The sequence below is a fragment of the Triticum aestivum genome, chromosome 5B (genome assembly GCF_018294505.1).
Source record: "Triticum aestivum cultivar Chinese Spring chromosome 5B, IWGSC CS RefSeq v2.1, whole genome shotgun sequence".
Taxonomy (NCBI): domain Eukaryota; kingdom Viridiplantae; phylum Streptophyta; class Magnoliopsida; order Poales; family Poaceae; genus Triticum; species Triticum aestivum.
In genome coordinates this window covers 547,405,357-547,475,748 of record NC_057807.1, presented here as the reverse complement: position 1 = coordinate 547,475,748, position 70,392 = coordinate 547,405,357, and the positions used below count along the sequence as shown (strand labels likewise).

The 70,392-nt window shown below is 46.3% G+C and overlaps 4 protein-coding genes and 1 non-coding gene across 9 annotated transcripts in view; 2 read left to right on the top strand and 3 right to left on the bottom strand.

Annotated features, from left to right (window-relative positions):
- Positions 1-2,898, bottom strand: part of LOC123113104 (transcription termination factor MTERF2, chloroplastic) — a 4,740-nt gene extending 1,842 nt beyond the window's left edge. Inside the window, exons 1-6 of one of the 2 annotated variants that reach the window (XM_044534241.1) lie at positions 2,304-2,884; positions 1,791-1,928; positions 1,435-1,680; positions 1,197-1,310; positions 892-1,074; positions 233-450 (exon numbers count right to left, since the gene is read on the bottom strand). In XM_044534241.1, coding sequence (XP_044390176.1) covers positions 233-450; positions 892-1,074; positions 1,197-1,310; positions 1,435-1,680; positions 1,791-1,928; positions 2,304-2,852 — 1,448 coding nt within the window. In that variant the 5' untranslated portion in view covers positions 2,853-2,884. Of the gene's footprint in view, positions 1-232; positions 451-891; positions 1,089-1,196; positions 1,311-1,434; positions 1,681-1,790; positions 1,929-2,303 lie in introns of those variants that run through there. The other variant, XM_044534242.1, reaches the window with a different exon arrangement.
- A 30,382-nt stretch (positions 2,899-33,280) lies between these two features.
- LOC123113102 (TORTIFOLIA1-like protein 2) lies at positions 33,281-38,911 on the top strand. The gene is made up of 8 exons (XM_044534236.1): positions 33,281-33,500; positions 34,118-34,877; positions 35,512-35,706; positions 35,785-35,887; positions 36,308-36,930; positions 37,417-38,112; positions 38,212-38,393; positions 38,503-38,911. Exons 2-8 carry the CDS (start codon positions 34,251-34,253, stop codon positions 38,561-38,563), a joined length of 2,487 nt encoding a protein of 828 aa, XP_044390171.1. The 5' UTR covers positions 33,281-33,500; positions 34,118-34,250; the 3' UTR covers positions 38,564-38,911.
- A 126-nt stretch (positions 38,912-39,037) lies between these two features.
- Positions 39,038-43,324, bottom strand: LOC123113103 (protein STRUBBELIG-RECEPTOR FAMILY 5). Of its 3 annotated transcripts, XM_044534238.1 has the most exons (16): positions 43,134-43,324; positions 42,909-43,047; positions 42,691-42,762; positions 42,518-42,583; positions 42,278-42,349; positions 42,105-42,176; positions 41,820-41,891; positions 41,656-41,724; positions 41,340-41,405; positions 41,039-41,259; positions 40,644-40,909; positions 40,096-40,361; positions 39,899-40,019; positions 39,677-39,813; positions 39,444-39,600; positions 39,041-39,339 (listed from the first exon to the last, which is right to left on the bottom strand). In XM_044534238.1, exons 1-16 carry the CDS (start codon positions 43,231-43,233, stop codon positions 39,205-39,207), a joined length of 2,031 nt encoding a protein of 676 aa, XP_044390173.1. In that variant the 5' UTR covers positions 43,234-43,324; the 3' UTR covers positions 39,041-39,204. The 3 variants fall into 3 exon arrangements, with proteins under 3 accessions (XP_044390172.1, XP_044390173.1, XP_044390174.1); XM_044534237.1 differs by having other exon boundaries at positions 39,038-39,339; positions 40,644-41,259; XM_044534239.1 differs by lacking the exon at positions 43,134-43,324 and having other exon boundaries at positions 39,042-39,339; positions 42,518-42,588; positions 42,909-42,972.
- A 175-nt stretch (positions 43,325-43,499) lies between these two features.
- Positions 43,500-43,572, top strand: TRNAE-CUC (transfer RNA glutamic acid (anticodon CUC)). The gene has a single exon. It is a non-coding gene; the product is annotated as a tRNA-Glu (tRNA).
- A 291-nt stretch (positions 43,573-43,863) lies between these two features.
- On the bottom strand, positions 43,864-47,282 carry LOC123113101 (organic cation/carnitine transporter 7). 2 transcript variants are annotated; one of them, XM_044534234.1, is made up of 6 exons: positions 47,136-47,282; positions 46,255-46,523; positions 45,503-45,740; positions 44,799-45,336; positions 44,488-44,706; positions 43,864-44,406 (listed from the first exon to the last, which is right to left on the bottom strand). In XM_044534234.1, the coding sequence occupies exons 2-6, from the start codon at positions 46,521-46,523 to the stop codon at positions 44,117-44,119; spliced, it is 1,554 nt and encodes a 517-aa protein (XP_044390169.1). In that variant the 5' UTR covers positions 47,136-47,282; the 3' UTR covers positions 43,864-44,116. The 2 variants fall into 2 exon arrangements, with proteins under 2 accessions (XP_044390169.1, XP_044390170.1); XM_044534235.1 differs by having other exon boundaries at positions 44,504-44,706.
- Positions 47,283-70,392: the final 23,110 nt, after the last annotated feature.

Here is a 70,392-nt window from a genome sequence, read left to right as displayed (position 1 = left end):
TATGTGTTTATGTGCAAGGCTAATATGAAGCTCGGCGGAAATTAGGTGAAAACCATCCATAAAGGCCCTAACTAAATAAATATTGGGTGTAGGGTACCTGCCTGCCTAGTCTAACTACTCATAGCCAGATGAGAAGTGAGTTAACGTCATTTACAAGTTTACAAGAACAATACACTTATCAACTGCATTGACTAAGACTTTGCAGTAAAACCAAATGTCATTTTTGTCATACCTGGGGAGCAGTGTGCGATTTATGTCCAACAATAAAAGCTCTGGGTACTTCTTAATGATACGGGGAAGGTGACGCTCGGAAATACCAAAGTCAATAAGAAAGTCGATTTTCTTTTTGAGGGTATTCTCCAAATCTGAAGCAAAAATTTCTGGAGAACGACAGACAATCTTTCCCACTGCTTTCTTATCGAAACCCATATCTTTGGAAAAGGAAACAATCTGGGACACAAGGCAGGACGATTAGTACCAAGATAGCCAGTTACTAGAACATAAAATACAACTCAAGATCATCCCCAAATATGGATCACAATGTAACTAAAAGACTTGCTCCGTGTAACAACTACATACTGACAGGAAAGTATGCTATGAACCTATATCAACCATTTTGGACAAGAGGTTGGCCACACATTCATGCCTCCTAAATTGTAATCCTAGGAATTTTTATTTGAAATAACTAGGCAACAATATAAAATTGCAAAACTCAAAACATAATGATGAACTATTATTGATGTCAATTTAATGTAGCATGTACGATACTGAATATCTACTAACAATAGATTATTGTTTGCCAAAAGAAGAAAAAGAGCTAAAGCTAAGTAAAGAAGCTTTTCCACTACCAATGGAGTTTTTATGAAAAGCAAAGCAAACAAATATACATACCTGCAAAAACTCATTAGGTTTTCTCAGCAGCAACTGTGGACTTGATGTAAGAACAGGCACTAACATTTTCTTACTGATGCCCAGATCATCAAACAGCACCAGAATTGAGTTCATTCTTGTTGTTGAACAACCCAGAATGTGAGGCCAACTTTTGACAGCGGTACCAAGAAATGCACTGGAAATCTGAAAGCAAGAACCTGATTTACGAACATTATCGTATCCAATTATGATAGACTACAAACAAACACAACATATAACAGATATCTTAAGCCATGTTGGCGTAGTACGATTTTTCCCCCAGTTACCTTTCTTCTGTTGAAGAACAAAAGCGTCTGCTTGTAGTTTTCTATCACACTTGCTGAAAGAATCCATGGATACTTCAACAACATCCGACCAATATATTCTTGTTCTATGCCAGCCTAGGAAAAAAGAAAGAATAATATGACTCTACTGCACTTGTTGTCTAGAGAGAGAAAAAATGCAGGTTCCAAAATCGTTCACAAACATAAGGGTTCAGTTGAGAATCATGTACTTTTAGCGTACCTTCTCCCATGCATGAATCCTTGGCTTGATATCCTTTTCGACATCAGAAAGAATAATAGGAGGAAATGCCAGCAGAACTGATGGAATCCTCGGCTTGGGAACTCCAACGTGTTCAAGGAAATCAATTAATGCCTTAAGATGTTTGTCCTCTGAGCAGAGAAGAAGCATTGGAAATGATTTGATGAGATAGGGAAATGACACATCCCCATGTGCCAACATGCTCAGACCACCATGTCTGGCCTCCATCTGCAGTTATATGATCCGAGACAGATTAAATTTGAGATATTTGACGCCATGAAACTTTTATGAGGAAACAGTGATATGCTTTTACCAATAATTGGGACTGTGAAACTTACCTTTTCGAAAAATGACAGCGTACTCTGGAGTGCCTCATCTGCGGGTATTGAAAAGTGCGCTATCATGCGCTTAGCATTCCATCCGATTAGAGTTTCATAGCCACTGCTTGAAAACAGCATTTCCTTGAAGAACTTAACCTATGCACGAATAAAAACCATAAGTAACGAATGCTGCAACCTACTACCGAACATAAGATAGTAACAAACAGTCATAATCCATACTGTCAGGATATCAGAGATGCGAGTCAACGAAAATTTGCTACACATTTTCTAATCTGACTAGCAGTAAATGGTTCCATAAAATGGCTTGGCATTTTACAGGACAGACTGAAGCAATGGTGATTGGTCCACCGGATTGTCGCAGGCCATGGCCACTTTCTGTTAGCCGCAGGCGGAAAATGCAGCGCAAACTGCAAGCTCTATTCTGTTGTACTAATACGGAGGCGATGTCCTAGATTGGGCAGCTTCCAAGATGGAACTTTGACTACATGAGCGTAGGCCATGGCCACTCACCCTGCGGATGAGCACCGGGAGACCCTCGGCGGCGACGTAGGGCGCGATGAGCTTGGCGGAGGAGAGGCGCACGCCGAGGCTCTCGACGAGCGGGACGACGGCGCCGTCGCGCCGGCTCCGCCCCATGAAGTACACCTTCCTGCCGAACCCGAGCGCGCCCATCTCGGCGCCGGCGCGCGCGCCCGCCCCGGCGCTCCAGGACGCCCAGAGCCCGAGCTCGTCGAGCTCCCTGACGCCGTCGGCCAGCATGGCGGCGTACCCCGGCGCGCGCGCCGCGATGGCGGCCGCGTCCTCCGGCGACGCGCCGTTGTCCCGCAGCAGTTCCGCCACCGCCGCCTCCGCCTCGCGCGGGTCGCCGCGGGCGGACGAGAGGGAGCTCGCGGCGTGGGCTGCGGCCGGAGTGGTGGTGGTGACGGGGCGGCGGCGCGGGAGCCGGAGGCCGAGACGGAGAGGCGGGCGGGGCGGGCGCCCGCGGGGTGGAGGGGCCGTGGTGTAGGGGGGCGGGGGGGAGAGGAGCGCGGGAGTGGCAGCGAAGGTGGCCATGGCCATGGCGGAGGCGGAGCTGTTTGGCTTCAGAATTATCTTCTCTGCCTCCTCCGAAGCCTGAACTTGAGGTTGAGGGAACACATTTCAGACGATTTTTTTCCCAGTAATTTCAGACGAATTTCAAGATTCAGACAAATTTGCAGAATTTCATGAAGATGGGGTCTAGAAAATTTTGCATTTCATGACATTCCTATTCTGAGTTTTTTTTAAAAAAAAATTGTACACACAGGCACTTCGCATTCTTAAAAATTCACAATAACAACAAAAATTCACAAAAAAGACTATGATTGTGCATTCTCAAGATTTGTCGAGCACCTGGAACAATTCAGACAATAATATGATTAAATCGTGTTCAGAGAAAAACAAATGTTGCAGTTACGCATGAATGTTTGTATCTTATTTTGTGCAGGATATACTTGATTGCAAGTTTTGCATGAATTTCTCGCAGGTTAGCCATGTTATATACATTAAATATTATCATGCACATATACGATGTTTTGATTAATTTATAAGATGCTGAAATAGGTAAGCCGTAGGCTGTAACACTCACGGTTGTGTGTACCAAATCGACTCCCTTTTGTTCTTCTTCCATTTGCGGGATCTTATGGCATCTTCAAGGGCGTGCATATGAAGTTATTAGCTATCTATATTTTGACATGTCGACCACCATTTGCCGGCCTCTTTCCCCCGAAATTTTCAAACAGACTCAATTGACACAAAACTTAAAGATAGCACATTCGTATGACAGAAATCAAACATAATTAAACATACGGCATAGTTGAAACATAAACTAAACCTTACCTAACGGCTATTGAACGGCCGCCCGAAGTTGTCGTGCAACTCAAAGGTGGTCGGGCGGCCACCGTCGGCATCATCTTCGTCCGAGGAGGACCTACCCAGTCGTCATTGTGGTCACGTCAACATCTCCAACTGGTTGTCATTGTGCGTCCACTGAGAAGGGCTTTGGCCTTCACGGCGCTCTCTTTCGCTTGTTGCCCGTGTCGCGCTTCGAGCCCCTGAAACCCTTCTTCGGTGTGGTTTCATTGAGTAACCGGTGGCGGTGGGCGACACTTTTCTTCGTGCTTGGGACAAGGTGAGGGGCCATTTGACCGCGATGTTCTTGTTTCGGAGGACCTCTAGCGCCAAAACTTGATCGCGCAAGGAGGACGTCGTGCAGCGAGACAAGGAGGGTGTGTCGCGACATCCATCGGGGACCGCCATCGCAAGGCGGGGCGGAGGCTCAGATGACAATCAGCGGTTTGCGTCTGTCACCGACCACTTCAGCGCCTCCTGGAGCACCCCGTCGAGTGGCCCAGAGCCTGGCTCGCTGGAAACGCTCGAATCGACCATTTCCTTGAGTCGGGCACAAAAGTGGGCCACGACGTACGCCGCTGTGCAGGGGGGATCGAGCGTAGACTAATGTCTACTACGCAACTTTATTCTTGTAGACTCGTGTTGGGCCTCCAAGCGCAGAGTTTTGTAGAACAGTGGCAATTTTCCTTCAAGTGGATGACCTAAGGTTTATCAATTCGTGGGAGGCGTAGAATGAAGATAGTCTCTCTCAAGCAACCCTGCAATCAAATACAAGAAATTTCTTGTGTCCCCAACACACCCAATACAATGGCAAATTGTATAGGTGCACTAGTTCGGCGAAGAGATAGTGATAAAAGTGTAGTATGGATAGTAGATATGAGTTTCTGTAGTGCGAACATTAAAAAACAGCAAGGTAGTAAATAATAAAACGGAGCACAAACGGTATTGCAATGATGGAAAATGAGGCCTAGCGTGCATACTTTCACTATTGCAATCTCTCAACAATGCTAACATAGTTGGATCATATGATTATCCCTCAAAGTGCAATAAAGAATCACTCCCGAGTTCCTATTAGCGGAGAACAAAAGGTAGAAATTGTTTGTAGGGTACGAAACCACCTCAAAACTATTCTTTCCGATCAATCTATCCTAGAGTTCATACTAAAATAACACAAAGCTATTCTTTCTGATCAATCTATCCTATAGTTCGTACTAAAATAACACAAAGCTATTCTTTCCGATCAATCTAACCAAGAGTTCGTACTAAAATAACACTATATGACACACATCAACCAACTCTAATGTCACCTAGATACTTCAATGTCACCACAAGTATCTGTGAGTTAATTCTACGATATGCATCAAGCAACTTCATGATCATAATATTCAATCCACACAAAGAACTACAAGGGGACCCAAAAGTTTCTATCGGAGAAAAGATATTAAAAACGTGCATCAACCCCTATGCATAGATACCCCAATGTCACCTCGGGAATCCGCAAGTTGAGTGCCATAACATACATCAAGTGAATCAATATGATACCCCATTGTCACCTCAAGTATTCATACCGCAAGACATAAATCGTGTGTTCTTAGATCTGAACATTCAATCTGACAAGACAAAACTTCAAAGGGTAAAGATTCAATTCATCACAACAAAAGTAGAGAGGGGAGAAACATCATATGATCCATCTATGTTAACAGAGCGCATGATATATCAAGATCGTGACATCTCAAGATCACGAGAGAGAGAGACAGATTAAACACATAGCTACTTGTACAAACCCTCAGCCCCGAGGATGGACTACTCCTTCCTCATCGTGGTGGCCGTCGGGATGATGAAGATGGCCACCGGTGATGATGTCCCCCTCCAACAGGGTGCCAGAATAGGCTCCCGATTGGTTTTCGGTGGCTACAGAGGTTTGCGATGTTGGAACTTCTGATCTAGGTTCTCCCCAAGGGTTTTGGGAATATTTGAGAATTTATAGGGCGAACAGGGGGTGCGGGAGGCCATCGAGGTAGGCACAACCCACCAGGGCCCGCTTGGGGGCCAGGCGCACCCTGGTGGGTTGCGCCCTCTCGGGGCACCCCCCAGGTGCTACTCTGGCCCATTGGTAGTCTTCTAGTCCATAAAAAATCCACAAAAAGTTTCGCGGTGTTTGGACTCCGTTTGATATTGATGTCCCGCGATGTAAAAAACAAGCAAAAAATAGCAATTGGCACTGGGCACTGGGTCAATAGGTTAGTCCCAAAAAATGATATAAAGTTGCCATAAAACGATTGTAAAACATACAAGAATGATAATATAACAGCATGAATACTTCATAAATTATAGATACGTTGGAGACGTATCACGTAGACGGATGCAGAAGGAAATTGATGGAGGCGGGATGGTGCGAAATCTAGGCTCACCCCCCATTTACTCGGTCACCTCTCGGAGTTGGCGGCGTTGGCGACTCATATCTACGCAAGAGACAGCGACATAACTCTTCAGCAGCATGAGCTGCTTCTCCGCTTCTTCTTAGACTCTGTATGGCCATCCTCGTCTAGCCATGGCCTCCCCACCATCCTATTCGTCGGTTTCGAAGCTGCTAAGCAACATACATCCCCTTCCTTTGTTAGGTCATTTATTAGGACGGTGTAGGATTAATTGCGCCATTGTTGACCGCACTATCGATGTCGCCTAGGTTATGGAAGAAAGGATGAAACTGGTAGTTCTGGCAGCAGCACTGATAGTGGTGATTCAGGCCTAGATCATGTTGGTTCACAAGAGAGTTGTTCGTCGGAGTGGCAAGCCTGTCATCCGCTATGGTCCAATGTTAATCCGAAATCAGGAGAGAATAGCGAATCTAAACTACATCTGCTGCAATGACACAGAGGCTCTATGGATGCTTTGAATGAAAAGAGCACCTTTCGCTACGCTTGTGCAGATGTTTAGGAGTAGGGGCTGCTAGAAGATAGCATTCACACCATTGTGGAAGAGCAAGTTCCTCCATGTTGTAGGTCATTGTCGGTGCCAAAACCGGCAGATCTCGGGTAGGGGGGCCCAAGTTGTGCATCTGAAGATCAATGGTAACAATGGATAAGGGACACAATGTTTACCCAGGTTTGGTCCCTCTTAATGGAGGTAAAACCCTACTCCTGCTAGATTATATTCATGGGTATAGGCGTTACAAGAGTTGATCTACCACGAGATCGATTCGGCTAACCCTAGTTGGCTAGCCTAACAATGTTATGATCCTGCCTCTGTTCTAACCCTCCGGTTTATATAGACACCGGAGGGGCTTAGGGTTTGTAAAAAGTCGGTTTTTACAGAAAGGAATAATATATCCGGACATATATACTTGCCATCCACGCATGTGAGAGTCCCCACCGGATATGGGAGAGGATCTTCGGTCTTGTATCCTGACGGCCCATCAGTCTGTCCCACATCAGTAGACAGGACGCCCGAGGACCCCCTAATCCAGGACTCCCATAGTAGCCCCTGAACCAGTCTTCAATGTTGATATGTTCGGTGCTTCAAATTGTCTTCAGCATTGCAAGGGGAGTTCCTCAAAGAATACACACCGGCTTCCCTCTGTAAAAAGAATTGTATCCGGCTTTTCACAACAAACACGACCTCAACCACGAAGGCAGGATATGTATAAAAAAGGAGAACGGTGTCTTTTACTGACAACTTTTCCAGCGAAGCGTTAGACTTGACCTTTCGGCATTTCGAACCGTTTTCACACCCCGTGTTCTGTGTTTTGAGGCCACACCTCATTGGCATGTCTTGTCAAAAACAGAAATCGTGCCTACTAAATACGGGATTGCATATCAATGATATTTGGGTAATCCAACCGCCTGTGGCGCATACCCACATTTGGAACAGACGAGGTTTTAAGGCTAGGGAGGCGAGCGCTTGGCATTCACGGCTTATATAAATGGGGTAAGATTCATCTTTCCATCCCACGCCTTCTTCCTTCCTTTGCCTCCCTATCTCCGAGCTCTAGCGCCTGACCCTCGCAACCTCCCACCACCATCAACCTCTCCAATCATATCTGGATCCTTCCCTGCCAGCACCAACCTCTCCACATGTGGGAGTTTAATCTGGAAGGGCCGCGGACCCTGCAGCGATTCTTTGGCACGACGCACGAAGATATCTGGTGGCTGATATTCAAGGCCCGGAAGCAGAAGTCATGGCCGGAGATGACTGGCGAAATTGGCCTCGACTGCCCCCACCCGGCTACTCCGGTAAGTTTTTAGTTTCCGTACATAGCTTAGTTCGGAAATCACAAGGGTGTATTGAGACTCTCATGTTTGAAACAGGGCTGGACAAAGGAGGCGGAGCGGATCAAGTGTCCGGCTCCGCTACCCGAGAGCCCCGCTGATCCTTTGCTGACGAGGATGCTGGTTTTGGCGCCGTACCAGGCGCCGTAAAAGAAGACCAAGAAGAAGGGCAAGGAGGCCAAAGATGGCCCCCGCTGAAAAGGCCCCTCGGACACTATGTCCGGGGAATCCGAAGCCCTCTCCTCCCATGAGGGAGATGAAGACGAAAAGGAGGAGCAAGAAGAGAACAACTCTCCCCCTAAGGGAAGGAGGAAGAAAATGGTGGCTTCCGCAGACCCAGAAGCGGAGGCGTCAAAAAGGGGGAGAGTATCTCTCACGGACGACTCAGATTCGGATGTCGAAGTCATCCCCGAACACCGCCCCAGGTCGAAGCACCCAACCGAATCATGAGTATCTTTAGATACCTTACATACATCAGCGCTTACATTTTTTAAACATATTGCATTGTGTGTTTCAGCCCGGCCCGCGATCTCCCTCAAATATCTTCTACGGGAAATTCGTTGGAGCCAGGGATGGTGGAGAGCGAGATGCCTCTGCGGGCTTCCCCACCTATCACTCTAGACGACACCGAAGTCGTGTCCCGAAGAGCCTCTCCAGGTCATGAAGAGGTGCATGAGGCCGCCAGGACGGCACCAGAGGGTAATACCTCAATTGTTGAAGACATGGGGGGGGCAACCCCCATGGAGACTGAGGATGGGGCCATGACCAATCCATCCCCCAGCCGCACGCTGTTCTGGAAACCCATACGGTTCCGGAATCCAACAAGCGCCCCCCTTTGAATGAGGGGGGAGCGTCGACTCCACCGGCGACCTCCATGAACCCGGAAGCGCCCGATAATTTGACGGAAGCGCTTCATCGTGGAGGAGCACCGCACCATTATGGGTGTGGTGGCTGAGAAGATTCAGTCCGCCAAAAGCGGGCTGAACGAAGCTCTTACTAGTCTGTTAATGGGTTTTGAGGTATGCAATGTAATTTTCTAACCGATTTCAATAAATAGATATACCTGTGTGTAGATAGTAGCCCATGAGACTCTGTCCGGTTTTGAACAAGCCGGGCAGAGGATCACATAGTTTTTGGGAGAGGTGACATTCTATTGTACAATAGGCTTCCCTGCTTGCGGTGAGCGCCCAGTTCGCCGAAGTTTCCGAACTCACTCGGAAGCTGCGGCTGGCTGATGAAGAGGTTTTCCGCATTAACAAGCGGTTTGAGGAGACGCAAGGTATGCGTACATTGAATATAAGTTCCCAAGCGTATATATTTTGATCATTTTGATGACGGACTAAGAAATGTTTTAACTGTGCTTGCAGTTGGCGCTGATGAGGTCGAGTCCCTCAAAAGCGCCCTTGCCGAGGCCAAGAAGGAGGCAGATGCGAGCAAGGCGGCCGTAGACAAGGCGGCTAAAAGCTTAGAGGAGGAGAAGACCACCCGCCAACAACATGAGGCATGGGTGGGTGAGGTTGAAAAAGAGCTCAAGGACGCCATTGCTAGATGCGAGTCCTTGGAGAAGACGAGCTCGGAACAGGCCTCCGAGCTCGCCAAAGCCTGTGAGAGCCTAGAGAAAGCCCGGGCCAATGCCCAGGATGCTCGCCAGGAGATCCAGGAGGCGAGGCGTATTGCGGCAGGTAAGGCCTTCATTATGCAGAGTAGGTATACCAGTAGAAGATATATTTTACTAACCCGAGTTCGGAGTTCTCCAGGCACCTTTGCCGACCTGCCAAGAAGCATTGCAGATGCCACCGCATTCTTCTGAGCCGAAGAGGGTAGCTCCACGGAAAAATTGTTCGGGTCGCAGTACCTAGCGCCGGAGCTTCCGGTGTCCCTGAGTGACCAGATGAAGCAGTTGTCCGAGCTGCATAAGGTGGCTGGCCTGGCCATGAAGGACGTGATAGTCCATCTGAGGCCGGCCGAAGCTGTACCCAGCAGCCACTTCAGGCTCATGAAGAATCTGGTGGAGGCGCTCCCTCGGATTGATGTCCTTAAGCGGCCATCCTGTATTTAGGGTGCTCGGATGGCCTTTGCCCGCGTGAAGGTTCAGTGGGCGAAGATGAAAGCCACCGAGGTTGGCACCGCAGGGCCACCTAAGGGCAAGGAGCATCGTCGGCCAGAGATGTACTTCGACGAGGTCCTCGAGGGAGCCCGTATTGTAGAGGGCCAGTGCTCTAAGGACATAATTTTGAGTAGTTGTGTCCATTTTGTAAGAGCTATGTGATGAACTCGTAATGCGTGATAAGTATAATTGCGCTTTATTATCAGTTTATTATCCTATTAGCTTTTTATATGTCCGAAAGTTTACCAGTCGTCGGCTTCTGCCCCCACGTAGATGCTACAGGGGTGTTCAGGACCGCATAATTGCACTTTATCCAATGTCTTGGTCCAATGTAGGAGGCGTTTTTGCGAGGTGAACCAAGCAATTAGACTATGCGGTTTTAGTACTTTAATTTTAGCCATAAGAGTCCATTGGTGGCGCTAAGTACTTAGCCTCTCGTTGCATGATCGGTAATCCGGAGTGCGGTGCCTTTGCAACGTGGTTGTTCAAAAACCCAACCCCTCGTATAACACGGCATAAATCGCGAGTGATTCGTAGTATAACACTAAGTCACCGGATAGCTGATCCGCTCTTGCTTATCATGACAGTCAGTTTTCGGCTTTCTCTGCTGAGGTACTTGACCGGACGAACCGGAAATACAATCACAGCAGTTCTCCCTTTACTACCTTAGCCAAACTTGCGAAACGTAAGGTGGCAAACATAGACCAAAGACATGATTCGAAGCAGATGCATATAATGCAATATCAGGTACGCCGAAGAGTTCCTTGTAGGAGTTCGGACTTCAGAATTAGGGCCGACGACAGCCCCTTGTATGAAGACCGTGTGAAGTCATTGATGCCCGTCGACCATAAGGGGGAGCGCATATAACAGGTAGAAAATCCAAAGAAACCAACCAAGACGGTGATAAGCATCTGTGCCCTTCATATCTTTATTGATATGTCGACTACAGGCAATGTCGTTCAATGTGAGGGTCATGTTACATGCCCGGAGAAAAAAAGGAAAAGATTTTACATAAGGGAAAGTCTATCACAGGGCCTAAACAACCACAGTTCGGTAAAGAAACTCCAATGATACCCTGCCGCACGTCTGCGCCTTTCCTCCTTAGTAGTTGGTCCTTTGAGAGGATCGTTGGATGGTTGGGATATGCTGGCCTTAAAGGGATCTCCTGCGACAACCACCTTGTAAGTAGGGCTCTTGATGAACCTGTGTTAAAAGAAAAAAGATATATGCGATCCAATTATGGTCAAGCTGTGTAATGGACCTATTCTGCAGTGTGCCTCCAACGCCGCCCAAGGTATTTTTAGTGCGTAGTTATGTACGCGTGGTACGTAAACCGCAGCCTGATGGGGCGGTCGGCGGAGGCCGAACTGCTAATCAATGTCCGGATCCGTTGATTTATCGTTGTTATAGTGCCATAATGGAGAAGAGGAGAGGAGGCTAGGGCAGGGCCGCGCGCCCCTCCCCCTAGTCCGAATAGGACAAGGAGAGGGGGGAGGCGCCCCCCTTTCCTTCCTCTCTCTTCCTCCTCTCCCCCTTCTCCTAATCCAACAAGGAAGGAGGGAGTCCTACTCCCGGTGGGAGTAGGACTCCCCTTGGCGTGCCTCCTCCCTGGACGGCCGCCTCCTCCCTCCTTGCTCCTTTATATACGGGGGCAGGGGGCACCTCCAGAGAGAATAACAGATCATTGATCTCTTAGTCGTGTGCGGTGCCCCCCCTCCACCATAGTCCTCCTTGATAATATTGTAGCGGTGCTTAGGCGAAGCCCTGCGATGGTAGAACATCATCATCGTCACCACGCCGTCGTGCTGACCGAACTCTCCCTCGACACTCGGCTAGATCGGAGTTCGAGGAACGTCATCGAGCTGAACGTGTGCTAGAACTCGGAGGTGCCGTGTTTTTGGTGCTTGATCGGTCGGGCCGTGAAGACGTACAACTACATCAACCGCGTTGTTCTAACGCTTCCTCTTTCGGTCTACGAGGGTACATGGACAACACTCTCCCCTCTCGTTGCTATGCATCACCATGATCTTGCGTGTGCATAGGAATTTTTTTGAAATTACTACGTTCCCCAACAGTGGTATCAGAGCCAGGTTTTATGCGTAGATGTTATATGCACGAGTAGAACACAAGTGAGTTGTGCGCGATACAAGTCATACTGCTTACCAGCATGTCATACTTTGGTTCGGCGGTATTGTTGGATGAAGCGGCCCAGACCGACATTACGCGTACGCTTACACGAGACTAGTTCTACCGACGTGCTTTGCACATAGGTGGCTGGTGGGTGTTAGTTTCTCCAACTTTAGTTGAACCGAGTGTGGCTACACCCGGTCCCCGAGAAGGTTAAAACATCACTAACTTGACGAACTATCGTTGTGGTTTTGATGCGTAGGTAAGAACGGTTCTTACTCAGCCTGTAGCAGCCACGTAAAATGTCACATCCCTAGTTCTGGTATGCAGTAGGCCAGCCCTTCATGTGTGCATCATGTTTAACTTGCATTTAAACTTGAAATGGGGATTGACAAATCCTAGCACCAAAATTAAATCAAATAGGGTCAACCATAAAATCTTTTCAATAAACCCAAAATATCCCTAAGAAAAGTTCATGATTTCTGGTTAAGGTGGAAACCTCTGCCAAAAATGATGAATATATTCTTAGATCATTTTTGGATTTTTGAATTAACTCATATTGTATTTGAATTAGGGCATTTAAATCCTATAAATAATTTTAAATGCTCTAATAATTCTGAAACTGCTTGAGGGCTGTTGGGAATAATTTCACAAGTGCCCACAGTTATTTTCATCATTTTATCAAATGGTTTAGTATTTTACTAAATCAAAACAAAACAGAATAAATAGAAAACAGAAACAATTTAAATTAGAAAACAGAGAGAGAGAGAGAGAGAGAGTTACCTGGGCCGGCCTACCTGTTCTGGCACTGTAGCGGCCCAGCCCACCAAGGGCAGAGCCGTCTTCTTCCTCCTGCCAGTAGGCAGAGGGGAAGCGTGGCGCGCGCGCGTGCGTTCCCGGCCACCTCCTGCTTGCCGACGATCCCCTGGACGCGTGGACGACTTTCCCGTGTCGTCCCGATCCCGCTGACCCCCTCGCTCACTCTCCCTCTTCTCTGGCTCTTTCACTCTCGCACACCCAAGCGGCACCGTCGCCGCCGCTCGCCGCTGCCGCGGCCACAGCCACCGCCTCACCTCCCCGACGCATCCCAAAGCTCCGCCTCGACCTACTCTTCCTCCTCACCCCGCCAAGAGACGCCGGGAGCCCTGCAGTGGCGTCGACACCGTCGTCTTCAACCTTCGGCTCCGACGATCGCCGCCGTGGCTCCAATGTCGTCCAAGCCTTCCCCGAGCTCGCCGACCCCTCCGTTCGATCCGCTGTGAGCTTCCGCTCTGAACCCCCCTCTTCCTCGCCTCGATTTCTTGCTGTAGACGTCGCCCCCTTGAAGACCGAACCACGCCGCCGCACGAGTTCATCGCCGGCCACATTCCGGTGACCATTTGGTCCCATGCGTGTGCCCGTTGCACTCACAGCTCCGCATAGAGCCTCTTCAACCTGCTACTTACTCGAACGCAGGCCGTAGCACCAAAACCGCGAGCACCCGAGCTTCGGCCGCCGCCCAACTTGCCGTCGCCGCCGCTTCGGGCCACCCCAGCTCCATTCGCTGCCACCAGTGGATGCGCCACTCCTCCAGCTCCCCGTAGAGCCAAACCCCGTCGCAAACCACCGTCTGTAGCGCCGTCCCGAGCAACTCCGGCGAGGTCCCGCCGTCGCCGTGGTCGCCGGCGTCACTTGCTGACGTGGCTGCTTAATTAGCCACTAATCACCGCCTCGTGCCACTGACACTGGGCCCCACACACTTAACTAATCACTGTTTAATTCCTGTTTAGTTTAGATTAATCACAGTGGCCCACGCGTCGGCATTGACCTCGCTGACGTGGCCGTTGACCGTGCCCACCTGTCAGTGTCACTAACTGACACTGGGTGACTGACCAGTGGGTTCCACCGGTCAGGTTTGACCTGGTCAGCCACAGCCGACCTGCTAACGTAATGCTGTTGTCATGCTGACGCAGTAAATCTATTTCTGGATTTAGTTTAATTTTAAATAATTCAGGAAATTCCAGAAAATATCCAAAACTTCTAAAAATTATATAAAATCAGTCGTAACTCCAAATGAAACAAATTATATATGAAAATTGATCAGAAAAATTCAATCTATCCATCTGTACCATTTTCATGCATGTTAAAATAACTTATCACTACTGTTTAGGACAAATGAAAGGAATGGCATTTAAATAACCACATGTGGAGTTTGAATTTGAATCTTTGATTCAAATCAACTTCATTTAACCTGTTGTAGTTGCATTAGTCCAACACACTCATATTACCATGTCATGATCATGCATCATATTGTGCATTGCATTGATTGCGTTCTTCCTTGTTTGCCGGTGTTTGTTCCCTCTCAGTAGACGACGTATCGACGATGTGATCGATGACTCCGATGAAGAACTATACTATCTTCAGAAGTGCCAGGCAAGCAAAACCCCCTTGTTCATTCCGATACAATCCTACTCTCTCGCTCTTGCTCTCTTTTACTGCATTAGGACAACAACGATTCAACTGTTACATGCTGCGGTAGTTGAACCCCTTTCCTCTGCATGACCTGCCATTGCCACAGTAACTAGATGAAACCCACTAGCATGAGTAGGAGTTGTTTGAGCCCTGATGTGCCTACTCATTCATGCTTGTTTGTCATGCCTGCTATTGCTTAGAGTTGTGTCAGGTCTGATTCATCGGGGATGAATTGGAATGTGGTGAACATGTCCTACTGTTGAGAGCTAAGTGTGTGAACACGATTTGGTAAAGGTAGCGGTGAGAGGCCATGTAGGAGTACATGGTGGGTTGTCTCATTGCAGCCGTCCTCAGGAACTGAGTTCTGTGTTTGTGATCCATGAACAGCTACTACCACACATTGGGATCCTTAATTGACTCTCTCGACTTATTAATCAACTTGATCTCTGTCCAGGAGTTGCAACTAGTTTCTGGTGTTTGTAGGTAGTGTTAGTAGTCTACCAAGTGGCACCCGGTACAGGTGGGCTTGGGACAGACTAGGCACCATGGCACGGTGTACCAAGCGTAGATCCACCCGTCGAGGTGAGCTTGGGAACCCTGCACACATCGTTTGGGGCCGTGAGCGACACCCCGGCCGGATCTCCTTGCGGATGGAACCCGAATAGGCGATAAACCTGGACGAGAGACTTGTGTGGTTAGTCAGGTCGTGGCCGACACCCTCGTTGGGCTTTCGCTTGAAGGTTGCCGAGTACATGTCGTGTAAACGGCGGTAAGTGGTGAGAGCGTGTGTGAAGAAGTACACCCCTGCAGGGTTAATATGATCTATTCGAATAGCCGTGTCCGCAGTAAAGGACTTCTGGGTTGCCTGTACAGTTCATAGACAAGTGAAAGTGGATACTCTAAAATACGCAAGATAAGCGTGAGTGCTATGGATGGCATTCTCGTAGGGAGACGGGAGCGGATCCATAGTGGTGTATTGGTATGGTGAATATGTGGACTCGTGTGCACCACCTCAAAAGAGTTACTTGCAGTCGCAATTTAGGATAGCCACCGAGTCAAAGCTGGCTTGCTGCAGTTAAACCCCACCATCCCCTTGTTGATAATGATGCATATGTAGTTAGATCTGATGTAAGTCTTGCTGGGTACATTTGTACTCACGTTGCTTAATTTATGTTTTTGCAGAGAGACTTCAGTCTCGCTAGTAGTACCGCGTGGACTTCGACGTTTAGCTTGTTACCTCAGCTACGATCTTGTGCCCTCGGCAAGATCTGGTAGATAGTCAGGCTTCTCAGCCTTTTTCATTTGTAGATATCTGTACTCAGACATGTTAAGCTTCCGCATGTGCTTTGACTTGTATGCTCTGATTGTTGGGTCATGAGACCCATGATTGTAATATCTCGCTCCTCGGAGCCTATTGAATATAATACTTGAGTCGTAGAGTCATGGTGTGATGCCATGTTGTATTTGCACATATCGAGCATATTGTGTGTATGTTATTGAAATGCTTGGTATGTGTGGGATCTGACAACCTAGTTGTTTTTCCTTGGTAGCCTCTCTTATCGGGAAATGTCTCCTAGTGCTTCCATGGAGCCTTGGTAGCTTGCTACTGCTCCGGAACACTTAGGCTGGCCGGCATGTGTCCTTCTTTGTTCCTGTGTCTGTCCCTTCGGGGAAATGTCACGCGGTGTCTACCGAAGTCCTGCTAGCCTGCTATAGCCCGGTTTACTGGAGTCCTGCTAGCCCAGTTGCTACAGCCCAGATTCACTCGCTGATGACCGACACATTCGTTGTTGGGTCATGTATGCCTGTCCTTGTAAGTTAGTGCCACTTTGGGTTCACGACTAGCCATGTCAGCCCGGGTTCTTTGTCATATGGATGCTAGCGGCACTATCATATACGTGAGCCAAAAGGCGCAAACGGTCCCGGGCCAGGTAAGGTGGAACCCGTGGGAATACCGTGCGTGAGGCCGCAAAGTGATATGATGTGTTACATGCTAGATCGGTGTGACTTAGGATCGGGGTCCTGTTATAAAATTTGCAACAACAAAGTAGAGGACGTCTAACTTGTTTTTGCAGGGCATGTTGTGATGTGATATGGTCAAGACGTGATGCTATATTTTATTATATGAGATGATCATGTTTTGTAACCAAGTTATCGGCAACTGGCATGAGCCATGCATATGGTTTTCGCTTTATTGTATGCAATGCAAACGCCCTGTAATTGCTTTACTTTATCACTAAGCGGTAGCGATAGTCGTAGAAGCAATAGGTGGCGAAACGACAACGATGCTATGATGGAGATCAAGGTGTCACGGCGGTGATGATGGTGATCATGACGGTGCTTCGGAGATGGAGATCACAAGCACAAGATGATGATGGCCATATCATATCACTTATATTGATTGCATGTGATGTTTATCCTTTATGCATCTTATTTTGCTTTGATTGATGGTAGCATTATAAGATGATCTCTCACTAAATTTCAAGAAGTGTTCTCCCTGAGTATGCACCGTTGCGAAAGTTCTTCGTGCTGAGACACCACGTGATGATCGGGTGTGATAGGCTCTACGTTCAAATACAACGGGTGCAAAACAGTTGCACACGCGGAATACTCAGGTTAAACTTGACGAGCCTAGCATATACAGATATGGCCTTGGAACACTGGAGACCAAAGGTCGAGCGTGAATCATATAGTAGATATGATCAACATAGTGATGTTCACCATTGAAAACTACTCCATCTCACGTGATGATCTGACATGGTTTAGTTGATTTGGATCACGTGATCACTTAGACGATTATAGGGATGTCTATCTAAGTGGGAGTTCTTAAGTAATATGATTAATTGAACTTTAATTTATCATGAACTTAGTCATGGTAGTATTTGCAAATTATGTTGTATATCAATAGCTCGCGTTATAGCTTCCCTATGTTTTTATATGTTCCTAGAGAAAAACTATGTTGAAAGATGTTAGTAGCATTGATGCGGACTTGGTCCGTGATTTGAGGTTTATCCTCATTGCTTCACAGAAGTCCTTGATGCACCGCTAGGTGACGGACCTATTGCAGGAGCAGATGCAGACGTTATGAATGTTTGGCTAGCTCAATATGATGACTACTTGATAGTTTTGTGCACCATGCTTTATGGCTTAGAACCGGGACTACAAAAACGTTTTTGAAATGTCACGGAACATATGAGATGTTCCATGAGATGAAATTGATATTTCAGACTCATGCCCGTGTCAAGAGGTATGAGACCTCTGACAAATACTTCGCCTAAAAGATGGAGGAGAATTGCTCAACTAGTGAGCAAGTGCTTAGATTGTCTGAGTACTATAGTCGGTTGAATCAAGTGGGAGTTAATCTTCCAGATAAGATAGTGATTGGCAGAGTTCTCTAGTCACCATCACCAAGTTGCTGGAACTTCGTGATGAACTATAATGCAAGGGATGACGAAAATGATTCCCGAGCTCTTCATGATGCTGAAATCGACGAAGGTAGAAATCAAGAAAAGAGCATCAAGTGTTGATGATTGACAAGACCACTAGTTTCAAAAAAAGGGCAAAGGGAAAGAAAGGGAACTTCAAGCAGAATGGCAAGCAAGTTGTCACTCCCGTGAAGGAGCCCAAGGCTGGACCAAAGCCTGAAACTGAGTGCTTCTACTGCAAAAGAAATGGTCACTAGAAGCGGAAATACCCTGAATATTTGGTGGATAAGAAGGATGGCAAAGTGAACAAGGGTATATTTGATATACATGTTATTGATGTGTATGTTACTAGTGTTTATAGTAGCCCCTGAGTATTTGATACTTGTTTGATTGCTAATATTAGTAACTCGAAACAGGAGTTACAGAATAAACATAGACTAGTTGAGGGTGAAGTGACGATGTGTGTTGGAAGTGGTTCCAAGATTGATATGATCATCATCGCACACACCCTATACTTTCGGGATTAGTGTTAAACATAAATAAATGTTATTTGGCATTTGCGTTGAGCATAAATTGTTGGGGAACGTTGCATAAAATAAAAAAATTCCTACGTTCACCAAGATCAATCTATGAGTTCATCTAGCAACGAGAGAGAGAGATGCATCTACATACCCTTGTAGATCGCGTGTGGAAGCGTTCAAGAGAACGGGGTTGAGGGAGTCGTTCTCGTCGTGATACAAATCACCGGAGATCCTAGCGCCGAACGGACGGCACCTCTGCGTTCAACACATGTACGGTCAACGTGACGTCTCCTCCTTCTTGATCCAGCAAGGGGGAAGGAGAGGTTGATGATGATCCAGCAGCACGACGGCGTGGTGGTGGATGCAGCAGGGCTCCGGCAGGGCTTCGCCAAGCGACTATGGGAGGAGGAGGTGTAGCAGGGAGGGGAGGGAGGCGCCAGGGTGTTGGGTGCGGCTGCCCTCCCACCCCCCTCTTTATATAGGGACCCCCAGGGGGGGCGCCGGCCCTAGAGATGAGATGTCTAGGGGGGCGGTGGCCAAGGGGGGTGGAGTGCCCCCAAGGCAAGTGGAGGCGCCCCCTCCCCTAGGGTTCCCAACCCTAGGCGCAGAGGGGGGCCCAGGGAGGGCGCACTAGCCAACTAGGGGCTGGTTCCCCTCCCACTTCAGCCTATGGGGCCCTTCGGGATAGGTGGCCCCACCCGGTGGACCCCCGGGACCCTTCTGGTGGTCCCGGTACAATACCGGTGACCCTCGAAACTCTCCCGATGGCCGAAACTGCACTTCCTATATATAATTCTTTACCTCCGGACCATTCCGGAACTCCTTGTGACATCCGGGATCTCATCTGGGACTTCGAACAACTTTCGATTTGCTGCATACTCATATTCATACAACCCTAGCATCACCTAACCTTAAGTGTGTAGACCCTACGGGTTCGGGAGACATGCAGACATGACCGAGACGGCTCTCCGGTCAATAACCAACAGCGGGATCTAGATACCCATGTTGGCTCCCACATGCTCCTCGATGATCTCATCGGATGAACCACGATGTCGAGGATTTAAGCAACTCCGTATACAATTCCCTTTGTCAATCGGTATGTTACTTGCCTGAGATTCGATCGTCGGTATCCCAATACCTCGTTCAATCTCGTTACCGGCAAGTCACTTTACTTGTACCGTAATGAATGATCCCGTGACCAGACACTTGGTCACTTTGAGCTCATTATGATGATGCATTACTGAGTGGGCCCAGAGATACCTCTCCGTCATACGGAGTGACAAATCCCAGTCTCGATCCGTGTCAACCCAACAGACACTTTCGGAGATACCTGTAGTGCACCTTTATAGTCACCCAGTTACGCTGTGACGTTTGGTACACCCAAAGCACTCCTACGGTATCCGGGAGTTACACGATCTCATGGTCTAAGGAAAAGATACTTGAAATTGGAAAAGCTCTAGCAAACGAACTACATGATCTTTGTGCTATGCTTAGGATTGGGTCTTGTCCATCATATCATTCTCCTAATGATGTGATCCCGTTATCAATGACATCCAATGTCCATAGTCAGGAAACCATGACTATATGTTGATCAATGAGCTAGTCAACTAGAGGCTCACTAGGGACATGTTGTGGTCTAAGTATTCACACGTGTATTACGATTTCCGGATAATACAATTATAGCATGAATAAAAGACAATTATCATGAACAAGGAAATATAATAAATCCTTTTATTATTGCCTCTAGGGCATATTTCCAATAGTCTCCAACTTGCACTAGAGTCAATAATCTAGTTACATTGTGATGAATCGAACACCCATAGAGTTCTGGTGTTGATCATGTTTTGCTCTCGGAAGAGGTTTAGTCAACGCATCTGCGACATTCAAATCCGTATGTACTTTGCAAATTTCTATGTCTCCATCTTGAACATTTTCCCGGATGGAGTTGAAACGACGCTTGATGTGCCTGGTCTTCTTGTGAAACCTGGGCTCCTTGGCAAGGGCAATAGCTCCAGTGTTGTCACAGAAGAGAGTGATTGGCCCTGACGCATTGGGTATGACTCCTAGGTCGGTGATGAACTCCTTCATCCATATTGCTTCATGTGCTGCCTCCGAGGCTGCCATGTACTCCGCTTCACATGTAGATCCCGCCACGACGCTCTGCTTGCAACTGCACCAGCTTACTGCTCCACGATTCAACATATACACGTAGCCGGGTTGTGACTTAGAGTCATCCAGATCTGTGTTGAAGCTAGCGTCGACGTAACCCTTTACGATGAGCTCTTCGTCACCTCCATAAACGAGAAACATGTCCTTTGTCCTTTTCAGGTACTTAAGGATATTCTTGACCACTGTCCAGTGTTCCTTGCCAGGATTACTTTGGTACCTTCCTACCAAACTTACGGCAAAGTTTACATCAGGTCTGGTACACAACATGGCATACATAATAGATCCTATGGCTGAGGCATAGGGGATGACACTCAGGTCTGGTACTCTTCTTTATCTTCTGCCGTGGTCAGGCATTGAGCCGAGCTCAATCTCACACCTTGCAATACAGGCAAGAACCCTTTCTTGGACTGATCCATTTTGAACTTCTTCAAAATCTTATCAAGGTATATGCTTTGTGAAAGACCTATGAGGCGTCTCGATCTATCCCTATAGATCTTGATGCCTAATATGTAAGCAGCTTCTCCAAGGTCCTTCATTGAAAAACACTTATTCAAGTAGGCCTTAATGTTGTCCAAAAGTTCTATATCATTTCCCATCAAAAGTATGTCATCTACATATAATATGAGAAATGCTACAGAGTTCCCACTCACTTTCTTGTAAACGCAGGCTTCTCCATAAGTCTGCATAAACCCAAACGCTTTGATCATCTCATCAAAGCGAATGTTCCAACTCCGAGATGCTTGCACCAGCCCATAAATGGATCACTGGAGCTTGCATACCTTGTTAGCATTCCTAGGATCGACAAAACCCTCCGGCTGCATCATATACAGTTCTTCCTTAAGATAGCCATTAAGGAATGCCGTTTTGACGTCCATCTGCCATATCTCATAATCATAGTATGCGGCAATTGCTAACATGATTCGGATGGACTTCAGCTTCGCTACGGTAGAGAAAGTCTCATCATAGTCAACCCCTTGAACTTGCCGATAACCCTTAGTGACAAGTCGAGATGTATAGATGGTAACATTACCATCCGCGTCCGTCTTCTTCTTAAAGATCCATTTGTTTTCCATCGCTCGCCGATCATCGGGCAAGTCTGTCAAAGTCCATACTTTGTTTTCATACATGGATTCTATCTCAGATTGCATGGCCTCAAGCCATTTGTTGGAATCTGGGCCCGCCATCGCTTCTTCATAGTTCGAAGGTTCACCGTTGTCTAACAACATGATTTCCAGGACAGGGTTGCCATACCACTCTGGTGGTGGAACGTGTCCTTGTGGACCTACGAAGTTCAGTAGCAACTTGATCCGAAGTACCTTGATCATCATCATTAATTTCCTCTCCAGTCGGTGTAGGCACCACAGGAACATTTTCCTGAGCTGCACTACTTTCTGGTTCAAGAGGTAGTACTTCATCGAGTTCTACTTTCCTCCCACTTACTCCTTTCGAGAGAAACTCTTTTTCCAGAAAGGATCCGTTCTTGGCAACAAAGATCTTGCCTTCGGATCTAAGGTAGAAGGTATACCCAATGGTTTCCTTAGGGTATCCTATGAAGACGCATTTTTCCGACTTGGGTTCGAGCTTTTCAGGTTGAAGTTTCTTGACATAAGCATCGCATCCCCAAACTTTTAGAAACGACAGCTTAGGTTTCTTCCCAAACCATAATTCATACGTTGTAGTCTCAACGGATTTAGACGGAGCCCTATTTAAAGTGAATGTAGCTGTCTCTAGAGTGTATCCCCAAAATGATAGCGGTAAATCGGTAAGAGACATCATAGATCGCACCATATCCAATAGAGTGCGATTACAACGTTCGGACACACCATTACGCTGAGGTGTTCCAGGCGGCGGGAGTTGTGAAATGATTCCACATTTTCTTAAGTGCATACCAAATTCGTGACTTAAATATTCTCCTCCACGATCTGATCGTAAGAACTTTATTTTTCTATCACGTTGATTCTCTACTTCATTCTGAAATTCCTTGAACTTTTCAAAGGTCTCAGACTTGTGTTTCATCAAGTAGACATACCCATATCTACTTAAGTCATCAGTGAGTGTGAGAACATAACGATATCCTCCGCGAGCCTCAACGCTCATTGGACCACACACATCAGTATGTATGATTTCCAATAAGTTGGTTGCTCGCTCCATTGTTTCGGAGAACGGAGTCTTGGTCATTTTGCCCATGAGGCATGGTTCGCATGTGTCAAATGATTCATAATCGAGAGACTCTAAAAGTCCATCAGCATGGAGCTTCTTCATGCGCTTGACACCAATGTGACCAAGGCGGCAGTGCCACAAGTATGTGGGACTATCGTTATCAACTTTACATCTTTTGGTATTCACACTATGAATATGTGTAACATTACGTTCGAGATTCATTAAGAATAAACCATTGACCATCGGGGCATGACCATAAAACATATCTCTCATATAAATAGAACAACCATTATTCTCGGATTTAAATGAGTAGCCATCTCGCATTAAATGAGATCCAGATACAATGCTCATGCTCAAACTTGGCACTAAATAACAATTATTGAGGTTTAAAACTAATCCCGTAGGTAAATGTAGAGGTAGCGTGCCGACGGCGATCACATCGACCTTGGAACCATTCCCAAAGCGCATCGTCACCTCGTCCTTTGCCAGTCTCCGCTTATTCCGCAGCTCCTGCTGTGAGTTACAAATGTGAGCAATGGCACCGGTATCTAATACCCAGGAGTTACTACGAGTACTGGTAAGGTACACATCAATTACATGTATATCAAATATACCTTTAGTGTTACCAGCCTTCTTGTCCGCTAAGTATTTGGGGCAGTTCCTCTTCTAGTGACCCTTCCCTTTGCAATAAAAGCACTCAGTCTCAGGCTTGGGTCCATTCTTTGACTTCTTCCCGGCAACTGGCTTACCGGGCGCGGCAACATCTTTGCCGTCCTTCTTGAAGTTCTTCTTACCCTTGCCCTTCTTGAACTTGGTGGTTTTATTGACCATCAACACTTGATGTTCTTTCTTGATTTCTACCTCTGCTGACTTCAGCATTGAAAATACTTCAGGAATAGTTTTCACCATCCCCTGCATATTGTAGTTCATCACAAAGCTCTTGTAGCTCGGTGGGAGCGACTGAAGGATTCTGTCAATGACCGCCTCGTCCGGGAGGTTAATGTCCAGCTGGGATAGGCGGTTGTGCAACCCAGACATTTTGAGTATGTGCTCACTGACAGAACTGTTTTCCTCCATCTTACAACTATAGAACTTGTCGGAGACCTCATATCTCTCGACCCGGGCATGAGCTTGGAAAACCATTTTCAGCTCCTCGAACATCTCATATGCTCCGTGTTGCTCAAAACGCTTTTGGAGCCCCGGTTCTAAGCTGTAAAGCATGCCGCACTGAATGAGGGAGTAATCATCAGCATGTGACTGCCAAGCGTTCATAACGTCTTGGTTCTCTGGGATGGGAGCTTCACCTAGCGGTCCTTCTAGGACATATGCTTTCTTGGCAGCTATGAGGATGATCCTCAGGTTCCGGACCCAGTCCGTATAGTTGCTGCCATCATCTTTTAGCTTGGTTTTCTCTAGGAACGCGTTGAAGTTCATGTTGACATGAGCGTTGGCCATTTGATCTACAAGACATATTTTGCAAAGATTTTAGACTAAGTTCATGATAATTAAGTTCATCTAATCAAATTATTTAATGAACTCCCACTCAGATTTGACATCCCTCTAGTTGTCTAAGTGTTACATGATCCGAGTCGACTAGGCCGTGTCCGATCATCATGTGAGACGGACTAGTCATCATCGGTGAACATCTCCATGTTGATCGTATCTTCCATACGACTCATGTTCGACCTTTCGGTCTCTGTGTTCCGAGGCCATGTCTGTACATGTTAGGCTCGTCAAGTTAACCCTAAGTGTCTTTGCATGTGTAAAACTGTCTTACACCCGTTGTATGTGAACGTAAGGATCTATCACACCCGATCATCACGTGGTGCTTCGAAACGACGAACTTTAGCAACGGCGCACAGTTAGGGGGAACACTTTCTTGAAATTATTATAAGGGATCATCTTATTTACTACCGTCGTTCTAAGTAAACAAGATGCATAAACATAATAAACATCACATGCAATTATATAGTAGTGACATGATATGGCCAATATCATATAGCTCCTTTGATCTCCATCTTCGGAGCTCCATGATCATCTTCGTCGCCGGCATGACACCATGATCTCCATCATCGTGTCTCCATGAAGTTGCTCGCCAACTATTACTTCTACTACTATGGCTAACGGTTTAGCAATAAAGTAAAGTAATTACATGGCGTTAAATCATTGACACGCAGGTCATACAATAATTAAGACAACTCCTATGGCTCCTGCCGGTTGTCATACTCATCAACATGCAAGTCATGATTCCTATTACAAGAACATGATCTCATACATCACAATATATCATTCATCATTCATCACAACTTTTGGCCATATCACATCACATAGCAATTGCTGCAAAAACAAGTTAGACGTCCTCTAATTGTTGTTGCATCTTTTACGTGGCTGCAATTGGGTTCTAGCAAGAACGTTTTCTTACCTACGAATAACCACAACGTGATTTTTTGTCAACTTCTATTTACCCTTCATAAGGACCCTTTTCATCGAATCCGCTCCAACTAAAGTGGGAGAGACAGACACCCGCTAGCCACCTTATGCAACTAGTGCATGTCAGTCGGTGGAACCTATCTCACGTAAGTGTACGTGTAAGGTCGGTCCGGGCCGCTTCATCCCACAATATCGCTGAAGCAAAATAAGACTAGTAGTGGCAAGCAAGTTGACAAGATCTACGCCCACAACAGATTTGTGTTCTACTCGTGCAATAGAGAACTACGCATAAACCTGGCTCATGATGCCACTGTTGGGGAACGTTGCATAAAATAAAAAAAATTCCTACGTTCACCAAGATCAATTTATGAGTTCATCTAGCAACGAGAGAGAGAGAGATATGCATCTACATACCCTTGTAGATCGCGTGCGGAAGCGTTCAAGAGAACGGGGTTGAGAGAGTCGTTCTCGTCATGATCCAAATCACCGGAGATCCTAGCGCCGAACGGACGGCACCTCCGCGTTCAACACACGTACGGTCAGCGTGACGTCTCCTCCTTCTTGATCCAGCAAGGGGGAAGGAGAGGTTGATGATGATCCAGCAGCACGACGGCGTGGTGGTGGATGCAGCAGGGCTCCGGCAGGGCTTCGCCAAGCGATTACGGGAGGAGGAGGTGTAGCAGGGAGGGGAGGGAGGCGCCAGGGTGTTGGGTTCGGCTGCCCTCCCACCCCCCTCTTTATATAGGGACCTCCAGGGGGGGCGCCGGCCCTAGAAATGAGATCTCTAGGGGGGCGGCCAAGGGGGTGGAGTGCCCCCCAAGGCAAGTGGAGGCGCCCCCTCCCCTAGGGTTCCCAACCCTAGGCGCAGAGGGGGGCCCAGGGGGGCGCACCAGCCCACTAGGGGCTGGTTCCCCTCCCACTTCAGCCTATGGGGCCCTCCGGGATAGGTGGCCCCACCCGGTGGACCCCCGGGACCCTTCCGGTGGTCCCGGTACAATATCGGTGACCCCCAAAACTCTCTCGATGGCCGAAACTGCACTTCCTATATATAATTCTTTACCTCCGGACCATTCCGGAACTCCTCGTGACGTCCGGGATCTCATCCGGGACTCCGAACAACTTTCGGTTTGCTACATACTCATATTCATACAACCCTAGCGTCACCTAACCTTAAGTGTGTAGACCCTACGGGTTCGGGAGACATGCAGACATGACCGAGACAGCTCTCCGGTCAATAACCAACAGCGGGATCTGGATACCCATGTTGGCTCCCACATGCTCCTCGATGATCTCATCGGATGAACCACGATGTCGAGGATTTAAGCAACCCCGTATACAATTCCCTTTGTCAATCGGTACGTTACTTGCCCGAGATTCGATCGTCGGTATCCCAATACCTCGTTCAATCTCGTTACCGGCAAGTCACTTTACTCGTACCGTAATGCATGATCCCGTGACCAGACACTTGGTCGCTTTGAGCTCATTATGATGATGCATTACTGAGTGGGCCCAGAGATACCTCTCCGTCATACGGAGTGACAAATCCCAGTCTCGATCCGTGTCAACCCAACAGACACTTTCGGAGATACCTGTAGTGCACCTTTATAGTCACCCAGTTACATTGTGACGTTTGGTACACCCAAAGCACTCCTACGGTATCCGGGAGTTACACGATCTCATGGTCTAAGGAAAAGATACTTGACATTGGAAAAGCTCTAGCAAACGAACTACACGATCTTTGCACTATGCTTAGGATTGGGTCTTGTCCATCACATCATTCTCCTAATGATGTGATCCCGTTATCAATGACATCCAATGTCCATAGTCAGGAAACCATGACTATCTGTTGATCAACGAGCTAGTCAACTAGAGGCTCACTAGGGACATGTTGTGGTCTAAGTATTCACACGTGTATTACGATTTCCGGATAATACAATTGTAGCATGAATAAAAGACAATTATCATGAACAAGGAAATATAATAATAATCCTTTTATTATTGCCTCTAGGGCATATTTCCAACATAAATATGATTTGATCATGTTTTTTGCAATACGGTTATTCATTTAAAGTCAAAAGAATACTTGTTGTTCTGTTTACATAAATAAAACCTTCGATGGTCATACACCCAAAGAAAATAGTTTGTTGGATCTCGATCTAGTGATACACATATTCATAATATTGATGCCAAAAGATGCAAAGTTGATAATGATAGTGCAACTTATTTGTGGGACTGCCGTTTGGGTCATATCGGTGTAAAGCGCATGAAGAAACTCCATTAAGATGGACTTTTGGAATCACTTGGTTATGAATCATTTCATGCTTGCGAACCGTGCCTTTTGGGCAAGATGGCTAAAACTCCGTTCTCCGGAACAATGGAACGAGCTACTGACTTGTTGTAAATAATACATACCGATGTATGTGGTCCAATGAGTGTTGATGCTCGTGGCAGGTATCGTTATTTTCTGACCTTCATAAATGATTTGAGCAGATATGAGTCTATCTACTTAATGAAACACAAGTCTGAAACATTTGAAAAGCTCAAAGAATTTCAGAGTGAAGTGGAGAATCATCGTAACAAGAAAATAAAGTTTCTACGATCTAATCGTGGAGGAGAATATTTGAGTTACGAGTTTGGCCTTCATTTAAAAACCAACGTGGAATTGTTTCACGGTTCACACCTCCTGGAACACCACAGCGTTATGGTGTGTCCAAACACCGTACCGCACTTTATTGGATATTGTGCGATCTATGATGTATCTTACCGATTTACCACTATCGTTTTGGGGTTATGCATTAGAGACAGTTGCATTCACTTTAAATAGGGTACCATCAAAATCCGTTGAGACGACGCCTTATGAACTGTGGTTTGGCAAGAAACCTAAGTTGTCGTTTCTTAAAATTTGGGGTTGCGATGCTTATGTGAAAAATTTTCAACCTGATAAGCTCGAACCCAAATCGGAGAAGTGCATCTTCATAGAATACCCAAAGGTAACTATTGGGTACACCTTCTATCACAGATCATTGCTAAGATGGATCCTTTCTAGAGAAGGAGTTTCTCTCGAAAGAAGTGAGTGGGAGAAAAAGTAGAGCTTGATAAGGTAATTGTACCTTCTCCCGAATCGGAAAGTAGTTAATCACAGAAATCAGTTCCAGTGATTCTACACCAATTAGTGAGGAAGCTAATGATGATGATCATAAAACTTCAGATCAAGTTACTATAGAACCTCGTAGGTCTTCCAGAGTATGGTCCGCACCAAAGTGGTACGGTAATCCTATTCTGGAAGTCATGTTACTAGACCATGATGAACCTACAAACTATGAGGAAGCGATGATGAGCCCAGATTCCGCGAAATGGCTTCAGACCATAAAATCTGAGATAGGATCCATGTATGAGAACAAAGTATCAACTTTGGTTGACTTGCTCGATGATCAGCAAGCCATGTTAAATAAATGGATCTTCAAGAGGAAGACAGACACTGATAGTAGTGTTGCTATCTACTAAGTTCGACTTGTTGCGAAAGGTTTTTGACAAGTTCAAGGTGTTGAATACGATGAGATTTTCTCACTCGTAACGATGCTTAAGTCTGTCAGAATCATGTTAGCAATTGCCACATTTTTGAAATCTGGCAAATCGATGACAAAACTGCATTCCTTAAATGGATATTTCTTAAAGAAGCGTTGTATATGATACAACCAGAAGGTTTTGTAAATCCTAAAGGTGCTAACAAAATGTGCAAGCTCCAGTGATCCATCAATGGACTGGTGCAAGCATCTCGGAGTTGGAATATACACTTTGATGAGTTGATCAAAGCATATGGTTTTATACAGACTTTTGGAGAAGCCTGTATTTGCAAGGAAGTGAGTGGGAGCTCTGTAGCATTTCTAATACTATATGTAGATGACATATTGTTAATTGGAAATGATATAGAAATTCTGGATAGCATAAAAGGATACTTGAATAAGAGTTTTTCAAAGAAAGACCTCGGTGAAGCTGCTTACACATTGAGCATCAAGATCTATAGAGATAGATCAAGACGCTTGATAAGATTTTTTCAATGAGTACATACCTTGATAAGATTTTGAAGTATTTCAAAATAGAACAGTCAAAGAAGGAGTTCTTGCCTGTGTTGCAAGGTGTGAAGTTGAGTAAGACTCAAAACCCGACCATGGCAGAAAATAGAAAGAGAATGAAAAGTCATTCCCTATGCCTCAGTCATAGGTTCTATAAAGTATGTTGTGCTGTCTACCAGTTCTATTGTGTACCTTGTCATAAGTTTGGCAAGGGGGTACAATAGTGATCTAAGAGTAGATCAATGGACAACGGTCAAAATTATCCTTAGTGAGGACTAAGGAAATATTTCTCGGTTATGGAAGTGATAAAAGAGCTTGTCGTAAAGATTTATGTCGATGCAAGCTTTTACACCGATCCAGATGAATCTAAGTCTCAATCTAGATACATATTGAAAGTGGGAGCAATTAGCTAGAGTAGCTCCGTGCAGAGCATTGTAGACATAGAATATTTGCAAAATACATACGACTCTAAATGTGACAGACCCGTTGACTAAACTTCTCTCACGAGCAAAACATGATCATACCTTAGTACTCTTTGGGTGTTAATCACATAGCGATGTGAACTAGATTATTTACTCTAGTAAACCCTTTAGGTGTTGGTCACATGACGATGTGAACTATGGATGTTAATCACATACAGATGTGAATATTGGTGTTAAATCACATGAAGATGTGAACTAGATTATTGACTCTAGTGCAAGTGGGAGACTGAAGGAAATATGCCCTAGAGGCAATAATAAAGTTATTATTTATTTCCTTATTTCATGATAAATGTTTATTATTCATGCTAGAATTGTATTAACCGGAAACTTAGTACATGTGTGAATACATAGACAAACATAATGTCACTAGCATGCCTCTACTTGACTAGCTCGTTGAATCAAAGATGGTTAAGTTTCCTAGCCATAGACATGAGTTGTCATTTGATTAACGGGATCATATCATTGGAGAATGATGTGATTGACTTGACCCATTCCGTTAGCTTAGCACTTGATCGTTTAGTATGTTGCTATTGCTTTCTTCATGACTTATACATGTTCCTACAACTATGAGATTATGCAACTCTCGTTTACCGGAGGAACACTTTGTGTGCTACCAAACGTCACAACGTAACTGGGTGATTATAAAGGAGCTCTATAGGTGTCTCCAAAGGTACATGTTGAGTTGGCATATTTCGAGATTAGGTTTTGCCACTCCGATTATCGGAGAGGTATCTCTGGGCCCTCTCGGTAATGCACATCACTATAAGCCTTGCAAGCAATGTAGCTAATGAGTTAGTTACAGAATGATGCATTACATAATGAGTAAAGAGACTTTCCGGTAATGAGATTGAACTAGGTATTGAGATACCGACGATCGAATCTCGGACAGGTAACATACCGAAGACAAAGGGAACAATGTATGTTGTTATGCGGTTTGATCGATAAAGATCTTCGTAGAATATGTAGGAGCCAATATGAGCATCCAGGTTCCGCTATTGGTTATTGACCGGAGACGTGTCTCGGTCATGTCTACATAGTTCTCGAACCCGTAGGGTTCGCACGCTTAAAGTTTCAATGACGATTATATTATGAGTTTATGAGTTTTGATGTACGGAAGGTTGTTCGTAGTCCCGGATATGATCACGGACATGACGAGGAGTCTCGAAATGGTCGAGGCATGAAGATTGATATATTGGAATCCTATATTTGGATATCGGAAGTGTTCCGGGTGAAATTGGGATTTTACCGGAGTACCGGGAGGTTATCGGAACCCCCCGGGGGCTTAATGGGCCATAGTGGGCCTTAGTGGAGAAGAGGAGAGGAGGCCAGGGCAGGGCCGCGCGCCCCTCCCCCCTAGTTCGAATAGGACAAGGAGAGGGGGGCGGCGCCCCCCTTTCCTTCCTCTCTCTCCCTCGTCTCCCCCCTTCTCCTAATCCAACAAGGAAGGAGGGAGTCCTACTCCCGGTGGGAGTAGGACTCCCCTTGGCGTGCCTCCTCCCTGGCCAGCCACCCCCTCCCCCTTGCTCCTTTATATACGGGGGCAGGGGGGCACCTCTAGAGAGAACAACAGATCATTGATCTCTTAGCCGTATGCGGTGCCCCCCTCCACCATAGTCCTCCTCGATAATATTGTAGCGGTGCTTAGGCGAAGCCCTGCGACGGTAGAACATCATCATCGTCACCACGCCGTCGTGCTGACGGAACTCTCCCTCGACACTCGGCTGGATTGGAGTTCGAGGGACGTCATCGAGCTGAACGTGTGCTAGAACTCGGAGGTGCCGTGTTTTCGGTGCTTGATCGGTCGGGCCGTGAAGACGTACGATTACATCAACCACGTTGTTCTAACGCTTCCGCTTTCGGTCTACGAGGGTACGTGGACAACACTCTCCCCTCTCGTTGCTACGCATCACCATGATATTGCGTGTGCGTAGGATTTTTTTTTTGAAATTACTATGTTCCCCAACAGGTGTGTACCGCTCATCGTAGGGCATGGCAGGGCCAGAGACCCCGTGATACCGAATCTTCAGAGGTTCAAGCTTCTGCGAAAAACAAGTAATGACAAATCTTAGGGCATGTCAATTTCAACTAAAGGCAAATTTTCAAAATATTTACAGTACTCATTATTACCATCTCCTTCTCGTGCATCATGTAGGCCCGGTGTCGTGTGTCGTAGGCATCATCGAGAAGCCAAACCATCCTTACAAAGTTCAAACAATAAACATACATGAGTTCATTTTCATCTCAAATATCGATATACACTAAACATCTCATATGAGTTCAACTACAACAATCTCAACATGTTCTTCTCGCACAATGAATAAATGATTGTAAATTCTCATATATATCTCAAAAAAACTCAACATCTCATATTTCAAATAAACTCAACATCTAATATATATCTAAAAATAACTAAACATCACATATATGTCTACAAAACTAAACACCTAATATATATCTACAAAAAACTAAACATCACATATATGTCTACACTGCGTGGCGCCGCTGCTCTCTGTCCAGAGAGCAACTTCATGGAGAGGGGAAGAACTGCCTGGGAGGGCTGGCCTGATGCGGCTTAAGTCAATGTGCAGCGCCTAAGCACTAGGCGCTGCACATTACACTGTGTGGCGCCTAACCCTTAGACGTTGCACAGCTGGCTGTGGGGCCGCACTTGGCCCCGGGCTGCCACGCTGGCCGGGTATGCGACGCCTTAGGCAAAGGCGCTGCATAATGCAGTGCGTTGCAGGGCGCCATCCAAAACGGTTTGTTATGTGAAATTTTTTCGAGATCAGGTTAGATTGTGATTTGATTTCGCCCTCGGGTTAAATATGTGATTTCTGCCGGGAATAACAGAGGGAGTATTTTAGAACAGAAGCAAATCCCTCTTGAATTCCAAAAAATGAGTGACTCATCGGTGGTCAGTACTCCATTTAACCATTTTTAGTCGGACCGGGGCAGACGTTTAGATTTGAATGCGCGGTCGGGTCCTAGGCCGGCAAAGCAGGCTGTGCGAGCCCGCCGTGACCCAGTGCCATCACTCCGTTCCACTGCTGGCTCCTCCTTGGCATATTCCATTCCACCTAGTAGTACTGTGCTGTGCCCCTTACATGGGGGCCCCGCCCGCCTGCCTGCTCCAGGACAAGACGAGAGGGAGCGTCGTCTGCCTCTCTCTCCGGCCAGACACGGTCGCCGGCGGCCGGGACCCAGCGGCCACGTCGTCGTCGTCCGCGAAATTCGAAATCCCGGCCTGCCGCGCCCCCGCGTCCATGACGGGCGGGCCCCGGCGAGCTGACCAGCCGTCGTCGCGGCAGCACCTGCCTCGGGGCCGCCGCCCTCCTCGCCGAAAAAGAGGGGCGCACGGGAAAGTAAAAGACGGGAAAAGGTTAAAAAAAAAGAGACAGCAGAGCACGCTGCCATTTTCACCGCTCGCTCGCTTGGCTCGGCTTGGTTACCGCAGGCGCAGGCCCAGTTCGAATTCAAATCGCGGCTAGTGGTGGGTGGTAGAAGGGGAGGAAGAAGGGCGGACCGGCTCGGAGGCTTCTCCCCAGGCACAGCCAGGCAGCTCCCGCGCCGGAGAGGGAGGTGGAGGCTCGGATAGCGCGCCACCGCCGCCGCTCCTGCTCCCGCTGTAAGTGCCTGCCGCTCCCCTACTGCCTCCACCCTCCCCTCGCCCGCGGCGCTGCTCTGCTCCCGCGTCGCCAGCCAGCTCGTCCTCCGTCCTCCGGCCCGGGGGGCGCGAGCCAAGCCAAGCCAAGCTCAGAGGGAAGCAAGCTCGCTCGCGCGGCGGGCGGGTTCGAATCGAATCCGGGCGACTCCGCGCTATAGCTACTGCCCGCGGTTCTGTTCGAGCGAGGGAGAACCCTCTTCGAACGCCGCGTCATCTCGTCGGTTCGTGCCCCGATTCGCGGGCTGCCCCCCGCGGGCTCGGTCCAGATTTCTGCGGTGAGATTCGTTCGGTCCCTAGTGCTAGGGTGGGCGGGTTCTTCCAGGGGTTTAGCCGAGCCGTACGTTTGGGGATGTACCGCGCCACCGCAAGCTCAAGCTCGACATACGCATGCCGGCGATGGATGATGCGTTTGCGGTTTCTGTCCGCCTGGTTTCGATTCGGCCGCTTCCTGTTTCAGTTCCAGTTCCAGTCGATTTCTGAATCCCGGTGCACGATTGCCGGCAATTTGTTGGCACTTGTTCAAATTTTGAAAACTCTGGATCGATCTCACTCTGCTCGATTTCAAAACCGCTCTGCAGGGATCAAGCCATGGCTGGCGTCGGAGCTACCACCACCCCCAGCCCCCACCCCCAGGGGAAGACGAAGGCATCCGCCCCCTTCTGCACCCGCCACTGAGACCGACCCCCGCCAGTTCGTCGCCCCGCCGCCGAAATGAAGTCCAGCACGGCCGCCCCGTCCAAGGGCAAGGCGGCGTTCGAGCTCAAGCACAGGCTGGTGCAGGCCCTCAACAAGATCGCCGACCGGGACACCTACCAGATCGGCCTCGGCGAGCTGCACGGCACCGTCGACGCCCTGGCCCCGGACATGGTCGGCCCCTTCCTCTCCTGCGTCGTCGACACCGACGCGGACCAGAAGAGCGCGGTGCGCAAGGAGTGCGTCAAGGCGATCGGCGCGCTGGCGCGGTCGCACGGGGCCCTGCTGGCGCCGCACATGCCCAAGCTCGTCGCCAGCGTCGTCCGCCGCCTCAAGGACGCCGACTCCGTCGTCCGGGACGCCTGCGTCGACACCTGCGGCACCCTCTCGGCGTGCGCCAGGGACTTCGGGGACGGCGGCGCCGCGCTGGTCGCGCTGGTGCGGCCGCTGTTCGAGTCGCTCGGCGAGCAGAACAGGTATGTCCAGGCCGGGGCCGCGCTCTGCCTGGCCAAGGTGATCGATGAGAGCAGCTACTTCCCTGGCCCTGTTCTGCCGCAGATGCTTGTCCGTGTTGTTAAGATCCTCAAGAACCCGCATTTCATGGCCAAGCCCGCGGTGATCGAGCTGCTCAGAAGCATTGTTCAGGTCCCTCTCCTGCTCTCTTACCAATATTTGCATTGTAATTGTGAACCCCTTCATGCACTAGCAGCACTATTGCCTATATGTTCTCTATATTTTGGAATGATTACCTTGCTTTTTTAGCTGAGATGAGAGCTTTGCTTTTATCATCTTCAGTTTCTTATGTGTTCAGCCATTCTGGTCCATCATTTTTGTCAGAACATGGTCTAGGTAGTTGAATGATTTTGTAGTCATGGCATGCATCATTAATTGCTATAAAGTAGTGCTGTACTAGTAATTAGTACTAGTATCATGGGAAGGAAGCATGCTTCATTGTAATAGCAGAGTAGCTGCTATCTAATGGCTGCTCAGCAGTTTGTAATAACAGAGTCTATTATTTAATGGCTGCTCAGTAGTTTGTCACATAAAATACAACTAGCTTGCCCTGAAAATCCAGGTGTCGCTGTTGCTTGTTCACTGCGAGTATGCTTCACACTGCTAGTATGATTGGTGTCTTTCTGCTGGAAATTCAGAAATATTCTAGAAGCAGAGTGATTATCTATTTATCTTCATCTTCAAATTTATGTCGTAAGTTGTAACTTGAGGCTGCCCTTAGCCTTCTGTTGTTGTTCTTATTTTGCTGTGGTCCCAATTTTTGTAGGCTGAAGGTGCTTCTACAGATCAGGCTTTATCATCAGCACTAACAAGTATTATGGATTCCCTGAAGAGTAGTGACTGGACTACAAGGAAAGCAGCTTCTCTAGCTCTTTCAAGTATCGCTGTCAGCTCTGGATATTTGGTTGCCTCTTTCAGAACTTCCTGCCTTCGCTCCCTTGAACGTTGTAAATTTGACAAGGTAGGTACATACATTGTGAAATTGATGTGGACACATCTTTTGCATATGCAACACTTACGTTTGTGCTTTGTATGATAGGTAAAACCGGTGCGTGATGCAATTACCCATGCCATCCAGTTGTGGAAAACTATCCCAGGTTCCGAGACTCCTGAACCTTCAGAAGCTGGATCATCCACAAAAGGTATATATTCCTTTAATAATAACTCACTGTTTGTCTAAGACTAGCCACAGTGGGAGTAACTTCAGCAGTAACTTCAAGTCCAACTCAGCAAATTTGTCTATGTGGCAATGAGTTAATGAAGAGAGAGGTGGTTCTAGTAACTTAGCTAGTTACTGTAACATCACACATATCAAGGCAAGATGAGTCTATAGCATAATAAATGAAGTATTGCATGTTACCACATATATGTTACTTCCCACTATAGAGGTAGTAACATAGAGTAGTAACATGCCCATGTTACTACTCTATGTTACTACCCATTGTGGCTAGTCTAATGTGCAGGAAAGCAGATGCAATACTTTGTCCTCAAGCATTAACTCAACTAATATAATTAGCTTTGTTTCTATTATGTGTACTGAAATCTTCTCTCTTCCCTGGCAGAAAACTTTTTTGGTGACCATAATGATGCCAGAAGTGTACATGATGGTGGATCAAGAGCGACTTCTTTTAGGAGAGTTGATCCTACACCTTCAGCATCTGTTCTCAGTGGCAGTTCTATCACTTCAGTAAAGAAGAGATCCCCATTGTCTGTCAACAAGATACCTCAAAACAATGCCTCAAATCAGCAGCATTTGAAGTCAAGTGACTGGCATGTGGAGATATCAGTCCCTAAACAGAATACAGTGCCAGATCTTGGGAAAAAGGGATATGGCAGCAACCGCATGTTGAAATATACAAAAGGAAGTCCTTATGGAATTGTAGATGAAGACATCAAGTCTGACTACGACCCTATGGATGATAAACAAGAATGCTCCTCTTTATCAGAAGTAGCCAGCAGGAGCTATGAGACGAAGCATGTCACCTCTGCTCTGGAAGTCACTGAAGATGTCACTGAGCTTTGCCCTAGGGCTCGAGAGACCAAGAGCATAGACTCCACTGTTACAGATGTCACTTCACATGGCACACATACTTGTTGCCTGAGTGCGACGAAAGAATTGGCCCTTATTAGGAAGCAACTACAAGAGATGGAAAGGAAGCAAGCAAATCTTTTTGATCTTTTGCAGGTGATTCTCATAACTTTTAGTTGTTGAAAGCAAGCAAATCTCTTTGATCTTGTTGAATTAACTCCTTTCTATACTTGCCCAATTTACACAATGTTTATCTATGTGATCTGATAGTAAAGCGCAGTAACGATTTAGTTCAAAAGTTAACATCATGTATATTATTTTAGTTACATGATGAATTGTTTCCTTTCAAGCACCTGCACAGGCCTATTGCCAGTTTAGACAAAACAAAGGGCAATTCACGTTGATAATAAAAATCATGAACAAGAATTCACGTTAATGGTTACCATTATCGTTCTCATCTATCATTTATAGAAAAATAATGCATATTCTTCACATGGAAAAATGCTGTGTCGTATACAAATACTTATGAACAAACCACGTATGTAAAGATGAACTGCAAAGAATTGCCTTCCCAAGCACCTTTTTTGTACTAACTACTGTGGAGCAACAGCGCACTTACTTTTCTTCACCTGTTTCTTGTAGGAGTTCATGTCGAATTCTGTGGAGAACATGTCAGTGCTGAACTCAAAAGTACACAATTTGGAGTATGCTGTAGACAAAACTGTGTATACAATCACTCAGAGTGAAAGCCGCTATCAACTTCCTGGCTCCAAGGGTTTTAAGAACCAGAGTGTCTCTTCTTCACCCAGGCTTTCTAATTCGACACCAAGATCATCCGTTGATGCCAACTTTAGGCCACCAACAATTCCTCATTTGAAACAAGAGAAGAAGTGGGCTCACGATCTACCATCTAAGGGCACGAGCACTTGCGTAAAAGAGGGTCATGAGTTTCTGAAGGCCCATGCTCGTAACAGAGTTATGAAGCCTGGGGCTGGGAGCTCAGAGGAAAGTTACATTCCAAGTTCAGTGAGGAGTCGCGCATCTGGGGTCAAGGGGGCCTTCCCGGTTCCATTGGGTCCATGTGATCAGCCTGACCTGCAAAATGCATTGTGTGCTTCTAATCAGGCTGGCGAGTTTCGCGGTGCTGACGGCATGGAGCCTGCATATGCTGAAGCCCTTAGCTATGGTGATTCTGATGATCTGATTGACCTGATGGACAGAACTGGGCCTGTTCTTGACAAGTTGTCGCGCGAAACGGCAAATGAACTTTTAAGGGTTATTGCTGGGCAGTTCCTTGACACAAAGTTATTTGACCTGGCCCTACCTTGGATTCAGCAGGTAAGCTAAGTACTAGTAGCAATCTGTTTATACCTGCAATCATCTCCATGTCTGAAGAACTACAGTTGTGCATTTGCTGATTTGTGTGTGTCCGCCCAGGTGGTGGATCTAAGCACGGTTTACAAGCCGAGCCAAGTCTTTGTATCCGCGAGAGCACAGAGGGAGTTCCTTTCTGCACTGGAGGAAGCAGCAACCAGCGGATCCACAGAACCAGCCGTCAGAATCGCCATCTTGCAGCTTGCATTTAAACTGACCAAGGCCTGTGAGGCCGCCCCATGCAGGTAATCCACATCATCCATGGACAGTGACTAGTAATCCACTCCACCAGTTTGTGCCACCCAACTTTGGTTTCCTGTCTTACTGATGGATGCACCCATTCTGCTGTTGCAGGAAAATCTCAACCAGAGTATCCAGGGGAAGCGAATCCGTCGTCATGGCCACCGCGATGTGAAGTACTTCTCCCTTGTGATGTGACCCTAGACCCTAGTGTGTGTTGAGGCATCAAGCAATGCCCTTGCAGTGGTGTTCTAGTGAGATTGTTTTCTTTTCTTGTCGCGACGATGCATACTAGGGCACGATTACCGTATGCAAGTCAGTAGTAGTGGTTTGCTAGCTAATCATATGTGTACTAGGTCTCAGAAGAGGTGCTGGTTGTTTGAGCCTTTTTCCTTTTCTTTTCTCGAACACTCGTCGTGGTGCGTGTCATTGTGTATTAGAAGAAGGATGCCGAGACGGCGCTTGCCTTGTGTGGTGTTTGCTCTCTCGCGAGAGGCGATCAACGAGCTTGTGAGTTCTATGATGTGATCAGAATGTCAGTGCTGATGATCTTTGATGTTAGTACCTACTTATGCTTTCTTTTCAGTGAAGTATCAGACTTGCTTACATGTGCTCTCTTTACATGGGTAAACACACGGGGAGAGAAGGACTCAGTGCAGTTACATGTTCACCACATTTTCAAACATGACTCATTTCACCACAGTAGAAAAATGTAGCACCCACACTCACATACACTCACTTTTTACATTGTCTAGCTTAACCAGTGTTGCTTACCCTCACACGCTGTTCTAGTAAGTATGTTCAGATGGACGGGCATCACCAATCCGAGACGTCGCTGCGCATCGACGCGCTGTAGAGGAAGCCGCCCCTCCTGCTGCTGGCGCTGCGCTGGACGCAGCCGGTGAGCTCCTGCGACACCTCCGACATGCGCGGCCGGAGCTGCGGGTCAGACTGCAGGCATTTTGCAGCCACCAACAAAGAGCAGTTTTCAGATTTATTTTTTTACATGTGAGAACTGATCAGTTTCTCTAAGGATTTCAGTGAGAGGGCTGAACCTGGACGCAGCGGGCGATCACGTCGGCGAAGCGGGACAGCGCCTTGGGCGGGTACAGGCCGCGCAGGGCCGGGTCTGCCACCGATCCCAGGGCGTCGCTGTCGTGGAGCTGCGGCGTCACAAACTTGACCAAGGACTGCTCATTTGTCGGCTTTGAGCTGGGGATCAGACAACAGCTCACATATTACCATTTCAGTTCACAGGAATTTTGCAGGAAACAACTGCTTGCTTTACCTATCGTAGGACTTCCGGCCGGTTAATAGCTCGAGCATGACCACACCATAGCTGTACACGTCGCTCTTCATCGTGTAACCCGATGGCCTTGTGCACTCCGGGGGACTGTACCCTGGCCCCAAGCTCTCGTTTGGATCCTGCAGAGAATTTCCATGTCGGAAGATTTTGCCCTCATTCTACGAGCAAGCAAAAATCGTTGTCTCATGGCGCAAACAAGCAAACCTCGTAGAAGAATGCGAGGCCGCAGTCGGAGAGGTGAGGGTTGAGGTCGGCGTCGAGCAAGACATTGGATGACTTTATGTTCTTGTGGATGATCGGAGGCGAGCAGATCTCATGCAGGTACCTAAACAGAAACAAAACCTTTAGCATCTTAATTATCTTATGAACTGAGTATGCTTCAGTGTTGCTTGTCAACTTACTCCAGAGCCTGAGCTGTACCGAGAGCGATCCGAACGCGGGTATCCCAGGTGAGAGGCTTGCTGTAATCGTCTGACAAATGGAGGAACTGATAGAGGGACCCGTTCATATGGTGCTCATACACCATGATGTAGTGCCCGGGCTCCGCGCAGTAGCCCACAATCTCACAGATGCTCGGTTGGCGCAGCCTGGAAATGCAGGTGACAAGCTCCACAAAGTCGCTTCTCTCCGAGAAGCTCAGCGGATCAAACTTCTTGATAGCCAGCACCTGAAAAATCATCATGGTAAACAATAAGCTTCGATTATGGGACATGGTCATCATGTCCAGGCCTCTTGACTCTCTCCAACCATTTTTCTTCAGGCCGCTTGACAGAAATAAACTGCCAAAAACATTCAGTTCAACAGCATTTGGCTGCAACATGTTTTATATGCATATCTGACACCATTTTGTAGATGAAACTTAAGTTCTAGGCAACGTTGACTTCTCGAGATGATACTGTGGGATAGTTTATTTTTTCTCTGAATTTGGAGGGAAATCATGAGGACGTACCTGTCCGTTGGCATATTTCGCCTTGTAAACCCGACCGACCATTCCCTGGCCTATTATCCTGCTACTGTGCCAGTTGCCAGTGGCCGCTTGTAGCTCCGACGACGAGTAGGTCACCAGGCTGATCGGTTCCAAGATCCGCCTAGAATTGTTTAGCATTATCTGATACTTGTTGTCGTTCATCGTCTTGTAAGGCACAGAAGGCAGCGTTACACTGTCAATCGACGTCGATTTCTCCAGCGGCTTTATGCTGACTATTGAAGAATGGCCTGCAAAACGGAAGACAAGAAACCTTATTGCCCAAAGCCAAAATGTACAAGTACCTGCAGACACTACTACTGGTGGTTGCATCAGTAGACGTGCTCTTGTCGAAAGGAACGTAAACTGTCGGTTCTGACCTGACTCGTCCATGTAGTAATGAGACGAGACGGGAGAGGATCGCTTCATCTGCAACACTGACAAGAGAATAACGGCTGCAAGGAGCACAGCTATGACCATTGCTCCGATAAAGAAACCGTTGATCCCGACGTCACTCCCTTCGCTCGATGAGGCTCCCGCCGAAGACCCCTTCTCCATGCCGGGAGGAGCCGACCCGGATGACCACTGGTTCCCACCAGTCCTTGAGAATGTAGTTAGCACTGTCAGAACTCATGAAATTGTGGTGCAAAAGGAGCAATGTTGGGTGCAGGTACCACTCACTTGAGGCTGTCGATTTTTTTCAGTTTACTTGGAATCCACCCGGTGAACTTGTTGTTCTGCAGATTCCTTGAGCACAAAGGGAGGAAAACCGTTCTAGCTTAGTTCTGAATCATCATACTCATGCAAATATATGGATCTGAATCAGTAACTTTTCAAGTAGACTAAGCAAAGTTAAGAATTATTTTTACATGCATTTATATTAACAACACTGCTTCTTTTGCATTTCCAGGTTGAAGTAATTAACCAGAAGCATGCACTTTTAACCGTGGCGATAAAATTGGTTTGCGATGGCAGTGTTTACTCGGGGTATACTTACAGATCCTCCAGAGAAGAAAGTTTGGCCAGAACGTCAACATCGCCAGTGAACTGGTTGCTCTCCAAGTTCCTGGATACATATATATATTTTGAAAAGATTGACAGTCATTTGTTGATGCAAAGGAGAAATAGCCAGTGAAGTTCCTAAGAATCCGGTTGCCTTACAGCGTCTTGAGGCCTGTGAGGTGCTGGAAACTCTGGGGCAGGTTACCGGACAAGCGGTTGTCAGAGAGATCCCTGATGACACAAATAGAATTGCTTACTATCAGAAGAAAATTAATAAGCTCCGAGCAAATCAAGCATATGCATTTGACCGGAAAAAGAAGTCAAGCATCACAACCTCATCTCTGTTGCCGTGACATTATATACAAACTAGTAGTAAAAACTGTGGTAAATTTGTGAAGAGATGCTAGCTACAATGGACTGTGAATCTGATTTTGCTTAACTTACATTTTCGAGAGCTTTGGAAGTTGCGAGAACATGTCGGTCAACTGCCCGTTTAAGTGATTGCTACCGACGTTTCTGCGGTCCGTTGAAAAGGCGGTTTGGTGACCGATTCAATCAAGAAAAACAATCATCATGAAAAGAAAAAAAAAAGACAGCAGCATGAAATAGATTCTTACAGTGTCTCCAGATCAGACATCTGAGATACCGACCAAGGAATCCCGCCGGTAAACGCATTCCCTTGCAGATTTCTGCATCACAACATATGATAAAACGCACTGGTCTAACTAATGGGGTTGCCCGTGGCAACAGCAACCATGGAAGGGCAACCTGGTGCATGTAGCTCCCGCTTGCGCAGGGTCCAGGGAAGGGTCCGACCACTGGAAGGCAAAAAAAAAAACCCAGGAGAATGAACTCACAGCTGAACCAGGTTGGGCGGGAGCGCGTAGGGGATCTCGCCGCTGAGCTTGTTGTCGCTCACATCGCTGTGCTACGCAAAAGAAGGGAAAGCTGAACTAAGTTGCGCAACCAAGGGCGGCGGCGGTCGATGGACCGGAGAGGAGGTTCGGGTTCACAGTTGGGCATGACTCACAATTTGGTTACCGATTTGAGGCTGGACAGCTGGAAGCCGAGGTTGCCGGTGAGGTCGAGCCCCGAGAGGTCACTGCTCCATGCAGAACGGTCAAGCCAGAAAAACGAAGCTGTTAATTACATTCTGTGTGAGGAAGAAGGGGGGCTTGGGGTTTCACAATGGTCTTGAGCAAGAAGTTTGGTTTGGTGGTTCGGTCCCCGTTGTTTGGCGGTTATTACATTTTGGTGACGGAGTTGTCGCTGCAGTCGACCCCTCGCCAGCCGTCGTCGTCGTCGCAGGGGTCGCCGCCGTCTGCCTTCCAGTTGTCCAGCTTGGACGGCTTGTGCATGCTGGTGAAGAGCACGTTCAGCGCCTCCACTGACGAAACAGGGCGGGCAAACGTCACAAAATGTTCTGAAGACAGGAAACGGGAGGGGAAATTCCCCGATCTCTCTCTCGCTCACCGTCGGCCCGGTCGGTCTTGGCCACCGCGACGGCGACCGCCGCGGAGAGGAGGAGGAGGGCGGCGAGGCCGCCGGGTACCGGCCGCCGTGGACGGGCCATGGCGGGTGGACGGGGACGACCAAGCGAGGGAGGGAGGCGTGTCAGGGGGCATGCAGGAGGAGGTCACCCCTCCTCTCGCGTGTGGGCATGTGGATGGGGGTTTCTAAAATTGGGAGGGAGGCGGGAGGAGGGTGGGGATGATGGCGCCGGCCGGGCGGCGAGAGTGGCGGGAAGCCCCCCGTTTTGAAGGTCCCATTTCCCATGGGGCGTCTCACCTGCCTTGGTCCAATCGATAGACAAGCTATCTCAGATTACCATCAATAAGCTCCGTCGTAGTCTAGGTGGTTAGGATACTCGGCTCTCACCCGAGAGACCCGGGTTCAAGTCCCGGCGACGGAAACCTTTTTATTTTTTCTACTGTAGAAATGCAACATTCTCTAATTACGTTCTTTACAAGAAAATTTTCTCTTAGATTTTTAATCATGTGAATAAGCATGTGTTTTTTTGCAAGTAGGGAGAGATACATCATATGGCAGGAGTCAGAGAGCATATTTGCGTGCACATATTAAGCTGAGAGCAAGAATTATGATAATGGAGGAATGCACAGATTGATGGACAAAATGCAGAGACTAATTTCTCTGCTAGATGAAGCAGGTGGTATATTTGGATAAAAAACAAATGCAGACCGCGTGCAAAAACGGACATTTCAGATTATCAGCGTTGTATTTTCCCCTCGAAAAAGTCACAATATCATCGTACATATCATCTACTGAAACCAGTGTAATTCCACAACAACATCCAGAACTCGAAATCAACTTTACTCCTTCCCTTTCTATTCTCTCTATATATGTATGCTCTTGCAGAGGGAAACAATGGCCTAAAATAAGGAAGGAAACTCAACGGCTTCCATCCCTGGAGCCAGCTCTGCAGGATCCTGTGTATCTCAGGAGTCTAATGCCGACAGCGGCAATAGCAGCTGCGGCAATGTCATTGTCAGGTGGCCGCGCTCTACGCCGCGATGTGGTCGCTCAGCTTCCGCCCGCTCGTCTCCAGGGGGAAGTAGGACACGGCCACGGCCGACACGAGCATCACCGTGATGAACACCGCGATGGCCGCGGTCTGGTGGCATGCGTGCACCAGCCCGACGGCCACGAGCGGGCACAGGATCCCCCCGAAGCGGGCGATGGAACTCGCGAACCCCACGCCCGTCGCCCTCACGGCTGTCGGGTATATCTGCAGGGGACGACGGTGTAAGACGTGACGGTGTAAGACGTTTGACCAAAGAGGTTTAACAGAGTTAGAGGGCACTACTACCATGGCATGAACAAACCTCGGGGGCGTAGATGTGCAGCACGATGAAGCTGGCGGAGATGCAGATGCGCGCTCCAAACAGGAAGATGGTCGTCAGGGATTCCGTCTGAGCGAACATGAGAGGAGCTATGCACAGGCAACTGACGTAAAGCATCGAGGACATTGAGAGCTTGCGTCCGAACTTGTCCACGATGGCGGCCGACAGAATAAGGCCGGGAACCTCTGCGTCGATCAACATGATATGAATGAGAAGGATACTCTGGGAAGGATAGGTTAAAGGAAAAATGATTGGCCATAGGAGAAAGCATATATACCTCCAAAGCTAGTGATGAATACATTCCTGTAGAGATTAACATCAGTTGAGTGGGTTGTTTCAGCTGTTACTGCTCCTTCTGAGCCACAGATCCTATTTCCATGACTCAGCTCCGAGGTTAGCAGAACAAGACCGTAGTACAAGAAGGCGAGACCGAGAAAGACAGTCCAAAGAAGAAGAGTCGATCTAATTAGATTTGGGGACAAAAGCCTTAAGATGGCATTCAGGCCCCCAATCCCAGGTTTGCTGGCGTGATCGACAGGGTTGCTTTTCCTAGCTGAAACCAACTGCGCAGATTCTGCGGAATCTGCCATCTCGTGGAGCTCCACTCGATGGCCAGCACTAAGTCGTCCAGAAGGGAGAGCTACACGGTTTACTCGTGCCATTGTTTCCATAACATGCACTGCATCAGCTATTCTGCCCTTCATGCATAGGTATCTTGGTGACTCGAGTGTCAATGGGTAGAAGAGTAGTAGGGCAAATGATGGCAATGATGAGAGCGCTAGCAGCCACCTCCAGCCAAAAGCTGGCATCACAGCCTGCAAATTAAGCGGATTAGTGCCTGCAAATTGCCGTGTCTGTTTTTTAAATAGTACAGTTACAAATTAGAGTGAATGCTTGTGTGGTTTGATCTATTGTGCCAACAAGAATTTCACTAGATCACTCAGACAATGGTATTACTTTTGCAAAAATGTAGGAACTTACCCAAGCAAGCGAAGCTTCCAGTATTGTGCCAATGGTCCAAAATGCTGAGAAGATAACCATCCAAGTTCCTCGGTTAGGAGCAGGGACAAACTCTAGAAACCAAGAAGATAGAACTGGTCCACCACCCAGTCCAACACCAACAAAAAATCTTAGTACAATCAAAGATGAATAGTTTGGCGCGAAGGCACTGAGAAGACCAGCCCCACCGGTTACAAGGGCTGTGAAGTTGAACCCAACCCTGGAGAAGTACGAAGTAGCAACAATGAGGAAGAAAATACTTACAGCATGTAAAATATGAACTACAGACAAAAATAGATATCCTAAAAATGTATTTATTTGCCTCTCCCAGAAGACATCTTAATTAGTTAAACTTAACTAGTCTGGTATGCAGATTCAATGTAACTAGTCTGGTATGGAGATTCCCAACCTACATCCCATATGTAGCAACCTCTAGGCTCTAAACTTGAGAGTTATCGCGCCGGCAAGCTCTACCATAGACAGGGATTATATTAGCCTGCCTCTCCTGGAAGACATCCTAATTAGTCAAACTCAACTAAACTAGACTAAAGTTATCAAGTGAAAGATTATATATTTATGCCCATAGTATTAATGAAGCATCATTCCAAAACATTACTTGGCTCAATTGTGTATGCCTAGCTAAATTCCACAGCATAAATTCCGCTGTTAGGGTGAATGTATTTGAAAGACAAATTTCCAATAAATAAACAATGGAGAAGCAGGGAAGGACCTACCTTCTCCCATAGTTGTCCGAAACTAAGCCCCAGCAGTATGCTCCCACAAGCATCCCTAAAAATACAACACTTGTGATGAAACTCTCTTCCTGTGCAGAAAGCCCCCATTCAGCGTGAACCGACTGCCCAACAAACGACAGAAGCATCATTTCCATCGCCTCTGAGATCTTGGCCATCCCGGAATAGGCAAGCACGAACGCTTGGAACTTTCCAAACCCCATGGACACAAGCGCCTCATCGACAGTATAAGTTGACACACCGTCCTCCATCTGAAAAATAAGCAAACAGCCACGATACATGGATTAACCGGTTTCATGTTTGTTATCATGCTGCATTGGCAAAGAAGTCTTTTTGCGCCAGAAATAAAATGGGATTCGTGCTGTCTGGGGTCCTCCATCAGAAGTAAAAATAAGCTTAAGCTTAAGGACCATATTTATCCGATTTGATAATCCAAAAAGACAGCAAATTCCAGACAGCACCAACCAACACTCTGCTGTCTGGGATTCGTGCTATCAGAGTGTAGACAGCCCCCCTGCTCAACACAGATAGAGACCTAAGTTGTAGTGCCAGAGGAAAACAATGGATGACAGACTAACCCAACGATTTTCAGTTAGCTTCCCAAACAGTCAACAGCTAACAGAAAGATAACCAGACCACCGGATCAGATTTATAAATCTAGGCAACCTAGGCCTCATGTCTGGGCCACGGATCCTCGGCTTAACAGGTCGCGCATTCAGGCCGGACTGCTCGCTGGGGCCGGCAGCGCGTCGCCGGACGGGAACCGGCTCAAATGGAGCGTGTTACGAGGACGGAGCGCGGCGGCTGGGGCGGAGAGAGTGGGATACGGGGAGGGGTGGAGGGAGCTCGGCGGGGAGGAGTACCTCGTCGGGGTAGGTAGGAGGAGGGCCGGCGCCGGCGCGGCCAGGAAGTCGTCGGGAACGGACGCGACGGCCGGGTCGGGTGTTGGCGGCTCGTAATTTTTCCCTCTTTTTTTTTCTGAGACGACGAAAATGGAAAGAAAACGTCCGTTTTACGCCTAAGTAGCGGTTATCATGAGTGTGCTTTACGCCTAAGGATGGTCTGGAGGGATGAATAGTACTCCTATCATATTTCTTTTTGCATAACCCTCGTTTCAACGTATTTCATCATGAAATTTACACATTTGTGCATTATGCCTTCATCTATATTTGTTTTTTTTATATAATTTTTTGGATTGTAAGGATGAGAATTTTCATGAATTTTGAATTTTGCATTTGGAGGCCTCCAAAAATGTCAATGTATTTCATACAATAAAACTCTACGTGTCTACCCCTTTTTTTTTGAAAAATTCTGATCTAATATTAATTAAACATCATGACATTACAAAGAACAGGAGGAGTAAAAGACCACCTAGCGACGACTACAAGCACTAGAACGAACCAAAGGCGCGTCACCATCATTACCTTCCCTATATGGAGTATGGAAAACCTTGTTGTAGCAGACAATTGGGAGCCATCGTGCTAAGGCCCCAAAGGGCCAGCACATCAGAACAACAACCGTCATCGATGAAGAGAAACATAGATCGGAAGGATTTAACCCGCAGACAATCGGGAAGACATCGTGCTAAGACCCCAAAGGGTCAGCGCAACAGAACAACAACCGTCATCGATGAAGAGAAGCGTAGATCGGAAGGATTTAACCTGTAGACACATGAACGCAAGCGAACAAGGACCGGATCAACACAGATCCACCTAAGACAAGCATCGATCGAATCCCGTGACATCCGTCAGAGACACACCTTCACACGCCCTCCAACGACACAAGATGCGCCTCCGGGACTCGTCGCCGCCTCTCCTTCCCGAGCAGCACACAAAACCTAAACATACTAAAATAGCACCTAAAATGAAGCATGAGCCCTCCTGTCGCATGAGCCGAGATCCACTACGCTTCCATGGCCGTAAGGCCATAAGGGACGAGGTAGATGACGGCGACACTGACGGGAGGCAGGGAAACCATAAATGCCTTGGAGCCTTTTTTTCTCGGGAAGAAAGAAAACACACCTATGTATGTCCCTACTCTTGTTTGAGTCATATAATGGTTCCCCACCTTCAACCCCTTCTTCGTGGAACATTAAGGACAGTAAATTTGAACCTAAATTGAGCCTTCTCACGCGCTAAGCATTTCTAGCCATCTATTTTTGTGATCTTTGCATTCTGGCCGTCTGATCTGCTGTTCGCTCATGCCTGGTCCACACAATTGCAGAATCGTGGGCTAGCTGTCCTGTAGGCAGCTACTCCCGAGGCCGAAACGGATACCGTAAGTTAACTGAGCCTTCTCCCTCTACCGCACAACCCATCCTATGAATCATGTTAAGCGATGACGCCTCTACGAAGAAACAAATGCACGACTTCTCTCTTTCCCGACCTCTGCTCTCTCACGAGGCGGCGAACCCTAGCTGCGCCCGTTGCCGCCAGATCCTATTGCTCTTCCGCACCCCGTACGCTGGTGAGTTCCCGCCTCCCACCTCGTCGGGCTCGTGCGATGGTGCAGGTGCCAACCCTCTCATGCTCCACTAATTCGATTGCCATCATCCCAGGCTCCCAACAGATTACCTACGGCACCATGATATTGGTGCCTCCAGCCACCCACAACACCGCTGCCTCCTCATGTCGCTTCTTCGTGCTTGACGAAGCCAGATCCTATTGCTCTTTCGCACCCCGTACGCTGGTGAGTTCCCGCCTCCCACCTCGTCGGGCTCGCGCGATGGTGCAGGTGCCAACCCTCTCATGCTCCACTAATTCGATTGCCACTATCACAGGCTCCCAGCAGATTACATGCGCCACCACGACATCAGTGCCTCCAGCCACCCACGACGCCGCTGCCTCCTCCTATCGCTTCTTCATGCTAAACGAAGCCAAATCCTATTGCTCTTCCGCACCCCATACGCTGGTGAGTTCCCGCCTCCCACCTCGTTGGGCTCGCGCGGTGGTGCAGGTGCCAACCCTCTCATGCTCCACTAATTCGATCACCATCGTCCTAGGCTCCCAGTAGATTACCTGCGCCACCACGACATTGGTGCCTCCAGCGACCCACGACGCTGCTGCCTCCTCCTGTCGCTTCTTCGTGTTGGACGAAGCCAGATCCTATTGCTCTTCCGCACCCCGTATGTTGGTGAGTTCCCGCCTCTCACCTTTGTCGGGCTCGTGCGATGGTGCAGGTGCCATCCCTCTCATGCTCCACTAATTCGATCGCCACCGTCCCAGGCTCCCAGCAGATTACCTGTGCCACCACGACATCGGTGCCTCCATCCACCCACGACGCCGCTGCCTCCTCTTGTCGCTTCTTCATGCTGGACGAAGCCAGATCCTATTACTCTTCCGCACCCGATATGCTGGTGAGTTCCTGCCTCCCACCTCGTCGAGCTCGCGCGATGGTGCAGGTGCCAACCCTCTCATGCTCCATTAATTCGATCGCCACCATCCCAGGCTCCCAGCAGATTACCTGCGCCTAAACTTGGGCAAACGTCGGGCTGGGCCAGGTTTTGGGTCGGGCTTGTAAAAGCCCGGCCTTCATTTCTCAATCCCGAGCCCGACCCGAAGCCTGATTACTCCCTGATTTCAAGCCCGAGCCCGGCCCAAAATCAAGCCCGAAGCCTGAAAGCCCGGCCCGAACGCTATTTTTTAGTACGTGTACGTGCAAGCCCGGCCCGAAGCCTGAAAGCCCAGCCCGAAAAATAGAAAAAGAGAAGCCCGAGCTCGGCCCGAACTACCTTTCGGGCTACAAAACAAAGCCCAAGCCCGCCCCGAGTGTCAAGCCCGGCCCGGCCCGGCCCAGGTTTTTCGGGCCGGGCTAGGGCCGGGTCGTCGGGCTGGGCTGCTGATACGTCTCCAACGTATCTATTATTTTTTATTGCTCCATGCTACTTTATCTACTGTTTTAGGCAATATTGGGCTTTATTATCCACTTTTATATTATTTTTGGGACTAACCTATTAACCGGAGGCCCAGCCCAGATTTACTGTTTTATGCCTATTTCAGTGTTTCGAGGAAAAGGAATATCAGACGGAGTCAAAACAGAACGAAATCAACTGGAGAAGTTATTTTTGGAAGGAAAGCAACCCAGGGAACTTGGAGTGCACGTCAGGGGAGATACGGGCTGCCCACGAGGGTGCCCCCCCTAGGCGCCCCCCTGCCTCGTGGGGCCCCCGTAGCTCCTCTGACGTACCCCCTGCACCCATATATACTCTTGTACCCAAAAACTTCCAGAATAGAAGATAGATCGGGAGTTCCGCCGCCGCAAGCCTCTGTAGCCACCAAAAACCAACCGGGACCCTGTTCCGGCACCCTGCCGGAGGGGGATCCCATCACCGGAGGCCATCTTCATCATCCCGGTGCTATCCATGACGAGGAGGGAGTAGTTGATGAAGGAAATATGCCCTAGAGGCAATAATAAAGTTATTATTTATTTCCTTATATCATGATAAATGTTTATTATTCATGCTAGAATTGTATTAACCGGAAACATAATACTTGTGTGAATACATAGACAAACAGAGTGTCACTAGTATGCCTCTACTTGACTAGCTCGTTGATCAAAGATGGTTATGTTTCCTGACCATAGACATGTGTTGTCATTTGATTAACGGGATCACATCATTAGGAGAATGATGTGATTGACTTGACCCATTCCGTTAGCTTAGCACTTGATCGTTTAGTTTTCTGCTATTGCTTTCTTCATGACTTATACATGTTCCTATGACTATGAGATTATGCAACTCCCGTTTACCGGAGGAACACTTTGTGTGCTACCAAACGTCACAACGTAACTGGGTGATTATAAAGGTGCTCTACAGGTGTCTCCGAAGGTACTTGTTGGGTTGGCGTATTGCGAGATTAGGATTTGTCACTCCGATTGTCGAAGAGGTATCTCTGCGCCCTCTCGGTAATGCACATCACTTAAGCCTTGCAAGCATTGAAACTAATGAGTTAGTTATGAGATGATGTATTACGGAACAAGTAAAGAGACTTGCTGGTAACGAGATTGAACTAGGTATTGAGATACCGACGATCGAATCTCGGGCAAGTAACATACCGATGACAAAGGGAACAACGTATGTTGTTATGCGGTCTGACCGATAAAGATTTTCGTAGAATATGTAGGAGCCAATATGAGCATCCAGGTTCCGCTATTGGTTATTGACCGAAAACAGTTCTAGGTCATGTCTACATAGTTCTCGAACCCGTAGGGTCCGCATGCTTAAAGTTACGATGACAGTTTCATTATGAGTTTATATGTTTTGATGTACCGAAAGTTGTTCGGAGTCCCGGATGTGATCACGGACATGACGAGGAGTCTCGAAATGGTCGAGACATAAAGATTGATATATTGGACGACTATATTCAGACACCGGAAGTGTTCCGGGTGATTTCGGAGAAAACCGGAGTGCTGGAAGGGTTACCGGAACCCCCCGGGGAAGTATTGGGCCTTAGTGGGCCTGAGGGGAGAGAGAGGGCAGCAGCCCAGGAGGTGGCGCACCCCCTCCCATGGGGAGTCCGAATTGGACTAGGGGAGGGGGGCGCGGCCCCTCTTTCCCTCTCCCTCTCCCCCTCTTTCCTTCCCCCTTCCCCCTTCCTAGTTGGACTAGGAAAGGGGAGTCCTACTCCTACTAGGAGGAGGACTCCCCCCTCCTTGGCGCGCCCCAAGGGCCGGCCGGACTCCCCCCTTGCTCCTTTATATACGGGGGCAGGGGGGCACCCCAGGACACACAAGTTGATCTTCGTGATCGTTCCTTAGCCGTGTGCGGTGCCCCCCTCCACCATATTCCACCCCGGTCATATCGTTGCGGTGCTTAGGCGAAGCCTTGCATCGGTAGAACATCATCATCGTCACCATGCTGTCATGCTGATGGAACTCATCCCCGACACCCTGCTGGATCGGAGTCCGGGGATCGTCATCGAGCTGAACATGTGCTGAACTCGGAGGTGCCGTATGTTCGGTACTTGGATCGGTCGGATCGTGAAGAGGTACGACTACATCAACCGCATTGTCATAACGCTTCCACTTCCGGTCTACGAGGGTACGTGGACAATACTCTCCCCTCTTGTTGCTATGCATCACCATGATCTTGCGTGTGCGTAGGAATTTTTTTGAAATTACTACGTTCCATAACAGTGGCATCCGAGCCTGGTTTTATGCGTAGATGTCATATGCACGAGTAGAACACAAGTGAGTTGTGGGTGATATAAGTCATATTGCTTACCAGCATGTCATACTTTGGTTCAGCGGTATTGTGAGATAAAGCGGCCATGACCGACATTACGCGTACGCTTACGCGAGACTGGTTTCACCGTTACGAGCACTCGTGCTTAAAGGTGACTGGCGGGTGTCTGTCTCTCTCACTTTAGTTGAACCGAGTGTGGATACACCCGGTCCTTGCGAAGGTTAAAACAACACCAACTTGACAAACTATCGTTGTGGTTTTGATGCGTAGTAAGAACGGTTCTTGCTAAGCCCATAGCAGCCATGTAAAACTTGCAACAACAAAGTAGAGGACGTCTAACTTGTTTTTGCAGGGCATGTTGTGATGTGATATGGTCAAGACGCGATGCTATATTTTATTGTATGAGATGATCATGTTTTGTAACCGAAGTTATCGGCAACTGGGAGGAGCCATATGGTTGTGGCTTTATTGTATGAAATGCAAACGCCCTGTAATTGCTTTACTTTATCACTAAGCGGTAGCGATAGTCGTAGAAGCAATAGACGGCGTAAACGACAATGATGCTACGATGGAGATCAAGGTGTCGCGCCGGTGACGATGGTGATCTTGGAGGTGCTTCGGAGATGGAGATCACAAGCACAAGATGATGATGGCCATATCATATCACTTATATTGATTGCATGTGATGTTTATCCTTTATACATCTTATCTTGATTTGATTGACGGTAGCATTTTAAGATGATCTCTCACTAAAATTATCAAGAAGTGTTCTCCCTGAGTATGCACCGTTGCGGAAGTTCTTCGTGCTGAGACACCACGTGATGATCGGGTGTGATAGGCTCTACATTCAAATACAACGGGTGCAAAACAGTTGCACACGCAGAATATTCAGGTTAAACTTGACGAGCCTAGCATATAACAGATCCTCGGAACACGGAGACCGAAAGGTCGAGCGTGAATCATATAGTAGATATGATCAACATATTGATGTTCACCGTTGAAACTACTCCATCTCACGTGATGATCGGACATGGTGTAGTTGATATGGATCACGTAATCACTTAGAGGATTAGAGGGATGTCTATCTAAGTGGGAGTTCTTAAGTAATATGATTAATTGAACTTAAATTTATCATGAACTTATTACCTGATAGTATCTTGCTTGTCTATGTTGATTGTAGATAGATGGCCCGTGCTGTTGTTCCGTTAAATTTTAATGCGTTCCTTGAGAAAGCAAAGTTGAAAGATGATGATAGCAATTACACGGACTGGGTCCGTAACTTGAGGATTATCCTCATTGCTGCACAGAAGAATTACGTCCTGGAAGCACCGCTGGGTGCCAGGCCTGCTGCTGGAGCAACATCAGATGTTATGAACGTCTGACAGAGCAAAGCTGATGACTACTCTATAGTTCAGTGTGCCATGCTTTACGGCTTAGAACCGGGTCTTCAACGACGTTTTGAACGTCATGGAGCATATGAGATGTTCCAGGAGTTGAAGTTAATATTTCAAGCAAATGCCCGGATTGAGAGATATGAAGTCTCCAATAAGTTCTATAGCTGCAAGATGGAGGAGAACAGTTCTGTCAGTGAGTATATACTCAAAATGTCTGGGTATAATAATCACTTGATTCAATTGGGAGTTAATCTTTCGGATGATAGCGTCATTGACAGAATTCTCCAATCATTGCCACCAAGCTACAAGAGCTTTGTGATGAACTATAATATGCAAGGGATGGAAAAGACTATTCCCGAGCTCTTCGCGATGCTAAAAGCTGCGGAGGTAGAAATCAAGAAGGAGCATCAAGTGTTGATGGTTAACAAGACCACTAGTTTCAAGAAAAAGGGCAAAGGGAAGAAGAAGGGAAACTTCAAGAAGAATAGCAAACAAGTTGCTGCTCAGGAGAAGAAACCCAAGTCTGGACCTAAGCCTGAAATTGAGTGCTTCTACTGCAAGCAGACTGGTCACTGGAAGCGGAACTGCCCCAAGTATTTGGCGGATAAGAAGGATGGCAAGGTGAACAAAGGTATATGTGATATACATGTTATTGATGTGTACCTTACTAATGCTCGCAGTAGCACCTGGGTATTTGATACTGGTTTTGTTGCTAATATTTGTAACTCGAAACAGGGACTACGGATTAAGCGAAGATTAGCTAAGGACGAGGTGACGATGCGCGTGGGAAATGGTTCCAAAGTCGATGTGATCGCAGTCGGCACGCTACCTCTACATCTACCTTCGGGATTAGTTTTAGACTTAAATAATTGTTATTTGGTGCCAGCGTTGATCATGAACATTATATCTGGATCTTGTTTGATGTGAGACGGTTATTCATTTAAATCAGAGAATAATGGTTGTTCTATTTATATGAGTAATATCTTTTATGGTCATGCACCCTTGAAGAGTGGTATATTTTTATTGAATCTCGATAGTAGTGATACACATATTCATAATGTTGAAGCCAAAAGATGCAGAGTTGATAATGATAGTGCAACTTATTTGTGGCACTACCGTTTAGGTCATATCGGTGTAAAGCGCATGAAGAAACTCCATACTGATGGACTTTTGGAACCACTTGATTATGAATCACTTGCTACTTGCGAACCGTGCCTCATGGGCAAGATGACTAAAACACCGTTCTCCGGTACTATGGAGAGAGCAACTGATTTATTGGAGAGCATACATACAGATGTATGTGGTCTGATGAATGTTGAGGCTCGTGGCAGATATCGTTATTTTCTCACCTTCACAGATGATTTGAGCAGATATGGTTATGTCTACTTAATGAAGCATAAGTCTAAAACATTTGAAAAGTTCAAGGAATTTCAGAGTGAAGTTGAAAATCATCTTAACAAGAAAATAAAGTTTCTACGATCAGATCGTGGAGGAGAATATTCGAGTTACGAGTTTGGTCTACATTTGAAACAATGCGGAATAGTTTCGCAACTAACGCCACCCAGAACACCATAGCGTAATGGTGTGTCTGAACGTCATAATCGTACTTTACTAGATATGGTGCGATCTATGATGTCTCTTATAGATTTACCGCTATCATTTTGGGGTTATGCTTTAGAGACGGCCGCATTCACGTTAAATAGGGCACCATCAAAATCCGTTGAGACGACGCCTTATGAACTTTGGTTTAGCAAGAAACCAAAGTTGTCATTTCTGAAAGTTTGGGGCTGCGATGCTTATGTGAAAAAGCTTCAACCTGATAAGCTCGAACCCAAATCGGAGAAATGTGTCTTCATAGGATACCCAAAGGAGACCGTTGGGTACACCTTCTATCACAGATCCGAAGGCAAAACGTTTGTAGCTAAGTTCGGAAACTTTCTGGAGAAGGAGTTTCTCTCGAAAGAAGTGAGTGGGAGTAAAGTAGAACTTGATGAGGTAACTGTACCTGCTCCCTTATTGGAAAATAGCTCATCACAGAAATCTGTTCCTGTGACACCTACACCAATTAGTGAGGAAGTTAATGATGATGATCATGGAACTTCAGATCAAGTTGTTACTGAACCTCGTAGATCGACCAGAATAAAATCCGCACCAGAGTGGTACGATAATCCTGTTCTAGAAGTCATGTTACTAGACCATGATGAACCTACGAACTATGAAGAAGCGATGGTGAGCCCAGATGCCGAAAAATGGCTTGAGGCCATGAAATCTGAGATGGGATCCATGTATGAGAACAAAGTGTGGACTTTGGTTGACTTGCCCAATGATCGGCAAGCAATTGAAAATAAATGGATCTTCAAGAAGAAGACTGATGCTGACGGTAATGTTACTGTCTACAAAGCTCGACTTGTCGCGAAAGGTTTTCGACAAGTTCAAGGGGTTGACTACGATGAGACCTTCTCACCCGTAGCGATGCTTAAGTCTGTCCGAATCATGTTAGTAGTTGCCGCATTTTATGATTATGAAATATGGCAGATGGATGTCAAAACTGCATTCCTGAATGGTTTTCTGGAAGAAGAGTTGTATATGATGCAACCGGAAGGTTTTGTCGATCCAAAGGGAGCTAACAAAGTGTGCAAGCTCCAGCGATCCATTTATGGACTGGTGCAAGCCTCTCGGAGTTGGAATAAACGCTTTGATAGTGTGATCAAAGCATTTGGTTTTATACAGACTTTTGGAGAAGCCTGTATTTACAAGAAAGTGAGTGGGAGCTCTGTAGCATTTCTGATACTATATGTAGATGACATATTGCTGATCGGAAATGATATAGAATTTCTGGATAGCATAAAAGGATACTTGAATAAGAGTTTTTCAATGAAAGACCTCGGTGAAGCTGCTTACATATTGGGCATTAAGATCTATAGAGATAGATCAAGACGCTTAATTGGACTTTCACAAAGCACATACCTTGACAAAGTTTTGAAGAAGTTCAAAATGGATCAAGCAAAGAAAGGGTTCTTGCCTGTGTTACAAGTTGTGAAGTTGAGTAAGACTCAAAGCCCGACCACTGCAGAAGATAGAGAGAAGATGAAAGATGTTCCCTATGCTTCAGCCATAGGCTCTATCATATATGCAATGCTGTGTACTAGACCTGATGTGTGCCTTGCTATAAGTCTAGCAGGGAGGTACCAAAGTAATCCAGGAGTGGATCACTGGACAGCGGTCAAGAACATCCTGAAATACCTGAAAAGGACTAAGGATATGTTTCTCATATATGGAGGTGACAAAGAGCTCATCGTAAATGGTTACATTAATGCAAGCTTTGACACTGATCCGGACGATTCTAAATCGCAAACCGGATACGTGTTTACATTGAACGGTGGAGCTGTCACTTGATGTAGTTCTAAACAAAGCGTCGTGGCGGGATCTACGTGTGAAGTAGAGTACATAGCTGCTTCAGAAGCAGCAAATGAAGGAGTTTGGATGAAGGAGTTCATATCCGATCTATGTGTCATACCTAGTGCATCGGGTCCAATGAAAATCTTTTGTGACAATACTGTAGCAATTGCCTTAGCGAAGGAATCCAGATTTCACAAGAGAACCAAGCACATCAAGAGACGCTTCAATTCCATCCGGGATCTAGTCCAGGTGGGAGACATAGAAATTTGCAAGATACATACGGATCTGAATGTTGCAGACCGGTTGACTAAGCCTCTTCCACGAGCAAAACATGATCAACACCAAGACTCCATGGGTGTTAGAATCATTACTGTGTAATCTAGATTATTGACTCTAGTGCAAGTGGGAGACTGAAGGAAATATGCCCTAGAGGCAATAATAAAGTTATTATTTATTTCCTTATATCATGATAAATGTTTATTATTCATGCTAGAATTGTATTAACCGGAAAGATAATACTTGTGTGAATACATAGACAAACATAGTGTCACTAGTATGCCTCTACTTGACTAGCTCGTTGATCAAAGATGGTTATGTTTCCTGACCATAGACATGTGTTGTCATTTGATTAACGGGATCACATCATTAGGAGAATGATGTGATTGACTTGACCCATTCCGTTAGCTTAGCACTTGATCGTTTAGTTTTCTGCTATTGCTTTCTTCATGACTTATACATGTTCCTATGACTATGAGATTATGCAACTCCCGTTTACCGGAGGAACACTTTGTGTGCTACCAAACGTCACAACGTAACTGGGTGATTATAAAGGTGCTCTATAGGTGTCTCCGAAGGTACTTGTTGGGTTGGCGTATTTCGAGATTAGGATTTGTCACTCCGATTGTCGAAGAGGTATCTCTGGGCCCTCTCGGTAATGCACATCACTTAAGCCTTGCAAGCATTGCAACTAATGAGTTAGTTGTGAGATGATGTATTACGGAACGAGTAAAGAGACTTGCCGGTAACGAGATTGAACTAGGTATTGAGATACCGACGATCGAATCTCGGGCAAGTAACATACCGATGACAAAGGGAACAACGTATGTTGTTATGCGATCTGACCGATAAAGATCTTCGTAGAATATGTAGGAGCCAATATGAGCATCCAGGTTCCGCTATTGGTTACTGACCGGAAACAGTTCTAGGTCATGTCTACATAGTTCTCGAACCCATAGGGTCCGCACGCTTAAAGTTACGATGACAGTTTCATTATGAGTTTATATGTTTTGATGTACCGAAAGTTGTTCAGAGTCCCGGATGTGATCACGGATATGACGAGGAGTCTCGAAATGGTCGAGACATAAAGATTGATATATTGGACGACTATATTCAGACACCGGAAGTGTTCCGGGTGATTTCGGAGAAAACCGGAGTGCCGGAAGGGTTACCGGAACCCCCTGGGGAAGTATTGGGCCTTAGTGGGCCTGAGGGGAGAGAGAGGGCAGCAGCCCAGGAGGTGGTGCGCCCCCTCCCATGGGGAGTCCGAATTGGACTAGGGGAGGGGGGCGCGGCCCCTCTTTCCCTCTCCCTCCCCCCCTCTTTCCTTCCCCCTTCCCCCTTCCTAGTAGGACTAGGAAAGGGGAGTCCTACTCCTACTAGGAGGAGGACTCCCCCCCTCCTTGGCGCGCCCCAAGGGCCAGCCGGCCTCTCCCCTTGCTCCTTTATATACGGGGGCAGGGGGGCACCCCAGGACACACAAGTTCATCTTCGTGATCGTTCCTTAGCCGTGTGCGGTGTCCCCTCCACCATATTCCACCTCGGTCATATCGTTGCGGTGCTTAGGCGAAGCCTTGTGTCGGTAGAACATCATCATCGTCACCATGCCGTTGTGTTGATGGAACTCATCCCTGACACCCTGCTGGATTGGAGTCCGGGGATCGTCATCGAGCCGAACGTGTGCTGAACTCGGAGGTGCCGTATGTTCGGTACTTGGATCGGTCGGATCGTGAAGACGTATGACTACATCAACCGCGTTGTCATAATGCTTCCGCTTTCGGTCTACGAGGGTACGTGGACAATACTCTCCCCTCTCGTTGCTATGCATCACCATGATCTTGCGTGTGCGTAGGAATTTTTTTTGAAATTACTACGTTCCCCAACAGTTGACCCTCGGGGCTGAGGGTATGTACCAGTAGCTATGTATTTGATCTCTCTCTCTCTCTCTCTCGTGTTCTCTCTCGTGTTCCCTCTATGACACGATCTTGATGTATCCTGAGCTTTGCTATTGTAGTTGGATCTTATGATGTTTCTCCCCCTCTACTCTCTTGTGATGAATTGAGTTTCCCCTTTGAAGTTATCTTATCAGATTGATTCTTTTATGAGAACACTTGATGTATGTCTTGTCGTGATTATCTGTGGTGACAATGGGATATCATGTGCCACTTGATGTATGTTTTGGTGATCAACTTGCGGGTTTCGTGACATTGGGAACCTATGCATAGGGGTTGGCACTCGTTCTTGACTCTCCAGTAGTAGCTTTGGGGCACTCTTTGAAGTACTTTTATGTTGGTTGGATGAATCTGAGATTAGTGACGCATATTGTATAATCATGCCCACGGATACTTGAGGTGACAATGGAGTATCTAGGTGACATTAAGGTTTTGGTTGATTTGTGTCTTAAGGTGTTATTCTAGTATGAACTCTATGATGGATTGAGTGGAAAGATTAGCTTTATGTTATTTTACTACGAACTCTTGAATAGATAGAACAGAAAGGATAACTTTGAAGTGGTTTCGTACCCTACCATAATCTCTACGTTTGTTCTCCGCTATTAGTGGCTTTGGAGTGACTCTTTGTTGCATGTTGAGGGCTTGTTATATGATCTATCTATGTTATTATTGTTGAGAGAACTTGCACTAGTTAAAGTATGAACCCTAGGCCTTGTTTCCTATCATTGCAATACCGTTTACGCTCACTTTTATCGCTTGTTACCTTGCTGTTTTTATTATTTTCAGATTACATATACCTATATCTACTATCTATTTTGCACTTGTATCTTCATCTCTTCGCCGAACTAGTGCACCTATACAATTTACCATTGTATTGGTGTGTTGGGGACACAAGAGACTCTTTGTTATTTGGTTGCAGGGTTGTTTGAGAGAGACCATCTTCATCCTACGCCTCCTACGGATTGATAAACCTTAGGTCATCCACTTGAGGGAAATTTGCTACTGTTCTACAAACCTGTGCACTTGCAGGCCCAACAACGTCTACAAGAAGAAGGTTGTGTAGTAGACATCAAGCTCTTTTCTGGCGCCGTTGCCGGGGAGGCTAGGTAAAGGGGACTCACACTCCGTCAACTAAGCTCTTTTTTGGCATGGTGAGTGCTTGAAGGTATATATTTAGATCTTGCAATCGCATCTTTTTGTTTCTTGTTTTATCACTAGTTTAGTTTATAAAAGAAAATTACAAAAAATGGAATTGAGTTTGTCTCATACGCTTCGTCTTTTTAATATCTTTCATGAGTATGATGGAAAGGAAAATTGTGCCAAAGTGTTAGAAGAAGAATGCATTAAATTGTTTGGCACTAAATCTTTGAATGATGAGCATGATTGCAATGTTGTTAGTACGAATTCTTTGATTATCCATAATGCTAATAATGATTGCACTAGTTATGATGAAAATATCTCTTATGAGCATGTCCACTTTTGTGGAGTGCATGTTTGCATGAACACACCAAATAGAGAAGATATTTATTGCAAGAGGCATAAGTACTTAGAAACCAAATTGTTGCAAGAAGAGCTTGATGAATGTGCTGAAAGATTCAATATTTTTCACGCTCCTTGTGAACTTTGAAATGAACATGGTCATTTAAAGCTCCAATGCTATTTCTTTCATGATCAAGTCGTGTCCAAATATTGTGATACTTTGATTACCCTTGAGCATCATAAAGAGCTTAGCCTTCTTTTGGGTTATGAAGAAATGAAACATATAAATGAGGGTATTCCAAAATTTAGTCTTGATAAAATTCTTGATTTTGATCTAGAGAAAATTTATATGTATTGTGCGGAGAATTGCATTGAAAATCCTTATATTGCCAATTACCTAAAGAAAAGAAAGCAAATGGAAGATGATGAGAATACTAATGAAAGGGAATAGGCTTCCCAATCTCCTCCTATTTTTTCTTACGATGAATCAGATAACAAGGAGGAGCTTTCTATTCAGCCAATCTCATCAATAAGGAGATCAAAGAGGAAGGTTGAACCTACACATAATGTGAAGAAGAAAAAGAAAAGAAGGAGCAACAAAGGTAAAAAGGTATCCCTCCCAAATGATGTTGCTCCTACTACTACTTGTGATGATGATAATTGCTATACTATTGGTGCTATCCATATTTTTAATGATGAGAGTGATTATGCTTATAATATGAAAGGGCCCAAACTTGGGGAAGCTATGTTTGATGAGGATGAAATATTTGATAATATATTTGCTGGAATTAATGTTTGTCCCAAGCTTGGGGATGCTATGTTTAATGAAGATGATATTTTTAGCACCCCATGTTTTGATATGCAAAGTTGTTATGATGATAGCATGCCTCCTACCTATGATGATTATATTGATGAAAGTGGGTTCAGAAGAGTGTCAACTTTAGGAAGTAGTGATCCCACTATTTTGGAGGATGTTGAATCTATTTGTGATGAATATGAAAGTGGATTTGGAAGAGTGTCAACTTTATTTAGTGACTCCACTATCTTGGGAGAGGTTTCAATCGATTATGATGAGAACGAAGTTGCTACTTATGATGATTATTGTGATGAAACTTATGGTATAAAAAGTAGTGATGATTATATTTACAAATATTGTCATGATTATGATTACCCTTTTTCTGAACATTACTCTTCTAATGTAGAAACAATTTTTAGTGTTCAAGTCTCTTATGATACTCGCACTATTCCGAATGAGAAGAATTTTGCTTATGTGGAGAGTAGTAAATTTTCTATGCTTGTAGATCATGAAAAGAATGCTTTAGGTGCTGGTTATATTGTTGAATTCATTCATGATGCTACTGAAAATTATTATGAGAGAGGAACATATGCTTGTAGGAATTGCAATAATCCTCCCTATGTGCTTAAATTCTTGAAGCTATGCTTGTGTTACCTTCCTATGTGTTGGGGAACGTAGTAATTTCAAAAAATTTCCTACGCACACACAAGATCATGGTGATGCATAGCAATGAGAGGTGAGAGTGTTGTCTACGTACCCACGCAGACCGACTGCGGAAGCATTGACGCAACATAGAGGAAGTAGTCGTACGTCTTCCCGATCCGACCGATCCAAGTACCGTTACTCCGGCACCTCCGAGTTCTTAGCACATGTACAGCTCGATGACGATCCCCGGGCTCCGATCCAGCAAAGCTTTGGGGAGGAGTTCCGTCAGCACGATGGCGTGGTGACGATCTTGATGTTCTACCGTCGCAGGGCTTCGCCTAAGCACTGCAACAATATGACCGAGGTGGAATATGGTGGAGGGGGGCACCGCACACGGCTAAGGAACAATCACGAGGATCAACTTGTGTGTCTATGGGGTGCCCCCTGCCCCTGTATATAAAGGATGGAGGAGGAAGAGGCCGGCCAAGGCTAGGCGCGGCCAGGATGTGGAGTCCTACTAGGACTCCAAGTCCTAGTAGGAGTCCACCAAGAGGGGAGGAAGGGAGAAGGAAGTGGAGGAGTAGGAAAGGTGGCCGGCCCCCTTTTCCCTAGTCCAATTCGGACTAGAGGAGAGGGGGGACGCAGCAGGCCTTTTCTCCTCTTCCCACTAAAGCCCATCAAGGCCCAATACTTCTCCCAGCGAATTCCCGTAACTCTCCGGTACTCCGAAAAATACTCGGATCACTCGGAACCTTTCGATGTCCGAATATAGTCGTCCAATATATCAATTTTTACGTCTCGACCATTTCGAGACTCCTCGTCATGTCCCCGATCTCATCTGGGACTCCGAACTCCTTCGGTACATCAAAACTCATAAACTCATAATATAACTGTCATCGAAACCTTAAGCGTGCGGACCCTACGGTTCGGGAACAATGTAGACATGACCGAGACACATCTCCGGTCAATAACCAATAGCGGGACCTGGATGCCCATATTGGCTCCTACATATTCTACGAAGATCTTTATCGGTCAGACCGCATAACAACATACGTTGTTCCCTTTGTCATCGGTATGTTACTTGCCCGAGATTCGATCGTCGGTATCCAATACCTAGTTCAATCTCGTTACCGGCAAGTATCTTTACTCGTTCCATAATACATCATCTCGCAACTAACTCATTAGTTGCAATGCTTGCAAGGCTTATGTGACGTGCATTACCGAGAGGGCCCAGAGATACCTCTCCGACAATCGGAGTGACAAATCCTAATCTCGAAATACGCCAACCCAACATCTACCTTTGGAGACACCTGTAATGCTCCTTTATAATCACCCAGTTACGTTGTGACGTTTGGTAGCACCCAAAGTGTTCCTCCGGCAAACGGGAGTTGCATAATCTCATAGTCATAGGAACATGTATAAGTCATGAAGGAAGCAATAGCAACATACTAAACGATCGGGTGCTAAGCTAATGGAATGGGTCATGTCAATTAGATCATTCAACTAATGATGTGACCTCGTTAATCAAATAACAAATTTTTGTCTATGGTTAGGAAACATAACCATCTTTGATTAACGAGCTAGTCAAGTAGAGGCATACTAGTGACACTCTGTTTGTCTATGTATTCACACATGTATTATGTTTCCGGTTAATACAATTCTAGCATGAATAATAAACATTTATCATGATATAAGGAAATAAATAATAACTTTATTATTGCCTCTAGGGCATATTTCCTTCAGTCTCCCACTTGCACTAGAGTCAATAATCTAGATCACATCACCATGTGATTAACATCGATAGTTCACATCATCATGTGATTAACACCCATAGTTCACATCGTCATGTGACCAACACCCAAAGGGTTTACTAGATTCGGTAATCTAGTTCACATCGCTATGTGATTAACACCCAAAGAGTACTAAGGTGTGATCATGTTTTTCTTGTGAGAGAATCTTAGTCAACGGTCTTTCACATTCAGATCCGTTATGTATTTTGCAATTTTCTATGTCTACAATGCTCTGCACGGAGCTACTCTAGCTAATTGCTCCCACTTTCAATATGTATCTAGATCGAGACTTAGAGTCATCCAGATTAGTGTCAAAACTTGCATCGACGTAACCCTTTACGGCGAACCCTTTTTGTCACGTCCATAATCGAGAAACATATCCTTATTTTACTAAGGATAATTCTGACCGCTGTCTAGTGATCTACTCCTAGATCACTATTGTACTCCCTTGCCAAATCAGTGCAGGGTATACAATAGATCTGGTATACAGTATGACATACTTTATAGAACCTATGGCCAAGGCATAGGGAATGACTTTCATTCTCTTTCTATCTTCTGCCGTGGTCGGGCTTTGAGTCTTACTCAACTTCACACCTTGTAATACAGGCAAGAACTCTTTCTTTGACTGCTCCATTTTGAACTACTTCAAAATCTTGTCAAGGTATGTACTCATTGAAAATCTTATCAAGCGTCTTGATCTATCTCTATAGATCTTGATACTCAATATGTAAGCAGCTTCACCGAGGTCTTTCTTTGAAAAACTCCTTTCAAACACTCCTTTATGCTTTGCAGAATAATTCTACATTATTTCCGATCAATAATATGTCATTCACATATACTTATCAGAAATGTTGTAGTGCTCCCACTCACTTTCTTGTAAATACAAGCTTCACCGCAAGTCTGTATAAAACTATATGCTTTGATCAACTTATCAAAGCGTATATTCCAACTCCGAGATTCTTGCACCAGTCCATAGATGGATCGCTGGAGCTTGCATATTTAGTTAACACCTTTAGGATCGACAAAACCTTCTAGTTGCATCGTATACAACTCTTCTTTAGTAAATCCATTAAGGAATGCAGTTTTGTTTATCCATTTGCCAGATTTCATAAAATGCGGCAATTGCTAACATGATTCGGACAGACTTAAGCATAGATACGAGTGAGAAAATCTCATCGTAGTCAACACCTTGAACTTGTCGAAAACCTTTTGCGACAATTCTAGCTTTGTAGATAGTAACACTACTATCAGCGTCCGTCTTCCTCTTGAAGATCCATTTATTTTCTATGGCTTGCCGATCATCGGGCAAGTCAACCAAAGTCCATACTTTGTTCTCATACATGGATCATATCTCAGATTTCATGGCTTGAAGCCACTTTGCGGAATCTGGGCTCACCATCGCTTCTTCATAGTTCGTAGGTTCATCATGATCTAGTAGCATGACTTCCAGAACAGGATTACCGTACCACTCTGGCGCGAATCTTACTCTGGTTGATCTACGAGGTTCAGTAGTATCTTGTTCTGAAGTTTCATGATCATCATCATTAGCTTCCTCACTAACTAGTGTAGGTGTCACAGAAACAGTTTTCTGTGATGTACTACTTTCCAATAAGGGAGCAGGTACAGTTATCTCGTCAAGTTCTACTTTCCTCCCACTCACTTCTTTTGAGAGAAACTCCTTCTCCAATAAGTTTCCGAATTTAGCAACAAAAGTCTTGCCTTCGGATCTGTGATAGAAGGTGTATCCAATAGTTTCCTTTGGATATCCTATGAAGACGCACTTCTCCGATTTGAGTTTGAGCTTATCAGGATGAAACTTTTTCATATAAGCATCGCAACCCCAAACTTTAAGAAACGACAGCTTAGGTTTCTTGCCAAACCATAATTCACATGGTGTCGTCTCAACGGATTTGGATGGTGCCCTATTTAACGTGAATGTAGCTGTCTCTAATGCATAACCCCAAAACGATAGTGGTAGATCGGTAAGAGACATCATAGATTGCACTATATCCAATAAAGTACGGTTATGACGTTCGGACACACCATTATGCTGTGGTGTTCCATGTGGCATGAGTTTGTGAAACTATTCCACATTGTTTTAATTGAAGACCAAACTCGTAACTCAAATATTTGTCTCTGCGATCAGATCGTAGAAACTTTATTTTCTTGTCACGATGATTTTCCACTTCACTCTGAAATTCTTTGAACTTTTCAAATGTTTCAGACTTATGTTTCATCAAGTAGATATACCCATATCTGCTCAAATCATCTGTGAAGTTCAGAAAATAACGGTACTTGCCGTGAGCCTTAACACTCATCGGACCGCATACATCAGTATGTATTATTTCCAATAAGTCAGTTGCTCGCTCCGGAGAACGGAGTCTTAGTCATCTTGCCCATGAGGCATGGTTCGCAAGCATCAAGTGATTCATAATCAAGTGATTCCAAAAGCCCATCAGCATGGAGTTTCTTCATGCGCTTTACACCAATATGACCTAAACGGCAGTGCTACAAATAAGTTGCACTATCATTATTAACTTTGCATCTTTTGGTTTCAATATTATGATTATGTGTATCACTACGATCGAGATCCAACGAACTATTTTCATTGGGTGTGTAACCATACAAGGTTTTATTCATGTAAACAGAACAACAATTTATTGTCTTACTTAAATGAATAACCGTATTACAATAAACATGATCAAATCATATTCATGCTCAACATAAACACCAAATAACACTTATTTAGGTTCAACACTAATCCCGAATTTATAGGGAATTTGTGATGATGATCATATCAATCTTGGAACCACTTCCAACACACATCGTCACTTCACCCTTAACTAGTCTCTGTTTATTCTGCAACTCCCGTTTCGAGTTACTAATCTTAGCAACTGAACTAGTATCAAATACTGAGGGGTTGCTATAAACACTAGTAAAGTACACATCAATAACATGTATATCAAATATACTTATGTTCACTTTGCCATCCTTCTTATCTGCCAAACTTGGGGTAGTTCCGCTTCCAGTGACCAGTCCCTTTGCAGTAAAAACACTTAGTCTCAGGCTTAGGACCAGACTTGGGCTTCTTCACTTGAGCAGCAACTTGTTTGCTGTTCTTCTTGAAGTTCCCCTTCTTCCCTCTGCCCTTTTCTTGAAACTAGTGGTCTTGTCTACCATCAACACTTGATGTTTTTCTCGATTTCTACATTCGTCAATTTCCGTATTACGAAGAGCTTGGGAATCATTTCCGTTATCCCTTGCATATCATAGTTCATCACGAAGTTCTACTAACTTGGTGATGGTGACTAGAGAATTCTGTCAATCACTATCTTATCTGGAAGATTAACTCCCACTTGATTCAAGCGATTGTAGTACTCAGACAATCTGGGTACATGCTCACTAGTTGAGCGATTCTCCTCCATCTTTTAGCCATAGAACTTGTTGGAGACTTCATATCTCTCAACTCGGGTATTTGCTTGAAATATTAACTTCAACTCCTGGAACATCTCATATGCTCCATGACGTTCAAAACGTCTTTGAAGTCCCGATTCTAAGCCATTAAGCATGGTGCACTAAACTATCAAGTAGTCATCATATTGAGCTAGCCAAACGTTCATAACGTCTGCATCTGCTCCTGCAATAGGTCCGTCACCTAGCGGTGCATCAAGGACATAATTCTTCTGTGCAGCAATGAGGATGAACCTCAGATCACGGATCCAATCCGCATCATTGCTACTAACATCTTTCAACACAATTTTCTCTAGGAACATATCAAAATAAACACAGGGAAGCAACAACGCGAGCTATTGATCTACAACATAATTTGCAAAATACTACCAGGACTAAGTTCATGATAAATTTAAGTTCAATTAATCATATTACTTAAGAACTCCCACTTAGATAGACATCCCTCTAATCCTCTAAGTGATCACGTGATCCAAATCAACTAAACCATGTCCGATCATCACGTGAGATGGAGTAGTTTCATCGGTGAACATCATTATGTTGATCATATCTACTATATGATTCACGCTCGACCTTTCAGTCTCCGTGTTCCGAGGCCATATCTGTATATGCTTGGCTCGTCAAGTATAACCTGAGTATTCCGCGTGTGCAACAAATTTTGCACCCGTTGTATTTGAACGTAGAGCCTATCACACCCGATCATCACGTGGTGTCTCAGCACGAAGAACTTTCGCAACGGTGCATACTCAGGGAGAACACTTCTTGATAATTTCGTGAGAGATCATCTTATAATGCTACCGTCAATCAAAGCAAGATAAGATGCATAAAAGATAAACATCACATGCAATCAATATAAGTGATATGATATGGCCATCATCATCTTGTGCCTGTGATCTCCATCTCCGAAGCACCGTTATGATCACCATCGTCACCGGAGCGACACCTTGATCTCCATCGTAGCATCATTGTCGTCTTGCCAATCTTATGCTTCCACGACTATCCCTACCGCTTAGTGATAAAGTAAAGCATTACATCGCGATTGCATTGCATACAATAAAGCGACAACCATATGGCTCCTGCCAGTTGCCGATAACTCGGTTACAAAACATGATCATCTCATACAATAAAATTTAGCATCATGCCTTGACCATATCACATCACAACATGCCCTGCAAAAACAAGTTAGACGTCCTCTACTTTGTTGTTGCAAGTTTTACGTGGCTGCTACGGGCTTTAAGCAAGAACCAATCTCACCTACGCATCAAAACCACAACGATAGTTTGTCAAATAGACTCCGTTTTAACCTTCGCAAGGACCGGGCGTAGCCACACTCGGTTCAACTAAAGTTGGAGAGACAGTCGCCCGCAAGCCATCTATGTGCAAAGCACGTCGAGGGAACCGGTCTCGCGTAAGCGTACGCGTAAGGTTGGTCCGGGTCGTCTCGTCCAACAATACCGCCGAACCAAAGTATGACATGCTGGTAGGCAGTATGACTTGTATCGTCCACAACTCACTTGTGTTCTACTCGTGCAAATAACATCAAACCATAAAACCTAGGCTCGGATGCCACTGTTGGGGAACGTAGTAATTTCAAAAAATTTCCTACGCACACGCAAGATCATGGCGATGCATAGCAACGAGAGGGGAGAGTGTTGTCTACGTACCCACGCAGACTGACTGCGGAAGCGTTGACGCAACGTAGAGGAAGTAGTCGTACGTCTTCCCGATCCGACCGATCCATGTACCGTTACTCCGGCACCTCCGAGTTCTTAGCACACGTACAGCTCGATGACGATCCCCGGGCTCCGATCCAGCAAAGCTTCGGGGAGGAGTTCCGTCAGCACGACGGCGTGGTGACGATCTTGATGTTCTACCGTCGCAGGGCTTCGCCTAAGCACTGCAACAATATGACCGAGGTGGAATATGGTGGAGGTGGGCACCGCACACGGCTAAGGAACGATCACGAGGATCAACTTGTGTGTCTATGGGGTGCCCCCTGCCCCTGTATATAAAGCATGGAGGAGGAGGAGGCCGGCCAAGGCTAGGCGCGGCCAGGATGTGGAGTCCACCAAGAGGGGAGGAAGGGAGAAGGAAGTGGAGGAGTAGGAAAGGTGGCCGGCCCCCTTTTCCCTAGTCCAATTCGGACTAGAGGAGAGGGGGGGCGCAGCAGGCCTTTTCTCCTCTTCCCACTAAAGCCCATCAAGGCCCAATACTTCTCCCAGCGAATTCCCGTAACTCTCCGGTACTCCGAAAAATACTCGGATCACTCGGAACCTTTCCGATGTCCGAATATAGTCGTCCAATATATCAATTTTTACGTCTCGACCATTTCGAGACTCCTCGTCATGTCCCCGATCTCATCTGGGACTCCGAACTCCTTCGGTACAACAAAACTCATAAACTCATAATATAACTGTCATCGAAACCTTAAGCGTGCGGACCCTACGGTTCGAGAACAATGTAGACATGACCGAGACACGTCTCCGGTCAATAACCAATAGCGGGACCTGGATGCCCATATTGGCTCCTACATATTCTACGAAGATCTTTATCGGTCAGACCGCATAACAACATACGTTGTTCCCTTTGTCATCGGTATGTTACTTGCCCGAGATTCGATTGTCGGTATCCAATACCTAGTTCAATCTCGTTACCGGCAAGTCTCTTTACTCGTTCTGTAATACACCATCTCGCAACTAACTCATTAGTTGCAATGCTTGCAAGGCTTATGTGACGTGCA

What these genes read in the sequence shown, in the direction of transcription:
- LOC123113102 (XM_044534236.1), top strand. Translation starts at nt 34,251, where the DNA reads ATGAAGTCCAGCACGGCCGCCCCGTCCAAGGGCAAGGCGGCGTTCGAG. An exon ending in AGCTGGATCATCCACAAAAG is followed by an intron (nt 35,888 to 36,307) that starts GTATATATTCCT and finishes CTTCCCTGGCAG; the next exon opens with AAAACTTTTTTGGTGACCAT. An exon ending in ATCTTTTTGATCTTTTGCAG is followed by an intron (nt 36,931 to 37,416) that starts GTGATTCTCATA and finishes TGTTTCTTGTAG; the next exon opens with GAGTTCATGTCGAATTCTGT.
- LOC123113103 (XM_044534237.1), bottom strand. Translation starts at nt 43,233, where the DNA reads ATGGCCCGTCCACGGCGGCCGGTACCCGGCGGCCTCGCCGCCCTCCTC. An exon ending in ATGTCTGATCTGGAGACACT is followed by an intron (nt 42,177 to 42,277) that starts GTAAGAATCTAT and finishes AACGGACCGCAG; the next exon opens with AAACGTCGGTAGCAATCACT. An exon ending in CTTCCAAAGCTCTCGAAAAT is followed by an intron (nt 41,892 to 42,104) that starts GTAAGTTAAGCA and finishes TTGTGTCATCAG; the next exon opens with GGATCTCTCTGACAACCGCT.
- LOC123113101 (XM_044534234.1), bottom strand. Translation starts at nt 46,523, where the DNA reads ATGGAGGACGGTGTGTCAACTTATACTGTCGATGAGGCGCTTGTGTCC. An exon ending in TGGAAGCTTCGCTTGCTTGG is followed by an intron (nt 45,337 to 45,502) that starts GTAAGTTCCTAC and finishes CTTAATTTGCAG; the next exon opens with GCTGTGATGCCAGCTTTTGG. An exon ending in CGAGGTTTGTTCATGCCATG is followed by an intron (nt 44,407 to 44,487) that starts GTAGTAGTGCCC and finishes CGTCCCCTGCAG; the next exon opens with ATATACCCGACAGCCGTGAG.